This window comes from Rhea pennata, chromosome 3 (assembly GCF_028389875.1).
Source record: "Rhea pennata isolate bPtePen1 chromosome 3, bPtePen1.pri, whole genome shotgun sequence".
In the NCBI taxonomy this organism is placed as follows: Eukaryota; Metazoa; Chordata; class Aves; order Rheiformes; family Rheidae; genus Rhea; species Rhea pennata.
The window spans coordinates 28691976-28764064 of record NC_084665.1 but is presented as its reverse complement, the minus strand read 5'-3'; the positions used below and the strand labels follow the sequence as shown (position 1 = coordinate 28764064).

Here is a 72089-nt window from a genome sequence, read left to right as displayed (position 1 = left end):
CAAGATGGAATCAGAGGAGACAAAAGGTTCAGAAAAGGATTTTGCAAGGGGAAATGGTACCAGATGTGCATATTAGAAAGAAAAAAAAAAAAAAAAAAAGCTAGAAACAAGAAGCTCTACAGCAGAGCTACTGCTAGAGACGCATTCAACAGCAAGTATGTGCAGGTATCATTCTGCTTTTTAAAGACCATAAGAAGCACTTTCAAATTGTCATGCAAGATCAACTCAAGAACATTGTATCAGTGCATATGTTCAGGACAGGCTGCAGGACGTCACTTATTTAGATCCCATGCATTGTTTTGGACCCCTATATCCCTGATGAATCTGAGCAGACTAGATACTCTGTTTTGGTTTGACCCCAAGATAGTCTATCCACACTAGAAATTCTTTGTAACCCAAACCAACACATGGTTAGTACTGGGACAACTAGGAGAAGCAAGTATCCTCAAATGCAAAGTACCAAACACTCCAAACTGAAACAGCAGCATAATGCACATTTGGTCTTAAAAATTCAAACTCCATTTCCAGTCACATTTTTTATGTCCTCTACAGGAAGCTAACACACATACATATACATTTATATATACAGGAAATGTTATCTTAGCTATGTATATTTACCATTGTTTCAGTTCTTTGATACCCTAAGTTAAAAAGGCCAGCACAACTCACCAGGTGGTTTGTTTCCTCAGCTGAGTAAATAAAAGAAAAAGAAAGTACTACGTGGTCTTTAACCCATGCCAGAAAGCACAGTTCATTCTGTTTATAGTTTCCATACTTCATATATCAGATCATGGGGGAGACTTTATGATAAATTAATATTTTCTTACACTGACCACTTCCTTCCTGAAAGACTTCAGTGAATCAAAATAACAGAGATTCCCAGGTATGTCACAAATCAGCAAGACATTAAAAGTCTTGTCTGTCCATGTCAGGAGAGGGCCAGTTTCACAAATACAGTCCCTTTGCTTTGCATCACTTTCATCTGAATCAAGTTGCTGTACAGAAGGTGGAGATATGAGAAGTTGTCCATATGACTGAGTCTCAAGAAAAGGAATAGCTGTTCTTCAACAATAATCCTCTCATACCAGGCGAATGCTGTGTTGCTCATATAGGAATAAGGGTTGTTCTTTCTTGAACCCCTTGCTTGGCAACAGCCTACATACATCCCACAAAGAAAGTAATTGTTTTTATTTTTTTTTTTCCACTCTTCAACTGCCCTTGCCAGAGTGAATTCTAAGCATGGTACCTTTCCATAAAAAAGGAGTACTGACCCTTTGCACTCATACACTTTTTTTTTTTTTTTTTTAATAATTATCTGTACACTACTGCTTTGGGGAGCTCACGATTGAGCAAGTTATTCTAGAAGAGTTATGATGTTACTCTTGATATGTCTGCAAACTTGAAGTTCTACATTATGAAGTCTAGCCTACTTACTATTTTTAGTAGTATACTAGTTAGAGGCTATGTTTGGAACATTTTGAAATTCTAGCTTACCTTTTAATTAAAGAATTCTTAAAAACACACATTTAAAAGTAAAGGTTTGCTTTCAAGGTATCTCTTGATATTTTGGGGTTGGGGAATACATTTGAGCATAAGATTAGTAGTTTTGCAAAATTTTAAATAGTACAAAAGTAGAAATCACTGAACAACTCTTGTTTTCATTTTTTTTAAAAAAAAAAAAAAAAAAAAAAACTCACCCCTCACCCCACATTTTAGTCTTCTGTGGAATCACAGCCTCCAATAAAATTGGTAACAGCTTTTCCAGACCAGCTTTGATCAATCTTGATTAGCTTAGCTTTTATTTAATCAGTGTCAGTTGTGTTTAGAATCTAGGTTTCATTGTGCCAAGAGGACATTTTTTATTCCCATTTTGCTCACTTTTTGCATGGGATTTCCCTGTCAATAATTTAATTTTCTCATATATTAGATAACATTTCTATCAGAGTAAAAGCTACGCTTACTGAATTTCAAAATCAGGGCATTGTTCTTTAAGTCTTGGATATTTGTAGAGGCAGAATGCTTTACTATTAGAGTAATCATGCATGCATAATACATGATGGCCTTCGTTCCACAGAAACCATAAAATATTCTGTAGTAAAGCTGCATTCCAAGTATACAGTACTAAGTTTTTGCTGTATTATAAAACTAAAAGCCACTCTCCTTCCTGTATAATCTTAAATTGTCTTCAGTTTCCAAATGCAACTTTTTCTTATTCATGTTTTGCCAACTTGAGAAGTAACATCTAGAGCCGTTTTCCCCACTTACAAAGTTTCATAAACTTGAATGAAGTCCTATTTGGTTGATATATTACTATCTATATAAGTATATAGACAGTACTGTGGACATTAAGACAAATGTCTGGAACAAGTTACAGCTATCAACATCTGAGGTATCTTTCCTAGAGGCAGGAAATAATTCAGGACACCTATAAACAAGGAAAGAGTTGTCAAAGTATAATCTATAAAAAGACCACCTGCCAGAAATGAAGATAACTAGTTTAAAAAGATGACCATATTCCATTAAAGTAGACTAGCAGACTAGTCCACTTTTTCACATCATTCTTGTAATAATAATAAAAAAAAATGACATCTTTATAGATAAAGGTTATTCTGTCTCTCTACCAGTGAATTTCAGACAGGAAAAAAAAAAAAAAAAAAAAAAAAAAAAAAAAAAGACTGCATCACTGAACTTCCAAAACAAGGGCAATCACCTGTGCCAGTATGATACGGCTAACATAAATGGGGGAACAGCTGACAACTGACAGCTATCTAGTAACTTTTGGAAATTCGGTATGACAAGCTTATGAAAACAAAACAGTGGGACTGATGATTAACTTACCCTAGGGTATAACAATTACCTTGTTCAGATGTTAGAAGGATGAGATGACTACAGCCACTATCCCTTGGGAGAAAGCTAGAAAGAGTTCTTAAGGAAACCCCATGCCTGTAACTTAAAACAGAAGTGAGGGTGCTTGATATTTGTTGCAATGTACTCTTTAGAATATTTTATTATCTCAGGTTTTTAGTGTGTTTACCTCAGGGGAAGATTAACTGATTCAAGGCCACAGGAACAGAGAACAGAGCAATAGCACTTACTCCATCTGGTTACGTGCTTTATTCGGAGGCAAGTCACAAGCAGCGAGGAAATGCCTACCATGTGATCCTTCTGGTTAGAATTATGCCAGATTTCCTTGTACATGCTGGTGATCAGTGGATGTGCAAACCAAGTGTATCGCACATGCCATCTACATCTGAAGAGTCATACTGTTGCATCGCAGAGTGTCACTCCCTACTGAACAATTTACTTGCAAGTATACAGTATTTCTTCCTCTGCACATTTGCCTTTCCCTTATTCTATCAGCTCTATATATTGGAATTTTATTTAAAAACCCAAAGCCAAAAACTCCTTCCACATTAAAAAGAAACCAACAGATGAACATTGGGATTGAGGAGGAGCGTATCTTTCAAACCATTCAGAAGATGACACAAGTACCTCTGCAATGTGCACTTGCTGGGGGTTAGGGGGGGAGAAGGAAAAATAAAAATCACCAAGATACCTCATCTCTGTTTACTAGTGCTTACAAAATAAATTAGAACGAAATACTTTAATCCTGTATGTCCATGCTTCATTTCCGAAAAGAACTGAAAGTGTTGTCATATCAATTCCCTACTCTATCATTTTTATTATACATTTCTCCTCTTGTTACAAGAGTTGAAAAAGTGCAAAACTATAATGACTCATTTCAGCATAAAAACATTTTTTGTAAACATCTCCAACAGAAGAGGTATAGAACTATAGGTCTGTTTCCTTTCTAACCATGCCTAGGAATTTAGGTTACACACAGTGCAAGTGAAATTCAGATCCTGAAATGTATTCCTCCCAATCAGTTTGTGACTTCAAAGTGTGGTGACTTGCTAGATCTTTGGCAAAAGACAACCACTTCCTGTAAGCAGGTAGGTGGCTTCAAGTATAAAAGACTCAGTGCTACTGAAGATTAACTAAAAGAATCAACAACTTCATTCTAAAGGTGCTTATAAAACAAATTCAGGTTTGTAGATATAAAGACTGCTGATTTTAGGGTCCTAGATACCTTTACAAATCCTTATCTAAAAATCCAGTTTGACTCTTGGATTAAATACACAATAGTAAATTGGCTTTTTTTTAAAAAAAAAAAAAAAAAAAAAAAAGAAGCATACATTCATGTGTTTGCACAGCTTGCACTAAGTTCACAATCTTAAACCTACTTACAAACATAGTACTCCTTACACACTTCACATCCACCTCCTTTTATTATTTTTAGGGAGGAGACGTGCATAGCATTCCAGGTCACCCCTCAACATAAGCATTTGATCATCTGTGTGCTTGATTCGCTGCTCTAAGAAAAAACACAGTACGGTAAGTATGGCCTTGTGAGCACAAAGCACTCAGAAGTAAACACAGGTTTCTGTCATTTTTGAGCCTGAGTGCATGCCCAATCCAATCCATGCTCTGTTTGTATCTGACCCAAATTAACTCCCATTTAAGCATACCTGGTACGGATAACAAAATAAGTACTTCTCCCATTTTAAAAGAAAGCTACTTCCATAATTGTCCCAAAATTATTTCTCAGCTGAGCAAAACTTCTCAGAGTAGAAGTGGCAAACAACAGCTAGGAAAGCAACACTTGTTCAAATCTCCACGCGATCTGCAAGATGGGAGTCTCGAAGGCAACCAGCGCTTCCAGCCAGAACAGCCTCTGTGCTTCATTTGAGTTCTTGCACTACAGAAAAGGGCTTAAAAATTGGAGGTGGAAGGGAAAACACACACACCGTGGTGGCAGGAACATTGCAAGCCTTCCTGTTTCCTCACCTATCAAATGACTTTACTGCAGGAGTACTGCATTCATTCCCAACTGAAGGAGCTAAAAATTACTTCTATAGTTTCTATATCATATCAAGTACTACTTCTTCCTCTGTGCATAACTTTTTTTCGGGGTTTTTCTCACCTCCTTATTCCCCATCATTTAGAAATACATTGCTTCCAGCAATCAAAAACTTGCTGAAAGTTTCCTTTGCACATGGAGAAACCATTACAAGACCAGTAAATTATGTCAGACAAAGAAGGCTGCTTCAGTCTGCTATTTCACATTCACAGAAACCTAGATCTGGACTAGAAAAAAGTTTGAATTTAGCACATTTTGTTCTTCAAGTTAGACAAGTGTTCTCTGGGAATCCAGTTACACCATACTTACCCAAATGAAGAACTATTTTACACCTGGTATCACTGGAAAGATGAAATTAGCTGCCCAAGTGACAGCTTTCTATCATAATATGACTTTTTCCTCAAGTCTCAAACTGATGAGCACACTGGCAGAAAGTCTGAAAAAGCACAGCTAGATTTGACCTCAGGTGTCCATCACATATCTTAGTTCTGGTTGTTAGTAGATTTGTTTTTTTCCATGAGGTGGAAGAGAAGAGGCTTTATTAATAGGTTTATAGGAAACAATCATCCAAAAAATTTTAATGACTTCAGCATGAATTAATGTCTTAAGGAGGTTGACCTAAAGTCTCAATATTTTTTTTTTAATCTGCCTTTCCTTTTTTCCTTCCTATATTTAGTTTACATTGTCATGTTTGTCTTCCACTCTTTTTAAAATTTAAAGCAGTTCCTGAAGTCTTAACATTGTTCACACAGACACAAACCAGAAGCCTCATCATTATTTTTCATGTAAGTACGATTATGCTCACGGATAATATCTTCTCAAGTGAAAAAAACAATTACTTTGATCATGTTGCAAGGGAGTCTCTAATCTTATTCTACATAACTACAGTGAAAGCCATATTAAATCTTACTTTTGATGACTTGATGCCTAATGAGCAAGATCACTCAAAATGAGAAGTGATGGTTCTCTCCCCCCAACACAGAGAAGTCAGTAGATAATTTGTGCAATTATGATCTTAAACCAAAAATACTGCAGCTAACATGTTTATGTTAGTGTCCTGATTGAATGCCAGCCTTCAGCAAGTCTTTTTGCACAATCTAAGCTTAGTTTTGATTTGTAGACATAAACACATTTTATTTGCGCAATCTAAGCTTAGTTTTGATTTGTAGACATAAACGCATTTTATAATATCTGAGTAACTCTGATGGTTCCCTTTATCAAGATCTTTATGGAATTTGCAGTGAGTTGATATGCGAGACTCAGTCTAGAGTATAAAGTAGTATTAAATACAAACTAATTTCACTCTGATATTAATAGTTAGAGCCACAGACAGTGTGTAAACACTCAGAGAATGGTAAAATTGATGCAGATTTACAGTACAAATCTTTTAAATTAAGGATTTATAAATACTCTGGCTGCATTGTAAAAGCATTTCTGCATATTTGTGTGCTTCTTTTTTTTTAAACCTACTGGAAAGTTTAGCAGAATTTGTTTCTTAGTCCCTATCCTTCATAGGATTTTCATTTTAAATCAATTATCTTCACTTCCTCCTTTCAATTCAATACACTAAACATCCACTTTATAAGTTATAGAACTGTATGTAAAAAAATAATATATAGACTGCTCTATCCACTCTACTCACTAATAACCTCTTCTGAAATTTTATATCCAATTTGGCAGTGTACCCAACACACTTTTAATTATCCTTGCTCTTACAGATAAAGTCTATGGATAGATTTTCCATATGCTATCTCTCACAGCCCTTAAACACAACTTTAATCAATCATTGACTACTGCCTCCCTGATCATCAGTAGAACTCAGGCCCTAATGCTCATCTCAAAAGGTTCAGACTTATTTACTATAGGAAGTATAGAAGCCCAAGTTTCATAGCGAGAATAAAGAGAACTCTCTCTGCAGGTACGTTCAGCTCTAGAGTTTTTATCCCACGGTGATAGCACTTGGTGAGCTCTTACAGCCTTAGCTCTATACAGTATTGCTCTGGATACAGAACAGATTCATAGACTTTAAGACATAACGCATTTTTCTTTGGTAAATGCCTGAATATATTACAATTAGACCACATGTATGAATGATACTTCATCACATACCCCTAGTTTCCCATATGCGACTACTTCCGTATCTAGAATGTACCGTAACATCAACAGATTTCAGCAAGCAACAAAGCATGGCAAATGTTCACTGTCTTGGCCTGAAACACCTGAATCATGAAGCACATGATAATTCTGTCATCATATGACTCACTATCAATTCTTAATGGGCTTGCTTTTACACGTTGCTTTTCTGGCAACCCGTAAGGCACAGGCACAAGTAATTCCAACAAATGGCATCTTCCCCTGAGGTAGTCTACCACATCCCTTCACAAACCACACGAGAACAGAAATGCTGCTAACACGCTGCAAACCCAGGAGTGCCAATACCACTCTAAATGGGAAAGCCATGGGTAGGCACATTGTATGATGCTGTGGGACTGAGGTTGTCTCCACACAACCAGTTCCTCTTTCATTTGGGTAACTGGCAAATGACACAAGAGAAGTAATGGAACACTGCCACTATGCTATAATTTGCTTGCAAAGTATTTTTAAGGTTTCGGGAGCTTTGAACTTCAGGAAAATCTTCTAGGCTACCTCTGTGGTTGAAAACCTTTGGCACTGGCACTGAAATTGGTTGACACAGTGTGCAGCAACTATTGCTAAAAAGCCAACATCCAAGTAAAAAACTAAAGGGATCTATTCTTTTTTAGCTATGCCACGGAATTACTGGACCCCATGTGACATTCATTAATGTTAACAGAAATTACATGAAAGATTTCCACATACACCAATGAGAATATATCCCTAAATTTAGAATAAAAGTATGCTGGAGAGGAAACACCCATCATTGGCTTATACAAAGACAGACTTGACTGAACATTTGTTTGATGTACCGTAGTGTATTCTGCAATTCCTTTGAGGTAATTTATGATTCTTGCTTACTTCATAGCTTGCTCATTAATTCCCGAGTCTTCCCAGAAAAAATAAAATTCAGGAAGAACACCAAATATACTACTGGGTTACACTATCCTTCATGCTGTATGAACAGCAAAAATGTTAATGTCTAATCAACACAGTATGGCCTCTACCCAAAGTGAAGGATCATTACCCAAATACTTGTGATCATATCTTCAAAAAAATTCAGTGCCTGAAGTGAAGTACCCCAGACAAACATGAGGCCTAAAACAAATTTACTCTGGAGGAAAAGATGAACCACGAATAGCAGCTGTGACACAAAGTATTTTGTATGCCTCTACAGACTTGAACAAGCTTGTAAATGCATTTAGCCATGAAGAGTAAGACCTTACCTTCAAGAAGTATACATTAAATACTATCCCACCCCCCAAAAAGGAGAAAGGAGTAATGGGAAAGAGGATTAGAAGTCAGACAACAGGAACACACATGCCATATGACTACACAGTGTTGAAATGCACAAGTAAAGAGGAATTTTGCACTAAGCTGTCACCAGAATGTGTATGTTTTAAGAGTTTTTTCCTCATACAGAACATTTAGGTTAACAGGAGATTTCATGGTGATTTCATCCTCCACCCTTAAGGCAGCCTAGCTTCTTGCTGTTATGTGCTATTAAGAGAACACTTCTGATATATTTAGCATGTTCTGGTGAGAACCATGACTTCTATGGCAAACCCTGCAAATTCCATTAAGTCAGTGTTTAAGCAGTAGTGGTCCACAAGTGAGGAGATCACCATGGTCTTCACTGTCAACATTCTGACACAAACAGATACCAGTCAGCTCAGGCACTGATCCGTCTTCAGCAATTATGAGAGATTCACTGAAACAGAAACTCACATGGAATTAATCCATGCCAATACAGATTGGTACAAAGGAGAAAGACACAGCAGCCTATTTCTCAGACCCAAACCTAATAATCCAGGGTTCGCCATACTAGCCAAATCACAAATTTACTACAGTAAAGTGACTATTTTTTTCCATCTATATAGTGTCTTAAAAAAAAATGGAGCTTCGGCTCCATTTTTTGGACCTTCATCTGTCCAGGCACATAATATATTCTAAGTACAAGATGGATCAGCCAACTGCTTTCTGGACAAACTTATTCCAGTAGCCATGAGGACCAATAAAAGAATCCCCACCCTGCCTGCCAAATTTAAAATCAAGAAAAGAGCCTAAAAAGAAGGAAAATTGTCAGTTTTTCTGGCATTTGTCAAACTTACTGCTGTTTAAAATGACTCCAACATACCCTGGGGAATAAGAGACATTCATCAATCTGCTCTAAGACTTTCTCCTATCCATCTCCCCTCCAAAGTGACTTGTACCTTATTCTAACAAACCTAAAAGCCCACCCTCCCCGGCTGAGGAAATACAAACCAGTCACCCCGGGAGAGTATAGGAAATTATAGACTTTGAGTAGCCTAGTCGTTTGAACTACATCAGATAGTCACTGTCAGTCACTCTCACTGAGAAATACAAATGAGATTTGTTACTTACAAACTATAAAACACCAGTGTTTAAAATATTAATTCAAGAGGCTCTTTTTAATAAAGGGATAGAATTCCGGAGGAATATATTCAATACATGAAAAAAAAAATGTGTATTTACCATCTCTTTAAACCACTGCTCAAGCCTCCTACTCATCAGGTTCTGGTTTTGTGCTTGTATTAAACTAGAAATAACTTTGGCTTAAACAGTTGCTATGGGTGGTGTCCACCCTCACTCCTCAGCCCAAAAACCTGGGGAATACATAAATTAACATGAAGCTTCCTTCCCTGAAGGTTTTGTTTAATTTTAGAAGTGTCAGGGAAATGTTAATGTTACACTTTGTTGCATATTTTCCAGCAGCATGTGGCATATGCCGAGAAGGGAAATAACACTGTTTGTCTTTATGACTTTACAGCCACGGAGAAAAAAATATATATATATGTATGGAACTGAATCATAATTCATAGATCTGTTAAATACTGTTCTCTGCTATACAGAGCACATTTAATAATTTGGGCAGTTGGGGGTGGGGGAGGGGGAGAGAAAACAAGGTTCTTTTTCCCCTTCCCCAAATTCCTGATTTGTTGCAAACCAGGAGAATACATCTGAGAAAATAGTTTTCTTCAAGAAAGTCTGTGTGACAAACTTGACTCATCAAGCTGGTAAGAGTTCTGAAAATTGATTCATCATTTTCAAGTTAATCCTTATTCACACAACTTAAATGATAAGAATAAAGTAATTAACCAGAACATGAGCACTTGCGAATAAATAATTTAGCATTTTAAAATCTTTCACCATGAAAAAATATCTGCAGACTCAAAATTTCATGGAATGGAAAAACTTCCCTACCCACTTCAAGTGCCACTCACAAGTCTCCTACCTCATAGAAATACATTTTAAAAGTTGTTTAAGTATATATACACACAAAACTGGAGAATCTACTAACTCTGTTTTTTTTCTCCTTTACCTAAGATATTGAGAAATATCTGAATAACTTAATTTCCCTTAGGCATCATTAAAACAGAATTATTTATCCGAGAATTTTTGACTAGATTTCAATGCAGTTCTTATAATTCCCTCAACTACCTTAAACAGGTCTCCTTGCATCAGTCATACATCTATTTAGGTTGATAAAATGTTAAGCCTTCATTTTGTTTCCTGTTTTGAGGCCTGTATCTGATACAGAGAAACTAGGGTGCTGCTTGTGGCAATGCAAAGTTTTCTTCTCAGCATTTCACTTTTGAAAGTAAAATAGAGATGTAACAGCAGCTTCATCCAAATCCCATAGCAAAGCCAATCATTCCAACCAGAAGTTGTCTGTTGAAATGCATAAGAACATTTATATTACAGGCTAAGAATAGGTTTATTGTCCGTCCCTCTTTTTTCCACCACAATTAACAAGTCTGAGTCAAAGATATTGCCCGTGATTTCTCTGGGATAACTGCACTATGGTCGATGGGGTTGTACCAGAGAAAAAGCAATACCAGTTGCCCTCAGATATAGAGCATATTTTAGAACATGACACTCCGACAGAAAATAAGCAAGTAAAATCTAAATCTAAACCAGTTTGCTCTGCTTTGGTTTGACTGCGCTCTCTGTAAAAAAAAAGCATCACTGTTTCATTTCTACTTTTTATCTTCCCATCCCTGAAAAGATGCAATATAGCAGTAGTAGAAAATTAATGCACAGCTGACATAGCTATAAACACCTCAGATAAAATATTTTTCATACCATATCTTTACAGTTCAATGTATATGTAATTTTAAATAACTAGATTTTACTCACTACCTTGTTACAGCAAAACATACTTTCAAAGCAGTCTCTAAAGTACAGCTTAACATTTTTGTTCATTAATGTTCTCTTTCTTAAGTCATTTACCTATCTATATTTAGATATGTTAAAGTAGACAAGTATTAACAATTACTACGCAAGTGCAAGAGCCAAAGACTGTGATTTCTGCTGTAAAACTTTGAGTGTTCATACTGTTTTCTGGGCAGGCAACAACATCCAGAACTTATAGATATAAGCGAGTAAATCCTCGCTTTGCAGTTTTGGCAATTTTGTATTCAAGATGTGCATTCACTTACAATTTAAGAGTTATGACCTTACGTGTGCCGAGGACGTTTTCACAAGCATCACTGCTCTTCGACAGCGGCATGCATATGGATGCCTAGGGCAAACTCAAAGCTATGGCTGCAGACACGGCGCAGCATGCGCGTCCAGCTCATGCTGGGAAACACATCATTCACCAGTGCTGCTGGGTCCCTCTCTTACAGATTTCTGACTGGCAAAGCTCCCTGACTCAAAACGGCAGCATCAGTCTACTGCCTACTACTACGTAGGCAAGAAAGGCCATACCAGTTTCGTAGGAAGAACAGCGTGCACAGCCATGTGGCAGTTGCATGCCAAGTCTTAGGTCTTTAACACAAGACCGTTAACTAGCTTGCAAAGTTTATAAAATAAATCCAAATTGATGGCTTGTGGAAATGAGGAAGGCAGTGGTATTAGAGGCCAACATCCTGTTACCTCTAAAAGGTATTTCATCTCAGTTGGTTAGATACTCTGCTGAACTTTGCATGGAACATCTCCAGTGGATGCAGAAACCAGGCATATGACCTTTCTCAGGCTTCCCAGAAAAATTTCTATGAATTTGGGTTTAAAACATCACTAAGTTTATTAGTGAAAAATTACTAGGCAGAAAGACTGTACAGTATTGGTATTACTATAAAGCAGAAATGCAAAAATAAATTTTGCTTGTAGTCATATGAGAAAATGGGGAAGGGAAAAAAGGGGAAAAAACAAGACCAAAAACCAGAACATTCTGTAATAGTAACTGGAGGATTTTAGAAAGAAAACAATTAGAAAACAAACAAAGAAAAAAAAAGACTAATCTCATCATGATCATTCTCTCATAGAAGCTGCAGAAATTGCTTTCTGTAAAAATAAACAGAAATGAACAGTAATACATTTTTTGTATAGGCCATAATTGCCAGAACATTGAAGAAACAACTTTAATTTTGTAAAGACTGAAAGGATAAGTAATAAGTTGGCAGTGCTGCTTAGACATTTGTGAGTTCTCATAAATATTACCTACCACAAGTCTAAATCATTGCCAGCTCTGGCTTATGTTAGCCTATTTTAATACCTTACCAACTCCTCTGCCAGAGGATAGCTGACCTTTTAAAGCTTTCTTTTTTTTAGTGCTTAGAAGATAGTGTCACATAAATGATTATCAGTTCCCAGAGGGACTGGGAATCTACAAATTTCATTTCTAATCTTTTGGAAGGACCATTAACTCAAATCATGATTTATTAGCTTTTTAAGAGCTTTTAACAATGATGAAATCCCAACATAAAACTAAATGTTTTAGAGTAATAAGTCTTGTATAGACTATCACTGTCCACAGAATAGATGGATGAGCATTAGATTTATTAAAGCTGTGTTATGGATTACCTAGAATAATAATTTTGTATGATGCTGAGCTCTGTTTTTCAGCTGAATTCTTCTATTTGCTAAGGTAAAAGGACTGGCACACCAAGAAAAAAAATATATATGGATTCAAAGACATGTTGCACTCCCCATTGATTTAGACTAACAGTAAGTCATATATAGATTTGAACTATCAAATTTGTTTTCTGGTGCGAATTCTCAAACTATGTATCAGTATATCTGAACTGGTTGACAAGAAAAGCACAGAAGACGGTCTCGGACCACCAGGCACTGGAACACAGTATCTGCATTAATAAATCCAGTAGCATGTTAGGATAGCTTATTTAGAGAAGCTTAAGCAACACACAAGTTTTTTTACACTCCCCCCCATAGAATTTTTACACTTTTTTTCCAATAGAATAAGAGCAACTTCCCCCAAGAACTAACCATTCTGACGTTTCCAAGTCACATTTTTTTCCTCTGTTCTAGTAATGGTAATATAGCTACAAACAATACTGCCAGTCAAATAAAATCACCTAATTTTCCTCTTAAAACCATATGCAGAAGTCAAAATACATAGGATCTCCCCAGCATGTGTTTTCCTATCTGCAGCAGAGGCCTGTGGCAAACGCACTAATTACAAGGGAATCGCTGTTGCATCCACTTTGATTTGTGACTTCAGCAAGAGAACAAAACTCTGAGCAGAGAAACTCCACAGCTTCTCTAAAGGCCAGCTGGCTCTGCCTGGTTTACTCAACAGAAGATACTGAAGAACTCGCACCTTTGCTGACACTTGCAGAGTATTCTCAGAAGACATGAGCCACTACGAAAGGCTCAAAGACAAGATCAAAGTCCCTGCTCTTATTTCTGAGAAACCCTTAGCTCTGGAGGAGATGTGTGCAGCCACAAGATCGAGTGGTGTTTCAGATCTGGTTTTCTTCCTATACAAGCACTTCCCCTTGTGAATTTCTGTATGTTTAATCTTACCCGTGCAGCAGAATTAAATGTCAAAACTGCCATAGGGGTGGCATGGTGCTCCTGTATTTGACAGGGAACATTAAACCTTAAGGATTATGGAGAGGCTGGTTGGTTTTGAGAGAGGAGTGGAAAGGGTACTCTCTCAAGTATCAGATGGCAATGGCCTAGGAGGAGAAACACAGGTATAAGATGCAGCAAGAGTTTAAAGTAACACAACCGAGTTCACTGTACAAAACCTTAGTCTGATGCAACTCCAGAACATAGGGAAAAATGACCACAAAAAGTAGTATTTCTGCTCTAAATTCACCATCCCAATTTAAAATTTCCACTACCGAGATAAGCTTTTAAATTCCCATATCCTGCAAGGATAAAAGTGTCAGCAGAGCCTCGTATTTCTGCAGAGTCCTAGTGATAAGGGTTTAAGATTTCCTGAATTTAGATACAAGACACGTGGCTTTATTAGACTTTAGAACAAATAGCCTAGATATTGAAAACACCACACCAAAATACACAGCTTAAATTCCAGAGCAATTCACTTTAAATATATGCTCTATGTTCTCATGCTACCCATTTAGATAGTAGCGTGCTCTGTTTTCTCATTTAGATTCTCTAGCCTTTGTCATTAAGATGCTTTCCCACTGGTAACTGGGATGTTTCCGATGATACAAGCAAACATAGTCATCATCCAAGTACAACTTTAAAAAAATGTCTCTAGAGTGATAAATTACTTGATGATAAATTACTTCTGTTATTCTCACTGCAACTTCTATATACAATCACAGGCTGCCACATAACACAAACGAAAGATTTTGAATGTTGTAATAAGAAAAAAAAATCCTTAATTAAAGCAAATATGGTATTTACAATGCTGCTTAGGTTCTTGTCCAGAGGAGTTCAATATCCTAAATATCTGACTCCAAAGAGACAGAGATCCCTTTGCTTTTGTCTCCTATCTGCAAGAAGGGTATATTATGCCTTTATTTTGAAGGGATGCTACAGATAAAAGCATCAAATATTTGTGGGATATAACAGCAATGAGAAGACAGAGCCCACATACAGAAAATGCTTGCAGGGAAGACAAGCAGAATCATAGCACCAACTTCAGCTGCTAGTTCAGCAGCTAAAAGCTAACCTTTGAAACACGATCATCTCCATGTGATCATATCCTTTCCCATTTGAAGAATGGGCATTGCTATACTTCACCACTCGCTCCTCGAGAGCGGAGCAGAGACTGCCGTTTCTGTACCCAGTACCACAGTCCTGACGAACGCTTCCATCACCATGATGGTTATTGTGATTGCTACTGCTTCAGATCTAACAGGTTAAGTCCTCAATTCCACAAAACTGAACAGCAAAACACAAGGATTTTTGAAATCCTTTAGATTTCCCTGTTGAATAATAGATAAATAATACTGAATCATATATTACATGTTACATCATGATTTCATGTTACTACGTCGAACAGTAACCTTGGAAAGTGAAATTCACAGCTGTACTGGACATCAGGCGTCACACTCAAAGGTGTGGTATCTCTCCTTTCCCACATCCGCCCCATTCCCAAACAGAAGTTCCACATCTTTTCTTGTTCCAGAACCCTTTCCCACCCACAAATAGGTGTCTCCTCATTATACTTTTCTTTCTTCCATCCTCCCTTTAAAGTATCTTCTCTGCTCTACAGATACCAGATCACCCTTCTTACAGAGATGATCTAACCAGTAGCCTTCTCGCCTTGCATTTAGCTTTGAAACCTAATGCTTCCCCTAAACACACAAAGGAGACCTGAGAACTTGTCTGCTTTTTCCAGCTTCATCAGTCCATCTTGTGAGACATAACCTCTGTCTACAAACTTGGCCTCGCTTGTGTCTGCTTTTGAGACAACACTATCAACACTACACAAAGTTAAGAAAAACAAATAAACAAACAAAAACCACACCGACACCCCACCATCTTTTTTTTTTAAGCAGTTATAAGGATTTCTCCTTTTCCCAAATATTGAAGAGTCATCCTAGCTTGTGCCTTTATAAGGCTTATTGGTTCTTTAGAAGAAATGCTGGCTATACAGGTCAGGAAATCATTTCTTTAGGCAAATTTCAGACCTCAAATTCCAGAGCACACCAGGTCTGAGATGCTTTAAGAGCATGTGTGCCAACTGACTTTGTCCCACTTTAGAGAAAGGAAAAGAAAAAAAAGCCACTCACTTTCATAAAGCTGTTAGTTAATCCTTTAAAAAGAAACAGTTCTTGTGTCCTATAAAAGTAAACAACAAATCCCAATGGAGTCTTTCTGAATGGTTTACATAGCAGTTTGAAAAGGTTCCATCTAAAATGCATACCATATGCAAATGACTATTACAGAGCTGTAAGAGATGAAAAAAATATCTTTTATGCTGTTTCCTTAAACATGTAAATGAATGACACTTACTTTGTATTCAAGAAATGCAGGCAACAATGACATGTAATCTTCAAAGAAGGAAGATATTTAGCAAACAAAGACCAAACTCATTACCTCAAAATTGCCCTTATTCGCTATAAAAACAAATGAATTAATTAGGAGTATTACAGAGTAAATTCATGGCCTCACCTGCCATGCTGAGACTATACAACACATAGATGCTGAGCTTCAAATACTCCACATTCAGTTAGGCATGAAGAACTCCCTCTTGAGCCTAAGCACCATCTGAGATCATGTGGATCAGTGCTCAATTACTACATCAACCATGTCAATAGTAGCGGAAATTTGGAGAACTGCTAGGTAACCACATAGTTCACTCATCTTCACAGCAAGCATTGCTCAGTATTTCAAAAATAAATCTGATTTAAGTAGCTTACAATAGCCTCAAGAAGTTTGTTTAGGAAGACCACAATCACAAAATCCAGTGTTATACATCCAAAATAGGAAAACAATCATGCAAGCTGAGCAAAAGTGAGTGCATCATTCAACCTGAAAGAACACAGTTAAGTACACATTGCAGATGAGTAAGATTATTTTTACCTCTGAGAGTTTACGTCAAATTCAGAATATTCTCTATAATGTTACCAAAGTGACACCAGGAATTAATGCACCCTTAAACATACTGTTACTTAGATGCAACTTTTCTTGATTAGAAAAAGTTATTCCAAAACTGAAGTGACATACATTGGAACATATTCTTCCAGCAGCAGAAGCCATCCAAAGTAATCGCCCACCCTGAAACTGATTATTCACATGAAGCAAAGGAACAGAGTCCACACAGCTGGAAGGATAAGCGTCTCAAAGCAGGACTTTAAGATGTGTTTTTGCTTTTTTAAATAGATAACATTCTCAGCACCTACTCTGAAATGATCTGCAAATGCTTTTTGAAACTAGTGACTTACCTCACAAAATACCCAAAGAGACATAGGACATTTATCTTCTGATTTAACTCCTGTAAGATCCTTGGAAGAACAGACATAATTAAGAGGGTTTTTCAGTCGGAGTGGGAGAGGGGGAGGGGAGCATTACTATATAAGAGAAACAATACTAACTGCTTTTTGGAAAGCATGCAACAGTACTAACAGTACTAACTGCAGAGAAGAGAAAGTAAAGGCTGACTCTACTTAAGGTATCCAGAATGTCCGTGCCAAAGCCTACAAATGTGATCGAAAGAAAGAGTAACTAATAATAACATTTTACAGCATATGCACATGGCAGTGAATCTTAGCACCTAATGGACTTTTAAAGGATAAAATAAAGTTTGCTAATCTTGTCAAATTGCATCTTCCTGACCATTAAAGAAAACTACCACCACCACCATCTTGGTTAGACAGGTTATGCAAACTCTATTTAACTGTTGATGAAGACAGGAAATTAATTCCAACTTCTACTATTATGCTGACATTACAAACGAAATCCGGGTATGCCAAAGAGTCCCTGACTACAGACTTCTAATACATAAGAATTCTTGTTCATTAATGACTTTATGCAGCATTTCAGCAAATGCGTGCACTAGACTGTTGCGACCACCATATTCTGAGGACTCATGGCTAGTACGAGAGCAGTTCTCTTGACTCAAAATACCAATTCCCATACTATCAATTTTCTTGAAATTATCCCATCAAAATAAAATTTCCATGTGTGTACTTTGTCCCAGAATACCGATATGGTCACAGCCTGACAACTGGGAGCTGAAGAATTATTTACTCATCTAGGCAAAATAGCCTAACACTTGTAGTACTCTCCTGGGGTTGTTTGTTTGTTTGTTTTTCTGGTTTGACTGTAAAACTTCACAATTTTGACTGTGGTTTGGTTGTGTGACCAAGAACAAAATTCCTCCAGAGTGTAACCTACATGATTCAGCCTGAACTTTGGTTTTACTTATATTACTATTTGAGTTGCCAAGGGGGAGGAGGAGAATTTGTTTCATTTATTCTCTATCCAATCTCTAAAGTAGGTGCAGAAAGTTTTCTGAAGAGACCGTTGTAATTCCACTGGTTTCAGTGCACTAACTTCTACTCAAGGAGCTTCATCTGCAAGAGATGTTTTTAACTTATTTCTCAATGGCTCCAATGGTTGGCCTAGTTTTCATTTATCATTGCCCTGCACTTTGTATTGTCATTTACCTCAGTGCTAGCTGGTTTTAATACAGTACTTTCAAAGTACACCTGATGCCAAACCTAAAAATAGCCCTGTAATCTCCCAAAGCGAAAACATGAAAAATGAATTCCCTAGGGTAACTTATGGCCAACTGTGCAAAGATTCTGCATATAGCAGCTCTTCATGGATAGATATCTATCTGGGACTATATATATATATATATATATATATATATATATTTCCCCCTGAAGAGGTCACAGAAGTCAGCCCTTTAGTTACAGTAACAGCTTTCATTTCCTATTTTCTTACTAGGATTCCCATGATCAACAACAAGGAAGAGGCAGGGGAACTCTAACATTGCTGCAATTGCTATAAATTGACCAGATTTTATGTACAGTCAAGCATGTGCTTTATATAGAAGATAACATTCTTCTCAAAATGATTTCACACACACAAGAAGTGAAGTATTATATTTAAACCTTTAAGCACTGCCAGACAGTTATAATATGTAATGGAGGGTATGTCCACTTGAATATATGCTAAGATACAGGCACTGACAATCAGTATGCCAGTTGTCCAAGAAGTATAGTACAAAAAGCACTAGGAAAGTTAGTAAATTTTTCCAAAAGGAATGGGGAGTGTTGCAGGCTCAAAAGACATAATACACAGGAAGTCACTTACAGCTCTACACACATGGTTCCAGTTTGAAGTCTTGCATCTTTAAGAGATTTGCTAATATTTTTACAAATAGGAGTACTTCTATCAAAGCCTTCCTCTGTCTCAAAGCCCTTGCTTATAGAGTTAACATTAAAGATTTCAGCATACTCATATTACTTTTTAGTATAATATTTTCTTATGCAGCACAGTGGTATTTTCCATATGAAAGCCAGGAGTCTGAAACAATACCTAATTATCATAATCTACTAAAACCTGTATTTCAAAACATTTTAGAAGTAGTTTAGGATTACTTCTTACTTGGCAGCCTCATACCAGCATAAAAGTAAAGAATTGCAGAACCACCTCTGGAAAAAATACAGTTACAGAGTGCAATGCTGCCATCTGCTGAAGATTTATTGTTTTAATGGTCTAACAGCTATTTCCAAAGATTCAGTTCTGAGCTTTTGAACATTCAAAGCTATTTAAACCTGTTTAAACTGATCAGTTCGAGACAAGTGACAAATAACCTTGAATCAAGCCTTTGCGTATTCAGATACAAGGCAAACTACAGTCAGGCAAAGTAGGTCTATTTCCTGTTAACGGGATGGCCACCCACACTTGCTAAGACCCCATACGTTTCTGTGTTTTGTACCATACCGCATCTGAAATCTTGCAGAAAGTTCCCTTTGTCAGCAGCAGGCCCCAAAGTAGTATTTCATACACAGCAATAACTTCAGAATAAGATATCCGTGCTTGTGGGTTTCCTCTGGCTGTGCATGGAGGAAATGGTAACGGCACAGAGGACGCCTCTAGCCGCCTGGGCTGGTATCCCACTTATTGGATGTACCACCCATGAGCACAGACTTGTCAGAAACTTTAAAAGCTCATGTCACTGATTTATGTTATTTCTCCAGATCTAGTCCCTAAAAATGAGTTTTCCCCACTTCCTGGTGATGGCTATGATCTGCTGCAATTAAGCATCACCTAGACAGAAAATTTTTCAGATGGAGACCAAGCAAAACGATATTCACCTAGTAAAAATTACTAAAGAAAAAAGAAAATAACATGAAAGTACCGCAGTATTATTTTCACTGTAACATTAGTTGCGATAACAGAATTGAAGTGCATTTACAGAGCTATCATCTAGCACGAGAAGTCTTGAGCAAGCATTACCAATGAAGTAGTTTGATGTTCTTGCACTGTTCTCTAACGTTTGACCGACACTTCTCAGATAAATGAGACCGAAGGGTTTGTGCTAGTACACCACTTGAACTGCAAGCCATACATTTCTGTTCTCATTCCACTAATATAAAACTGAAATAATGCCTATTAGTTCAGTGAATGTGGGCCTTAGTTTAAATCTGTGTAAACAAATCAAGAATGTGAGCCAATGCACCATGTTTAGTCATGCATGCCTTTACCAGGTAGATGCTTAATCCTGCAAGTCTGATCTTCCCATGCTTTGCACTGGAATAAGCAAGTATAGAACTAGATTGTAGCACTACTGTATTAGAATAGTTCTTGATACTCGCTTTGAACAGATAAGCAACCTAATGAGGAACACTTAAGAAAAAAAAAACACTCTTATATACAGGACAACGGACAAGCTCATTAAATGATGAATGCTACACAGCTTGTCTCTTTGTTATCATCACTCATTTAAAAAACAAAAAACAAAAACAAAAAACACTCAGCTGTATCATCTCATTTGGAGCAGCTCCACAGTAATTCTCACAGATCAATGCTACATCACTTACATGGATAAAATGCAATTATCAGAAGATTCCAGAATCATTTAACTGGACTTAATTCCAAGCATACATTGATAAAAGCTCCATTGACGTCTGTCAGTTTAATTATGATATGAATCACATACCAAGAAATACCACCACCGAGTACTTCCAAGGCAGTTTTCGTTCTAGAAGTAACATTGGGGAGGAAAAAAACCCACTTTGATCTGTAGTTAATGTATTTATCCTTAGTTTCCTTTGCTTACAGGGTGAAGAAAGCCAAATTTCAGAATAAAGAAAAATTAACATCAAAAAAAGTATGTAGTAAAGCTGACATTTTACACCCAAATGAATCTTTTTGATAATTTGTGAACATTGTAGTTTAATTTAGAAACAAAATGAAGAGAATTTATCAGTAGAAGAAGATACAAATGGAATTTTTGTAAAATATAGTCCATACTACAGCAAAGACTCATTTACTTAAAGTAACTCATGACTTATATATGCAAAGAATGCAGTAAAGAATAAGCAAGAATTTGTGCCAGAGCAAATCTCATGTTTACAATTCCAAGCCAGTGAAAGAGCAAAGATACTCTCTCTTGACTATGCAAGAGAGAAACAGTATTTTCTTGGGCATAGTACAACAGGCAAGACAAGCTCAGAGTTGCAGCCACACCACTGCTGCAAGCCAAAGGTTCACAGGCCTGAAGCCAACAGCCTGTTGTCACCTAAGGGTTTCTTGCAGACTACCAGCATGGTTGTATGACACACAGTATCTTGAATAAGCCACTTACTTGACCTTCACGGACCACCGATGGTCCCTGGACAGGATGGGAACAACTGTTTTATCAAACCAAACAACCCCATGTGATTCAAGTGCGGGATGCAGAAGGTACAATGAACTCCCAACACAAAAAACACAGGGCAAAGTCCTCTTATGGTTTAAATGCCTGCAATTCCATTAACAGTGGTATTTTGTTTATAACCCACAGAAGCTGAGCCATATGGTGAAATGCTGCTGCTACTACTACCAGTGCTGCTAACTGCTGTCCTTACCCCTTCAGGATAATTTATTGAGCAGGACAATGAGGACCAGCACTTTCATAGCTTGTAATCACTACCAGTTTTTCCTCCCTGGTTTGCCTGTATCAGTTATAATTTTCTTTCAGGATATGGCTCATTAGTCTCCAATGTGTATTGTTCACATCTACTCTAAAATTATTACTCAGTCTGTGCAAGTACAATTGAATTTAGATGTGTTGCTCTTATTTCAGCTGCATCCAAACCACAACTGTTATTGGAAACTTCTGGTCTAAGTTACTTTCCAAACTGACCCTTAAACCGTACTTTCCTGTATTCTCCAGCAGCCATTTAATGGAGTAAGCTACAGGAATTTTCACCCCATTATCCCATGGATTAGCTTCCAGGGAAAACAAGTAACTCAGTAAGTAGGAATATTCCATGTAAAATTAAGTACAGTCAGATTTGTATTTCAAACCAGCATTCACTTGAGGTATTGGGCAACAGTAGTCTTCCTATTATGCTGCACAAGGAAGTAAACCTGAAGCAACAGCTCACCATGGATCACATCCTGACTGATGCTGCTAGCTGTTCTCAAACTGCTCTTCTAAAGACATCATGCACCAGGGATACCCCTCCATACTGAGCACCACATAGGAGAAGCCTGATACACCTAAAGTGAATGCCAACTGAGCTCCAAGAGTGATTAAAAGATGCCCACATTGGAGAAGTTACTGTGCTAACAACTCATTCTGCTGTTTGCCTTAGTTTGCACTTCACTTCTGCAATGATTCTGTTGATTCCTGAAGGTCTTCCTCATTACAAAATAAAGCAAACACAATCTAGATCACTTGTCTGAAGTACCAAGTTTCCTTCAGCCAAACACAGCTACCTTGGGTCTATTTTTGACAGAAGGGAGGAGTGTTATCATAAATCAAAATGACATTTAAGAACATTGTTTAAGGTAGCTCTGCATGTATCTAGTAGGAGTTAGTACTGCCTTATCACAGTAACCAAAGCTAACTACTTAGAAACGAAATAAAATACAAAGCAACAAAGAGAAAAAAAAAATCAGCCTAAAGACAGATGTTCTCTTTTCCAGTGTACGATGCACAGTCCAATGGCCAACTGTTAAAACAAACATACAAAACAAAAAACGCACCAATCACTTTTAAAAGAAGTCCCAAAAATTAATTAGATCATCTGCCAAAGCAGCATAATGCTGATTATATACTCCATCTAGCAGTGGCACTAAATAGAGTCCCCTCCAAGAGGATTCTGTGATTCTATGATGTCCTCCAAATGCAGCAGCTTTCATAGGATTTAGTGGTCAGCACACACACGTATATACAGAGGAGTGATTCTGTACTTCTGATTTCAGGTGTCATTCAGGAGGATCATTTCCACAGTTTTAGCAGCAAATGGCAAACTCACATGTTGCAAATTGCTGCTCTTCTTCCCAACAATCGTATTTTGTGGTTCTATTTCCATTTCCTTTACTATGTATGCATAAGCAGGAGGCCTCTCTTTGGCCTGAATTATTTACCCTATAATTTGTGCTTCTGTTTTCAACTAGTGTTTACCGTTGAATCATGCCAAAAATCACACATACTGAATATTGCAGTGGGTCATACTTTAAAGCCTCATGAATTTCCTAGTTCCCTTTCAGCCAGACATAAGCTTCCCATTATTTTGGGCCAAAATTTATCCTCTTATACAACCTGAAACAAAGTCATCAACTTCAGTGAAACTGCATCCATTTGTATTATACATTAATACTACATTTCTAAAACAGTCACCCCAGTCATGACTCCTTGACAATTTGGCCTTAACTTCTGGTATCTCAGTGCTTCTGAAAGTAAAAGCCTGAAAGCTCCATAGCATCTGAAATTCATTTAAGAATGCTGAGGTACACAAATATCAAAAGGACTTCAAGGCTACACCTATACCACGGAGCAGAGACAGTTTGCATATGTATCTGTGCACAGGATATCTGCTCAGTTCTTACACTCGCCTCACAGCAGCGGTGAACTCCAGCTAATGACCTTTGGGGTACTCACTAGCACACAAGGGACCCCCACAGACTTCACCAAGGACAATGTTCTTTGCGGATTTTTTCATTGATCCTTGTGAAGAGGGTACTAAAGCTGAGCCTAATATTTTCATAGATAAAATAAACAGCAGAAAAAGTAGGAGTTGCACATACTGATTTTCCAAGCTTCGGTGTATCTGACAACCAGCCTAATCCCTCCAACAAGAGGGCTCCAGACAGCCTACCTCGCAGTAAGCAGCCTCTTTGCTAGAGGCTTACAATCCTTACAACATCCAGTTGCTGAGATGTAAGTAGACAAACATCTACATTATGGAGACATGAACTGAACAACTTTGAAAGTCTAACAAAGTATTCTAAGAACGCTGTAAAAAGGGCCATGACTACTAAAATCTGAAAACAAAAGGACCTGTACCCTAATTCTGTTGACAAAGTTGTCTTGAAGCATAAAGGCACATCTTAGCACTCTTAATATTCTCAATGAAACAGAAATCTCTAACTCCAGAAAAACAGGATTTGCAAAGATACTACATGTTAAGAAGTTCAGAAATAGTGACATCGCTGCACTGATCACTTACTGTTATATTAAGTAATTTTTTTTTGTCTTGATTACACAACATGCACAGAATAGCAAAAATGAGAATGACAATCTGATCCACCTATCACTCAGCAGTATTTTAAACAGATGTAGGTTACTACGGGCCTTGCAAGAAGTGCACTGTTAGCAATCAAATTTTCAAAGTTACTGGAGACTTGCATACATATGCAAGCACCTATACAGCACCGATTTCAATGGGAGTTGCACTGATTTGCAAACCTCCAGAAGGAACAAATACTCCTGAGGTGTTTGGGCTGGATGCAACAAGGAATTTCGATGCTTGTTTGGTCCAGTCTCCAAACTGCCCACTTACTTGGTATGTGGGCTCTTGCTCATAGAGCTGAAGCCTCCCAAGGCAACTACAACCCTACTGCTGTCTGTATCTGTGCAAGCCACCTTGGGAAACTCAGAACCCCCATGACTCTAGGGGGAATCTACAGGAATGTGACAGCAGCCACATTAACACGAGATGGCTGGAGTGAATCGTGCGTTTTATGTAAACACCTCAAAGCACTTGCCAAAGTTGAAAGCCTGAGCCCCCTCAGGAGGTGGTGGGAGTATGGGGAAATGTAGAGTTAGGGGGAGAAGTGTTTGAACAGATGCTTCCAGCCTTCCCAGAAAGGGTACCAGCTTCAAGGCAATCCTCTCCTACTGAGGCCAAGCAGCTCTGAAGGAGGGACATGGGACACAAGCCCAGTGGAGAGAGAGCAGGACAGTCCAGACCATAGAAGAAAGTAATTCCCCAACCTCAGATCTGGCCACTTAATACAGAGATAATCCCCACTCCCAGCTGAAGGAGGGCATTCTCAAATACATCATCAATACAATACAAAATTCCTCTGAAGCATATTTCCACTTCTAAGACATTTTCAGCTTGTTTCAGCAATGTATGAGTTTACACAAAAGTGACAGAGGAGCCATTTACGAAGACTTATTTCACTGATAAAGCTACATAAAGTTGCAACTGAAAGCTTTACAGTATTAACTGGACCTCATACATGCTGGCAAAAGTCTGACGAGACTCTCCTTAAAGAGACATAGCCTATTCTAAGTATTTCTTAGGAACAGTGTGTTTAAAAGCTTAAACTTTAAAAAGTTTAAAAATTTTAAATACTTAGTGCTTAAAACTTAAGCAGTACAGTGAACCAACTCTAATGCACAGTCCAGTATCTAGGATGCTCAGAAAATAAATGCAAGTAATTAAGTCAAATGACTCAGTCAGCTAAGGAGTTTTATTGATGTTTCCTAGTCTAGTACCCTGCAGCATGTGCAGCCTGCTCGGCAAGCAGCTGCCTGAACTTCGGGCAGCATTGCCAGAAAGCTTCTAATACCACCTACTCTTGAACAAACCTTTTCAAGAACATGTAAGACAGACCCGCTGTGCTAGCATTTTGCAAAAGTACTGAATTCATACAGAGTAAAGAACACGATAGACCCCATCCATCTCAGTCACTCCAAACACAACTAATCAATAGATTCTAATTTCAAAAAGGTCCTTTAGACAGGATGCTACATAAAAAAAGAAAAAAAAAAGAGAGAAAGAAAAAAGGTATCTGTAACTACAGCTGACTTGATTCTCTAAGCAACCATTGGCATTTTTGCCTATTCTCTGTTGTGCACACCAAAGCATTTAGCAACCGATTTCTACTTTTAGGGAGTTCGGAAATGCTTCTGCCTCGTTTTTACTTTCACTTTACGTAATCACAGTGCCATCTATTGGAAAAGTTATGAAAAACAGACTCTTACTTGTTATGTAGTATTTTTATATTTAAGATAGCAAAAAAAGAAAAAAAAAAATCAGGTCTTCACCGTACATTTTAACAGGCATTTGTTAGAACATGCAAAACCTAACCTTGTGGAAGGGTTTTTATACAAGACTATGCTAAGTGCAAGACTGATACATTCAAATAAACTTGAGTTAAGCAAAGGCTTAAGGGCCTCATAAACACTAACAACGTACTTAGCATATAAGGAACAAAAGTTACTACTTCTAGAAAGAAATCTGGGTGAGGTGGGTGTCAGTGTAATAACCCTCACGGTTTATCCTTCTCTTCACTCCTTCTACTCCAGTAGAACACTATGTACAAGCACTATCATATAAACACATAAAACCTACTCTCTAAGCTGATTACTGTTTAGTCTCCAAAATTGTGCAATGTCTAAATCTCTTTGTAAAATATCCCTCCAGTAATAACTTTCATGCATGTAAAGTTTCTATGTATCTATAAGCAAACTCTCTTTCTTTCCAAGGTCAGTGAAACTCCAAACAGAGCAATCTTAAGACTGATAAATTAAGAATAGTCCATATTCAGTGTTAAATGAAGAGGAACATGTATGTTGAAAAGGGTGTCAGTGACCCTAGCAAAGATTTCCAAGGACCTCAAGAAATACAGTCCTACAAGCACGGCATTTATTCTAGGCAAATTAACAGAAAATTAAAGAATACGATATACACTGGAAGTGGTAGACCCCTAGAGAAACAGGGCAGCATGGGAGAATGGCTTCTGTAAAGGAAAAATCCTGCCTCCCAAGCACAACTTTGGGAATAACTATGATGATCCAAGACCTCTCCCCTAGCTTAGGGCACCCTGAAGCTCAGGCCAGGCCTGCCCTGGTCGCCTCCAGCAAGAAGGATAACACGTAGCAATAGTTAGGGTTGCAAGGGCAGTGTCAGCAAGGGGGTGGGGGATGTTTTCAAAGGAAAACAAGGTGCAGATAAATAGTCAGGTTGTTATTCAGAAAGGGGAGGGAGAAAAGGGGAAGAGGAATTACCTCCTTCTAGATCACACTTAGCACTGCTATCACATTGCATCCACAAGTGTGGTTTTTTTTTTTTAAAAAAAAGGTCATCTTTCTATAAAGAGGCAAGATTTATAGAAGTCATTGCTCACTCACACACACACACATATATATATATAAATAAAACTTTGTGTTTCTCAGTAATGGTATAAAATATCTTTACACAGATTTACATATACAAAACCCAATCATTAGAGGCACTAACCAGGAATCCTTGACCAAAAAAAGCATCACCACAAGAAGAGCCCATACACAAACTCATGAGACACCTACCTTTCGGGGAGCACGGGGAAACGCACAGGCACGTCCCTCTTGAGCAAGCCACAGCCAGCTACCCACTGCACCATCACCCCCCAGTCCAGCACAACTGCCCGGGGCAGAGCCAAGCCCAAAACCTCCCCCTCCTGGGCACAGGTGGCCTTGGCTGGGCTGGAGAACGCTCACCCCAGGTGGCAGCCATCGGACTCAATCAGGAGTTTAGGCCTCCACTACCAGAGTGGAAACACATGTTGCTTCCCACAGCAATTCTATAGGGTTTTGTTCCCCCCACCAGGGAGACCAAATAATCCTAGGGTAAAAGCCAAGGTGGGCAAAGGGATGAGGGACCTAGGGGTGCCCCTGGGGCAGGGAGGCCAGTGCCACCCCAGTCCTGCAGGAAGTGCACCCAGCCACAGCTCCAAGTCCTGATTCCTCGGGGTTTTGACCCAGGATGACACCCAGGCCGTAACACCTAGGCCCTAACTGAAGGGAGGGCGTCAAGGGGATGGGGACAAACTCTTTTCAGTTGTCCCATGTGACAGGACAAGAGGCAATGGGCACAAACTGAAGCACAGGAAGTTCTGCCTGAGCGTGCGGGGGAATTTCTTCCCTGTGAGAGTGACGGAGCACTGGACCAGGTTGCCCAGAGAGGTTGTGGAGTCTCCTTCCCTGGAGATCTTCAAGGCCCGCCTGGATGCAACCCTGTCTAACATGCTGTAGGTGACCCTGCTGAGCAGGAGGGTTGGACTAGATGATCTCCAAGAGATCCCTGTGTGAAACCTCACTGCAAAGGATGCCTTTTATTTACGCTTTCGTATACTACTGACTTTTTAAATTTTTTATTATTATAGATGCGATAAGAGCGACACACTTCAGGCATGACTGTACTGTCACTGAAATCAAAAGTTCCTATGAAATTCAGAGGGCAAAAAAGCAATAAAAAAGAATAGTGGGAAAACTGCTAACCCAAATTCACTTCAGACAACCAGCCTCTGCAGTGAAGAGGCTGCAGGCTGATTTGGGCAATGAAGACACCTCTGCCTGAGTGATCCCCGGGTCCAGCTGAACACTTCAGTATAAACTGGACTGTTTATACTGAGCAGGTGTTAATATACGTATTTGCAAGCTCTGGGCCTAAGCATTCAGGCAGCATCACACAACTTCCTCTTTCTGGATTGCCCCTTTCCATGGCCATTTTTAAAGGCATTATCAGCGTAATTAGCAGTTACAAAGAAAAGGCTACAATTTAACTTACAGGAGAAGTTCTTTGTTCCTTTCCAATTACAGTGCCAGTGCCAGTCAATATTTACTTGTACAATACATTAAATACTATAAAAATAACCTTTGTTTCCTGCAAGATCACACATGCAGCTCTTACTAGGAAAACATGCTGATTACTACACACTGAAAAGCTACTTTCGACTTACCAAATGTATGTTTATATATAAACACATACCCATACAACCAAACATACACATGCAAACTTTAAAAAAATCTCATGCAGAAGTGCTCTCTTTATGTGTTTGTGTAATTATGATCCATCATAACATAACATCATACATTAAGCTACGTACGAAAGATGGCTCTACGTATGTGTGCAAAAATACTCTCTCCTGCACTCAGGGAAACACTATGCGCATCTGCTGCATGTGTGTAACTCGTTCCTGTAGCAGCAGCCAGTGTGGACCCACGTGGCTGCCACGACCGCGCGATTTTCCTGTGAACCTTTTAAGCTCTTCAGCGAGCGCAGCAGCCACGCTAGTCCCAAAAAAGCCCCTTCCGCCGCCCAAAAAGCTGTGTGCTCCAGGTGAGGCTCGAACTCACAACCTCGGCATTGCTCGGCTTTGTACTGCTGTATAAGTACCGCGCGCTAACCGATTGCGCCACTGGAGCCCTGACACCAACTCCTCCCGAACGGTTTATCAAGGGCTCGCTCAGGCCGCCCGCCGCCGCGCACAGTCCACATGCCCGCGCCCCACGCACAACGACTCCGGGCTCGGGCCCCGCGCGCGCTGGCCTCGCGTGCCGCGCTCTCGCCGTTAACGGCCGCTAACGGAACGGCGGGGAGAGAGAGAAGGACGCTGTGCTCTCCCGGCAGGGGGGCGCCCCTGCGCACGGGAGGACGGGGCAGAGCGGCTGCGGCGCCCGCGGCCAAGCCCGCCACGCCGCCCGCCTGCCCCCGCGTGTCCGCTACGCCCCCGCCGCCGGGCAGGCGGGCGGCGCGGCCGGCCACGGCGCCGGGCAGCGCCCGGCCCCCTCCGCCGCGGGGGCGGGGCCCGGCGGGAGGGGAGGGAGGGGGCCGGCGCCGGGGGGGCGGGGCCCGGCGCGGGGGGGCGGGGCCCGGCGCCGGGGGGGCGGGGCCCGGCGCGGGGGGGCGGGGCCCAGAGCGGGGGGCGGGGCCTGCCGCCGCCTGCCGCCGCGGGCACAGGGCGGGTGGGAGCGGAGGAAGGCGGCGAGGGAAGGACGCGCGATTTTTCGGGAAAAACCGAAGCGGGGGATCCCTCCGACGGACGTTTCCTCGAAACAGCTCGCAGGGGCGGCTTTGGGCGCAGCTCACGGGTTTCTTTAAAAACAAGGGGTCCTTAACTTGAGCACCCGCTGCCAGTAGCAAGGCGCTTGGGGCAGGGGTCTGCTGGCGGGCGGGCTGCGCTCCTGTCGGCTGTGCGGAGGTCCAGACCCGGGGTAACAGCGTCTGACTGCAGGCACTGAATTACGCGGTTAGCCCTGCACTGCCGCTTTGCAGTCTAGCCAAAGTCACCGCGACTTTGAAAGCAGGAAAAAAAGCACTTGCTACTTCACCACCGTCGTCTGTGATACCAGGGATGCCCTGAGAGCTTTGAACCGAGCCGTACCGCTTAAAGGGAGTCACGTTAGGTGATTTTTAAATGGTGCTTAATAGAGGTAACCAAAACAGGTTAGGATACATACTTCCTGTTAAAAAATAGTGCTAACACAGATTTATTCTGCAGTTAGCTCTGTCACTTTCATTATGTGGTAGGAAGAGACTAAAAACATAACTGACATCAGCAGACCTCTAAACCCAAGTAATGTTCCAATACTGTTACACAGCTGAGACAAAGAAATATATTTTCTTTTTTTTTTTTTTTCCATCCACCATTAAGCATTGTCACCATATTTACTTTCCTAGAACTTGGACAGCTCTGTTGGGTTGCTGACATTATTATTAGAAAGCACCTTCCTTTCTACATCTGCTTTTATTGTGGGCAAAGGAACAAGCTTTGGATATTTCAGTACAAAGTGCATGATTCTTCACTAAGGAGCAAAAAGTGCTTGGATTTCCATGGTCTTTAAAACTGCAATATTAATAGCCTGGCAGCCGGTGACATGCATTCACAGCCAATTTTAAATAAATAGCAGTGGTCTCCAACCACTCTGACATACTGAGTTATGTGTTATCCAAGCAATTACCTTCTCCCCTATCTCTGATTCATAAATGAGCTGAAACCTTTTGAGATTTGTTTGGATGGAGACAAGATGCTTCTCATTTGCTGACAAGAAAGTTGTTCTGCTGTCGGTACTATTACTGTGAGCATTACTAAGAATATGTTTCAGTGATGTACACCATTGACAGGTGGAATAATTGCAGTTGCTGTGTTTGACCATTGATGAAAGTGGCAGAAGAAGGGAAAATTGCTGTCAGTTCATTTCTTATACATTAAGAATATTTCTTATACATTAATATAAGTTTACTTGGTATCCCAGAAAACTGCAGCTGCCTTCATTACTGTTAGCAGTGGGTCCTTACACTAGCAAATAAAATGTGCTATACCAGGCAGACTGCTGTGAACTTAATTTCATCCAAAAAGTGCTTTCTGGGAAATACAGAATTGTCAAGAAGAATCATAACTGAAGTTACAAACATGCAGACAAGTTCTTTATTGCAGAGTTAGCCTTAGACTCAGGCAAGACTCAATGAGTCTGCCTTTAGTGTCTATATAGATGGCAATGACTGCTTTTTTATTTTAATCAGCCTTCCCATAAAACTAATAGCAATCATGACGATTCTAGAAGATTTCGTAGGCTCTTTGACTCTTCTGTTGTGCTGTTTGATTCACTTCTTTCTTCTGTTGATCCACACAGCCCCTTGTTAGTATGCTTATAAATGCAACAGTGAAATTTGGCCAGGTAAATGTAGGTAGTATGTAAATGTAGGAGTACTGTACCTGAGCTCAGTAGATGTCTTGTTGATGATTAGAATTTTTATTTCATGCAACTCCAGGAGTTTCCAGGGTTTATTTTAATCCAAGAAGTTATACAAATAAGTTTTAATTAAAAAAAAAAAAAAAAAAAAAAAAAAAAAAAAGTTTGTTTACATTTGTGCTCAAGGAAAGGTTTAAAAAAGAAAGCCCAGAAAAAGCCTAGTATTGCCCCAAAATAGAATAAGGAAGAGTTTTTATGCAGCTGAAATGGATTACTTAGTCATATCCTTCTCTTCCTTCTTCAATTTCCTCAGAGTAATGGAAAAGGAGAAGTACAAGTTAAAGCTTTCTTAATGTTGCAGGAAATTATTTGCTTTCTTGCTTTCTGCTGCTTGCAGAATCTCCAAGTTATCAGTTCAGCATAGCTCTATTAGTGTAATCTCAAAGTAGATAAATCACAGTCTCTACATTACATAGTGACAGAAAAGCAAAGCTGAAACAGTACTGAAAGGATAGTTCCTCAAATCGCTGATGAATGCAAACATGCACTGCTGAAGATTTTTCAAAATATTTGTGAGTACTAAATATGAAAAATGTTAACCTCTGCGTGTCTCTGGGTACAAGGTTTAAGAATCAATTTTCACAGTGCTATTTGCTGTCAAGAATATAATGAGCAGACTGGGACAGGACGGAGTCACGCTGTATGGTCGGTATCCCTCGCCCTTCCCTGGGGACTCTAAATTATGCTAGTTCTTTGCCATCATTTCTTTAAGTGAATAAAATTAATACAGGGAATAACAGAAAGGTGACCAATATATAGATCACTTTAATAGAAATAAAATGTTGGCCAGCAAACCTGAATACTACTTCTAGCTTAAAAACTTATGTCAAAATTTTTCTAATGTACTTTCTGTTATCATACACTGCTTGCTGGACACTAGTTAGTAAATTTAAGCCTCTTACAGGTCTGGCAATTAGAGAAAGCAGAAAAATAGACTAGGTGCTGAACTCGATTTTTCCACTACCACTTTTTAACCCCACCTTCAATGCAAAAGATGAATTATTTCTGTGTAGCAGTTTTGCACTTCAGTAGTCTCACGTGGCTCTGGCAGCAAAAGACTGACAAATTAGATTTGTTATGTTTGCATGAAAGTAAGAGTCTGAGCAGAAAGTGAAAGCAGAAACTTGAGACTTGGCTTCTGGAATCAACTTTAATGGTTGTGAAGGGTCAGTTGAATGGTAGGCTGGCCAGAAAAAAAAAGGTCCCAAGGCATGCATATTTATTTCAGTCTCGCAGAGATTGCAACACTGGCTCCTTCTTTTGTCTTTCCAATACACTTCACAGAAATTGGGTTTCTTGGCCCAGTACTTTAGCCTTTCTCAAAGAAGGGCTAAGATATTCCCTTATGCCTGTTACATGCATGGAAAGCCCACTAACTGGACTTCTCAAAATTGTTTTACTCCAGAAGGTTGCAGAAAATGCTACCCTGCAATAGTGACCTCAGCTTCATACTAATGGTAAATTTTTCAAGTGAACTTCATTTATTTTCTCCGTAAATGGGTCTGGCTGTGCGTTTTTCACATACTACTGTAGCCACAAAATGGATTTATCAGCTTGTGACTGAGACAGAATGCAAGGTACTATTACCTGTAGAGAAAACTGTCTAGTGGAATAAAAGTGGAGACTAAGGATTCTGACAGGGGTTACATACAGAACTGCCCTACGCTTATTGCTGGCACATTAATTCCAGGCTGAATAAGGCTTGGCTCTATCAACTCCAAGATCTGTGGTCTTCCCTGCTGTGGCTTTGTACAAGCTCTTGGTTTTTGTGCCGGACAAATGGAAATTCTGCGCTGCAATACATGCTAATAATGATGAGACGGAGCTTTACAAAACCTTTGTGATTAGAAGAGATTGTCATCAGTTCTTCTGGTCCCACCAGGCCAGGTCACACCCCCATAGATGAAAGTATTGTAAATGGAAGATCTGTTTCCTTCTCAACTAATGATGTGCCAGCTGCTTACAGTACAAAAACACTGAAATGCTCCTATCTGTAGGTCCAAAAACAGGACTAATGACTTTGCCAATGTTTCACCGCAGTCATTCTGACAATAGAAATTTCATGTGCTAAATAAAGAATCTTAGATTTTTTAATTTACTGAAATAATAATTACTTTGGGCTTATTTCAGAGGAAAGTATTACCAGACAACCGTTATGATTATACTAATATAGCTAAATTGTAATTCCCTGTGGGATTATTTTTATCACAGAATAAATGAAGCTTTTTTGATCAATCATATCATAGAATCATAGAATCATACGAGTAGTTTAAACTAAAATTCAAAAAAGTGATATAGCTGAAAGAAAAGAGAGACACCCTTATGCTCACTGGAATGAGTATGGTGTTAGCTCAGTCTTCATTCAAACTCACATGTCAGTGTTTATTTCCATAAGAAAATTATAATGGTATAAGCTAAAGAACTCCCAGATTTGTTCCATTCCAGTATACTGGTTCTTCAGCCCAGCGACTGAACTACTTCATATGCACAGGCCAAGGAGGATATCATTTGTTTAAAACTGAACTGTATATGTACCTACACCCTAAACATAACACAGCTATAATAGGAAGACTAAGCTACATCAACAGCAGCTAGAAAGCTCTAACACTTTGTAATGGCTTGAGGTTTTTCATCAGCCACCCACTTCATGTATTCTAAGGCTGATAAGAAATGTTTGTATATTTACTTACTAAAAATGAGAGCAGGAGAGGGAACAGAGTGAGCAATCCTGTAGGATCTACGCAGACATAGGACAGAAACTGGTAAGGGAATAAAGAATAGTACAAACCTGGATCTTAGTATGCAATGCCTGATAATTCTCAGTTTCTCATTTGCTTCCCCCAAAGGCATCACAGAATCACACTCAGCTCTCTAACAAACTCTGCTGCAACAGTGGCAAAATGTGAATGAAATTAAAGTGAACATTCATGGACAGCATTGTTTGGTTTCAAAAATGCAAGAGAGATCTTTTTGTTATCTGGCAGAAGAAGATCGCAGTATTCTCACATACATGACCCAAAACATTCATCCTGAGAAACTTGAGGTGATGTGAGAAAAGGAAGTGAGACTCTATTATTGAGCCTCAAACACGTCAGAGGCAGCTGACAGGAGGATATGAAAAGAGATCAAATCCATAATCTTTGAATTTAGCCACTGATTCCAGTTTAGTGCCAACTGTAGTTATATCAGTATGAGCCATATTGAGGCTTGCAGAGGAAACAAGACTGCTATCTAACCTACCTCTGAATAGGATTGGGCCAGACTTTGACTCCCATTCACTGCTAACACCAGTGAAGCAGCTCTAGTTTTAGCAACTCATGGCCTCTCCTTGTAAAAAAAGACATTAACAGAGACACATTAGAATAGTCAACAGACCTGCCCAAAAAAGGAGTCTTCTTTCACAGGGTACTTTCCTTCACGGAGGATGCTTTGCAGTCTGACAGGTTTCTGTAGTGGTATCTTAAAGGAATGCAATTTCAAAGGCCTCTACATATGTACATAAAATTCTCCATTCAAAATACTGAGCACTTCAGAATGTATGGTCATACATTGCAAGTCTTACATATACACATGATTTGTACTTGATTCGAACTCTACTTGCATGGCGTGACTAATAGGAGCTTACAAAGTCTTGTTACACTCTTTCCCCTAGCCTACATTATCACCTCTAATCTCTCCACTAAAAAAAACTTCGACCAAACTTTTTTCATATCTCCACACTAACATCTGAATTTCTCCACTGCTGGGAGCTACCTTTTCTTTCAGAGGTGATCTGATACATAAGTGTGTGTGTGTGTATAAATACATACATAGTATATATATGTACATATATATATATATATATATACACACGCATATATGTACTAGCTTTAGTTTAGCTTTGAAATTTGCTGTTGCTATATCAGACTTGAAGGGCATGCATGGCTAAATCTTGTCCATTCTTCTGAGTCTGCCAGTTTGTCTATGTTACAAGGCAATTACCCTAGACAGAGGTAACACTCCAGTTGATGCAATAAAGAAAATTAAGCAACCTCCCATAGGTAAAATGAGTCTCTGATGAAATATTTTTTAAAAAACACTAGTCAATTATTAGCAAGCTTCTGGAGAACTAGTACTCTTTACAAAGTAACCTTTGGCTGATGGACCTGTCCCCGCTGACACTCAAGCCTAAAGACACCTCTCCTACCAACCAATCCTCTGAGCTCTGGGGATGGAGTCACATGCAGTTTGCCCTCTGAAAGAGCACTCTGCAAACTCTTAACATCTTCCTCAAAAGTTTTGTAGCTGGTGGACCATGGAGCTTCTTGTAAATGTAAGAAAATGGATAGAAGAAAACAAAGCTGCCTTTTTGCCACCTGTGTGCAATAAACTTATGTAAGTAAATGATTTTTTCTTTTACCCAGTTCTTAGATATAAATATTCTTCACTATAATATGAAACTGCTAAAATGTATGCATGGCAAAGGTTAGTAAGGAAGTGTAAGTTCCTCTCTGGTTGCAGAGTCAGACTGCCATTTCGAAAGACAGGAAATACCTCAAATCGGTTTTGTAGTAAATCTGTAGAAGCTGTTAAGGATCAGCTTAAAATGTTTGCCCTGATTCAAAGCCTCTTGTAGGCAACAGGACTGACTTCAAGGGACTTTGTTTCAGGCCCTATGACAATAAAATCCTACTGATGAGAGCAGATGGCATCCCATCCACAGATGATTAAGATGTAGCTAACAAATTGATGCTACCATATTACAACCTGAAACAGCTGCCCAAGTTGTTGAGAGTCATTCCAGCATTACAGAGGAGCCAAATATACAGGAGCAATCAAAACTGGCAGGACATATTGCTTAAAGATAAAGAGAAACAAAGAGGAGGAGTGCAGGAAGAGCAACTTCCCTGAGCACTTCCAGAGCTGTCAAGGCAGGGTAAGATCGGCAGGGTAGGAGGACTCTCTGTTCAGTGAGAGGTTGATAAGGCAATGCTTAAGATCACCTCAGAGCTATAACCTCTGTCCTGAAGGGGGCAGCTAATATAAGAAAAAATTTGGGCATTATATGGTTTTATAAAATGCATCTTTTCAATGTCAAAGGTCATGAATGACTTCCAGTGTAAATTGCCCAGTGTGTGGCTCCTTCTAGCCATAATATTAGCAAGGATTTGTCAGTGAAGTAGAGAACAACATATTTCATCCAAAACTCTCTATATACTAAAATTTTCATAGGAAAGAATTCTCACTAGAAAGAATAATATGACAACAGGGATACGTACACTGATGTTTGTTAAAAAACAGTGCAATAAAAACTGTTACAGAAAAAGCATTAAGGAACGTGCCTGTTGCCCTGCCCTGCAGTACCTCTAATCAAAAGCTGAATGGGCATGTCTTCTAGCATAGGAGTGATATTATTTTCCATTCACAGATTAGGTGTTTGCTTTTCAAGATAATGGTTGCAAGACAAAAAACAAGGTAAAGGGCACATCCTTAGTGAGATGTTTGCGTTGAACCTACAGCTGTATACTCTGTATAGCTCGTGAGAAAGCACAAGATTTGCGTCGCTCTAGTAGTTTCACACTGGAGAGAGTGAAGAATGCCTCTTCTCTTTGCAAGTGCTTTCATTTCTTTCATTTTCAGAATCGATTTTGCAAGCATTTTGTAAAATACACAGCAATTCTAAAGCTTACCAAAGCTGGTTGTGTACAATTTTATCATTTTACAGTATTTTGAATATTCATATTTTCCCTTCTTTATCAGTAAGAGGAAACTTTTTATTACTGCACTGTCCTGCACCCCTACTAGCACTTCTGTGCAATCCTGAAGTAAAGTTTCTCTGAAACATGAGACCTATCAGAGGTCATAAGGTCACTTAGATCCCTAAATAGTCAGTATTGACAAGTCTTCCCCAGAACCATTACTACAGGACACACTGAAACGAGGAATATTAATGACCACAATTGCATAGATTAAAAAAAAAAAAAAATCCATGTCTTCAAATATAGCTTCTGCCTCTGAAGAAGAGAAAAATTATCTACTCTATGGATTCTGAGTCTCTCACCACCTGCTCCTGGTATTATCTAAATGTTTTCAAGATTTTGCAAAAGGTTTCAGGCAATTTACCAAGAAGTGACTAATAGATTTTTAACTTTTTTTTTCAAATACTTTGGTGCTTTATGTACTGAGCACAGATGTATAAAGCAATCATCTCACTGCCTTCTACATCACAAGAAGGCAATCAGTTCAAAACATCTAAGTAACTTATGACCCTAAGTTTCAAAAGAGAATGAACAGCTAAAATCTAGATCTTACAGCAAATCAATAGGATTGTTGGTCTCTAAATTGTTGGGGCTTTCAAAGTTTCATTCAGTTATCCTTTATATAGTTGAGAGCATTAAAAATTTTAAATACTTTTTTGGAATTTCATAATAAAATCTCAATTTCTGATCAACATCTGCTTATAATTTTACCCAAGTCAAGAAAAGCATACAATGTAAAAGCTGTAATTTAACTGTATGTATTTTAATGCTGTTATCCTGCAAGTTTAAATACTTATCGGAAGAGCAGTTAGTACAAAATCAGACACCTTGAGATGGCAGATTTTTCAGTGCAGCAATGGCTCTTGAAAATCCCATCTTAGAGTTCCAGCATATGATACTTAAATTTTAAGAGACTTCTTTGTAGTCATGAGATACCTAATTCTTTATGGTCTTGAGAGGTTTTAAAAAGATGTCCTGCTGATAACATTTTTCTTTACATGATTAAAAAGAGAAATACAAGAGAATCTAAGACTTCAAAAAATAATCCATTAACTAGAACCTCAATCTAAAAATAAAATAATGCAATCAAGTAATTTCCACACCCCTGAAGCCTTTAGGATACTCACCAAACTGAGTATTATTTGCTGAACTATTTAGCATATACCTCTAAAATCACAAAGAAAAAAAAGTTGTTTCAGTTTTCTTCTTAACTTTGTGCAATTACATTAACTAGACAACTGTTTTTTTAACAGTATGAACAGACAAGCTCTTGGAATTCTTGCTTATATTTGATAGCTGTAATTTTTTGATGGTTTAAGTATATAATTGGTAATGACAGGAATAATTAACCCACATTTGTCTGTTTACTATATAAAACTAAGCTAAACCCATACGGTAACAGAATTAATGGTAGATCTGCCAAATATATTAGCAAAAAAGTTAACAACAACGATTTAAGGGCAATACTTTTCTTTTTGAATTATTGAACTAATAAAATTAATCACTTGAGTAAGTTACACAGGTTTCTATAAAATTAACTCCTCTTAAAAATAGCTTACAAGATATCCATAGATTATCTTTCTCTTACTGTATTCTGCAGTTTTCATTCTGGTTTATTTTATGAATTATTATTTATGTTGTTATGGTTCTGGCCTTCCTGCTTGGCTTTAATAGAAAGGTTCCTTAATGCAGAAGTATTTCAGTGTGTCTTTGAAAATGAAATATTAAATATTCATGATATAAACAGCTGTGATTTCAGTTCCTTGTTTAGGATGTTGGCATGAAGTCAAGTGCCATAATTATACAGCTTCCTACAGTGAAAATGGTCAAATTAAGTATTGTAATCTAATTTAACTGCTTAGGATTTTATTTGACCAAGGAAATGTTTGCCACTGTTACTTACTGTTTTTTATTCGCTAATCCCTGCTGTGTTGTTCAGTATCATTTAAAGGCTCTTTGAAACAAACATGCTTATGAGAATAGAGAAAATACTTATGTTTAGCAGTTCAGAATAGTTCAGCATCTCTCAACTAAGCTTTACAAGGTGCTGACTTGGAGGCCAGATGGTCTTTCCCTTCCTCTGTGGCTTTCTGCTGTCATCCCCTGCACTTCAGGGGAGTGGAGCTCCACTGCTTCTGTATCACTAGGATCCCCTGTTAGAGGCAGGAGCAAATTTTGGATCAGAATTAACACACCTGGCTTGTAGGGCTTTTTGCCATACACAGCAAATGAAAAATTGCTACCTCATTTCTTGATCGGTGCTAGTGTTCTGATAGATAATCAAGGTGATATCTAAGCTTTGTGATAGCCAAGGGAAGTGCTCACTGCATCTCTATAGGGTTACCAAATTAAGATAGAGGGCCTGAATCTCCTTTTCTGAATCAATTACAACCACAAAGAAATCACTGTAACATTGTTCCACCACATATAAATGGAATAGAAATTAGCTTAGAATTCCTATCATGAATATCACTAGTAATTCTATCAATAGAAAAAAAGTATAGCTTTACCTTTATTAACCCAGGAAGTGTTTTACCTTTACAAAATTCCTATCTGATCAGATAACGTTGAAAAGACATTTTTCTGTTTTTCCCATTTCTTACATGGCATCTTTTGTCTTTAGAACTCAAAACTCTTTCCACAGCTGATGATTAGTATCTTTATCCCCTTTTCATTGCTGGGCCTACTGAAACACCGGCAGGGAGGCAAATGGTCTCAGGTCACCTGGCTGGCCAGTGGCAGAGCTGGAGACGCACCTAGGTCTTTTGAGTTCTCATTCCAGAGGTTGGTTGTCACTCGTCATTGTTTCATTGGCTTGCTGTCCTCAAAGCATTAAAAAAAAACTTCATATGCAATAAAGAATGCCATGAGCAGAGGTAGCTTTAAAATGTCACTTTTCTTTTCTAGGCATCGCTGTCAATTGAATGTGATGTTTGTTGGGGGGCCAAATGAGAGAAAAGATTATCATATTGAAGAAGGAGAAGAGGTAACCCATGTATCATTTACATTTTTTTGTTTTAATTGTATGATTAGAATGCAGGTACTTTTGACGCTACAGCTACAGATTAGCAATGCTGAGCTCAGTAGTGTTGTATTTATTAGGGCTATTTAAATACTTAAACAGACCCATGCACCATCTGTGCTTTTCCTTTGAAATAAACATTTGATAATATCAGATCTATTTTGCTATAATTCATTTTCAACAGGAAACTAGAGAAAATGTTCTGACAGCATCAAAATGTCTCATTTCAACTTTTTGGAACAACACTTTGGAAAGCAAAGGATGTTTTTAAAGTCATATTTTACTATATATAGAAGATCAAAAGGGTAATTGTGAAATTCAAAAATGAAAATTAAATATTTTTATTGGCCTGAAGTTACATTTTTCTAGATTTTTTTGCTTGTGAAAAATATCAGTATTTTCAGCTTTTATTCAGTTTTGGAAGTATAAGAATGGAATCTCTAAATATTTTTCAAAACAACCTTTTTTTCTGCACATCTTGTGTATCAAAGGAAAGCCTTCATCCCACTGCTTTGAGCTGTGAGTAGCCATCGGGCCAAGCACCACATATACGTAGAAAGAGTAGAAACTTATAAAAATGTACATCTGCTTTGTATTGCCTTTATCACAGATTTGTCAACTAGCCCTAAGGACTTCTCTGCTGTACTAGCACAGAGACATCACAGTTGGTTCTGAATGAACCCTAAAGGAAAGGAGACAGTGAAGGACAGAAGTAAGGATTTCAGAAAGGGAGACAACTTGCTTCTCAGCACAGTAACTAAATTTCATGCAATTCCAACAGAATTTGGCCACCTATTTCTGAGTACCTCTGAAAATCTGAGACTAAACATCTACATAGTTTAAGGCAGATGAAAGTCAAGGTCAGTATTTACTTTTATAAAGAAACAAAATTTTGGAATTGCTTATCACTGAGTGTCAAAAAAAGTCATTTCACAAAAACTTTTAATCATTTTCTGTTATAATTGTGTAATACAGTGGTTGCAGCCATTATACCTGTGCTATTCTGAAAGAGTGGGTGCTAGCTGGTCACTGCTCTGACTCCTGCCAACACTGCATTGCCATGATACTCTTACAGGACGCTGTCGGCCCAGGCATGTCTTTACCATCTGGTCCCTCCCTGCCTCTCCCAGTTTATCCTGCAGAGTCTTTGGACCTTGATCAATTCCTGTCCTGTTTTGTTTTCAAAATTTGTCTTCTCCTTCCCTTAAAATGAAATCAGATGAATACCATTTTTGTCAGTTTTTGTTTTTCTTTGCAAGATCTTCATGTGTTAGAGAGGAATTTGCTCCACCTTTCATATTATATGGCTTTCCAACAATAGAGATAGTTATATCTGTAGAGGCATAATTTATGTAAGTAGTATATAAGTATGTAAGTATATGCTGCTGCATACTTACATCCTTTATGTAAGTATGCAGCAGTATAGGAAATTATTGCTAATACAGCTATATATCAAAAAATTAGGTATCAATATATTACATAACAATTTTCCCCACAGTTACTTAGTGATCACAAATGGAAATGTAAAATGCCCGTCATAGATCCCATTTGTTCTCCTATAACACACGAGAATTAGCAGTATACACATAAGTCTACTGTCATGCACTGGCCCATTTTGTCTGATTTTACAGGGTATAGTCATATATTGCACTTCAGCATGGCATTTTACCAGTTGCATTTGCACCTTCCTATGATCTAATTAATCCTTTAAATGCATATCTTTTCATTAGAGAATATTTGTGAGGCACAAAGTTTCCTAAAAAAAGGAACATGTTCCCAAGTTAGACTTGTTTTGACTGTCTTTTTCCTCTCACTGTGTCAGAAAGCAAGCAACACATGGACCACTATCACTCCGAGCCCATCCTTCCCCTCTATAGTCTGTCCTCTCTTATAATGAATCTATCTACAATGAAGTTTGTTTTCAGAACTACTAAAATTAAAATGACAGAATGTATTTTCTGCTTGATATTTCTTTAATAAGAACAAATAAGATGGTAACTTTTGCAATAATTTAAGGTATTTCATGTACAAGCTGTTCAGTTGCAGGCCTTACCAAATTCAGTATTTATTCCTTTTTTGTGTATCGACACATTTCTCGATAACTGAAACTTCTAGGTCACTGACATGATCTTGTTTGGCATATAGCAAGCATTTTCTACTCATTAATCACTGGTAACTGTTTATCTTCAGTGCAACAGCCAGCTATTACTGTGTAGTTTTCATGTTCTTCAGTTTATTCTCAATTAGCTTTCCTAGCAAATTTGTATTACTGTCATAATGAATCTCAGCTTTGGTACAAAAAACAGGACACTTTCCATGAGAAGTTTAATTTTCAAGCAGGGACTTCTAAAGAGTATATCTATGTATATTGACATTCAGCTCATTCTTTTGGCAGGCAGAAAGTCATTTATAGTTCTAAGTGATCATTTGAAGCCACAAATATAGGAATTCTGTAATAAGCCAGATCATGAAGGCCCACAATCCTTTTGCAAATTTAGTTGCTGGTATCCTACCAGTATTGTTTTGAAAGGAGGGAAAAAAAAAATAAAAAAAAAAAAGATGTTTCGGAAAAGCAAATTAATTTTAGGATTGTTTATATCTGTTCAATCATTTTTTTCAAGCCTGTGAGGACACACAGCTTATCATGTCTCTTGTAGCACAACTAACCTAGTGCTTGTCAGTCTGCAGTTTGCAGCAGCAACGGGTTCACTTGTAGAGCTGAGGACTTAGGAAGGTATTCCCATTCCCAAAGTGTTCCCTGCTGGAGCCTTTAAAGTGCAGGTGTATTGGGAAGATCAGTTCTGATTGCTTAAATATGAAAAAAAAATTGAGATTAAATTTCAAAGCTCTTCAAGCCTTTTGAGGAGTGTCTGCAAAACATTTTATTTAGACCAAAACAGTGGCTAGTTTCGAACAATTTTTTTTCCTGCTCTCAGCGAGCAGGAGTTTCCTAAGTATTTAACTTGACATTTTCTCCCTTTCTCATTTTCTGTTCAGCACTCCTTGTTTGCCATCCCTCTGCACAGAATTACTGTCTCATATGCTTGGGATACTGTTTTTCATGAGATAACTTTCTTATTTATAAAAGCTGTCTATGGCAGAGTTAATTTGTGGCAGACCTGAGATGATGCTCAGCCCCATGTAGGTATATTCTAGGTACCAGGGAACAGTCCTGGACATACCTTTGTCTCTTGATCTTTTCATCATGCCAAAACATTTTTGACAAGAGTAGTTAAGGCTCATAGACTTCATGGTATATTTACTAGCATTTTAGCTTACTTATGAAGCCTGAATGGGGAAAAAACTATAGTCTTCTATCTTATAAATTCATCATATAACTTCCCAGAAATGCCTAAAGTGAATACTGAAGGGGCTGATTTGTCTTGGGGAGAATTAATGGCAGATAAACACTGTGATCATATCACAGCCTAACAACAGTAAAAATGATTTCAAATTTTATTTATTGCATTGCATGGGCTGCTTTTAGGGAATGATGAGATACACTTTCCTCTAAATTTAGGATCACAAAAGTAATTAGGGCTCCTGTCTCTTTACCCACTTCAGTCCATCATTTAAACATAACAAATTTCAAATTACTGCCTTTAATTTCTTGACAGCTTCTGTTCTCTTCACACCTGATGCTGAGTCTACATAAAACAGTGCAGTTCCACGCAGAGAATTCAAAACAGCTCTTAATCTGCCACCTGTAACACATTTGCATTAGCACAATATTCCACTAGGGTTTATAAGCCCTGCTTGTTATTGTGCCGTATAGATTTTACCCTAAGTTTCTGCTCCCAGCACCTAGGTTGTTTCCTATGGATGTACATAGAGCCACCGAAGTACTGACACAGTAGCATAGGCAAGACACCTTATTCTAGAGTCCTAAAGAGGATTCTCAAAACAGAAGTTCCCTCTCCTCTGATTACCTTGGCCAATCCCTTCAGCTTCTCTCATCTTATCTACATTGTATGTATGTATGTTCCACATGTCTGCTTGAGCTATAATTAAAGTCTTGTTCTGAAACATGATACATATTTGAAGTCACATCTGCCACAGATGATCTAAGTTTTCTAGCATGAGCTTTGATTTCTCTTTCTCTCCCTTCATCTCATACATACCACAAGCGGGACTTGGCTCCAATTTCTGACAAATCACCAGCTTAGATGGAGCCTAACCTTCTCCTCTAGCTTATGCTGCTGCTCCCTATTCAATATGCTTTGACAGACTCTACCTTAGCAACTTAATTGTCCTTTTATATTGTACAGGGACCTTGGATGTCAAAGAAGCCAGGGAGAGAAGAGACAGGGTGAGCATTCCAGTAGGAGGTATTATAGTGCTGATCTCCCAGCTAAAAAAGTGAAACATTCAGCAAAGCAAGAGAAAACCTTTTTGCTCCTTTGCATTTTTAAAAACACAAAAACCCACAAAAATTTGTGAAAACCCTTAAAATATTCTTACTAAAAAGCAAAGAATCCATTACAGAACAACAAGAGTGGTGATCCTTTCACATCAGAAGGAGATCACATCTTTAGAACTTTGTAAGTTCACGGCATAAAATTCTTGAGATGAGTCTTACCTAAGTTTCACAAGTGACGGAGGTAAATGAGCAGAAAAAAAAACAAAACACCCTCCCCCACTACCACCATTTTTCTCTGCCTTTCTCATCAGCTTACCTTCCAGACTTCTGATGGCTAAAAAAGCTTTTGATGAGAAAGAAGAAAATTGTTTTTCTGTGCTCATACAGATCAGTTACCAGTGAAGTATAGAGAATACCCAAACTCCACTCCCACATCAGAACTTGATTTGCTCTGCAAATTAATTTAGTGCTTAACAATCTGACAGGCAGTACAAGCCAATGACAAGCAATATGCCAAGTTCAGAGCCAAATCCTGCAAGAGGCTAAGCAATCCCGAATTCCATTTTCAGAAGCAGTACTCAAAGTACACTGCAAATTGCAGATGTCTTTAGAGGTCCATGCAAGCTTGCAGCCACAAGAGCCAGCACAGAGCTCTGGGCTATTACATCCAGTCAGTGTTTGATGTCAAAGATGTCTCTAAATTAGCAAGTTCTATACTACAGTGCTGCACGTAAATCAAAACAGACTTATATTTTAATTGAAATAACCAGTTAGAAAAGCTGAGTTCATTTCTATATGCTTCCTTCTTTACTCTCATAGGATCCACATATCTGGATGAAAGACTAACACAGCTGGCACAGCCTTAATATGGCAGGGATGATACTACTCTTTTTAAGGCAGTATCTGTACTTTCTGCTCCCCTGGTGAAATGATCTGACCAAGACAACCAACCTCAGTGACTCTTCTACTAAAGGGAACAGTGAACTCCTACCTTTCTGCATCACCACTCTTTTTTTCTGGAGGAGCTAGAATCTGCATAATTGGGTGAAATACCTCGTTACAGACTTAACAGTGATTCAGCACTGGCCATGCTGCCTTTCACTGCCACTTAATACAATACTGTCATCTGGTTTGAAGCCTAATGAATAAAGGGTGAAGCAGACCAAGGAAGGGGAATGCAATTCTCCTAGAATACAGAGAATTTAAGGAAACTGGGACAAAAAAATAAACTCTCCTAGTCTTGAGGGGCTTTCAGTTCAATTTTAAGGGGTGTATCTACCGCTTTTAATGGAGGCACTCAACAATCAGCAATTTTTAAAATGTTATGCTTTGTATAAAGAGTGACTTCTAGGTGACATAACTTTTAGAGGTCAGGTAAGAATTAATAAGGAGGAAGAGAAGGTTTTAGTGTAATAGTAACAGGAAAGTGCCGCATACTAAGAAAGAAATAGAGGAAAGACAAGAATCTGGGAAAGAGAAAGGAAGTAAAGAAAGAAGTGTAAAAAGTCAAAGAAAGTATTTATAAATAAGCATATTTCATAATAAAAGGAATGAAAAAACTTCTGCACAAACTTCATTTCTTCCTTCAGCCACATACTTCATCCAGAAAGACAAATCCTGTCTGATTTTGACTTGTTAGGCAGTAGTGATATACAAATTGTGGGGTTTTCTGCAAGGTTAACGTCTATTACGTGTAGCAAGAAGCATTATGTCGTTAACAAAATGCTAACAGAGTAAAAACATTACATAGATTTCCTCAATTTCCTGTACTATCAGGGAGAATGGATATCAAATCCACTAAAAAATCCCCAGTAAAAAGAGACCAGTTAAGCTTGTATTTTCAGATGGTGTGAACTCTACTACCACTGCTTTACTCACTTTACTCACTGCTTTACACACGCACACACATGTATATGTATGTATTTAGGTACACAGATATAGGTATAGAAATACACACACACACAGTGCTTCCTTACTCAGGTCTGTTTTTTGGGGGGGGTACTTAGGAAAAGGTTAGATTTGCCCAGAATGCAAAGCTCAGCCAGCATTTAGAAAAAAATAATGTTGCAGTAAAAAGACCATAGAATACTGCATTACTAGACTGTCCTATGAAGCGGGCACGGACTGTAACTCACTAAGACATTAAACAGATGATAGTTTTCTCAATAAAATTCAGAATATAATATAAGCACAGCAGTGGATTGAATAATTACTGCCACTTGTGTACATCACAGTGATATCAGATAATTTATGGATTACTAAAACACTCAGACATTTTACAAAAAAAAAAGTTTGAAACAATAGACTGTAATTTACAGTGAAGTATTTACATTCAGACAGAAAAATACTTATTGGCAATTTGCAGCCCACCTCACTCCTCCTTTCCAACTGCAGAACAATTCTTCTAATTCAGTATTCCGCGTTGAGAGTCTTTCCTTATGACTGTGAAGCTTTACTACTGAGCTGAATGGTCCTCCCCCTCCAGTCTTTTATTACAAGAAAGATGCTTATCCATGTGATTCATGTTCACAAGCAGCATAAAATTCTCTCTCTGTTGTTAGATCCTCATCCTTTCCCTCATCAATGTGCCTGTGCAAGTGTTCAATAATAGCAATCTCAGTAGTTACAGTAGTTATAGGGTATATATACCACTACAAAACCCAGTACTTCAGAAAGGATCTTTCAATTTCCGCATTGCCGGTGCCTTATTACCACTGGCCTGTGTGATGATCAGTGTCAGAGTCTTATGTTCTTAGATAAGACAGCTCTGAAAGGAAAGGGAGACCAATTCTCCACTCGGATCGCTTTATGTTGCACAATGAGCAGTCAGCCTTGCCTGAGGAACGCTGTAATGAGGGCTACTATAGCATTTCATACAGTCATTCATTCTGTAGCACCAAAGGAAACGACAGGAAAAGAACACAGGAAAATGAAGTGCAAGAAGAATAAATAGCCTGCCACTGTGGCCATCTGGACAAGAGTTATATTTATCCACAGTGATGTCCCTGACACAAGATGAACCTCTACGCTCATGTAAGAGCTCTCAGCATGAGCTTTTTCCCAGGACATCATCTTCAGTTCTCTCAACTGTTCCATTTCTTTGGCAGTATATTTATTCTTGTGTTCGTAAAGGTGTTCCTTGAGTTCTCAGAGGCATGTATCAATCACTACTTCAAAATTTCTTTGCAAATAACTCTGATTTCAAAAATGATTAAGCTTTCTTAATGTTGGAAAAAGTTTGATTCAGGATTTGTATAAATTTGGGGCTGTTTTTCTTCCCCTCCTTATATTTGTTCACTGCTTTATTTCCAGTTTGCTAAGATTGTAGTGAATGACTATAAATAAAGTAATTTTCATTACCATTCTAGTTTTTCATCAGACCTTAGGCAATTTCAGCTGCATTAACAATTACATGAATTAATCTGCTTGCTTTCTAGATATGGCAAACAGGACATAGAAAGCATATAGAGGCTTGACAGAGAGTGGCAGAATAGGAAAAGTAAATTTGACTTTTTAAAGTATTGTTGCTCTGTTTTACACTGAGCAAGAAAAATTGTGCTCATTATTCCAAGTCCAAAAGGGACCTGCTTACAGATAATAGCAGCGTTCTGCCATGAAACAGGCAGCTAGATCTGAGCACCGGAGGGCCTCCACAAAGCTGCTTTTGGATTATACTCTGGAAATAACAGGTCTGTGAAAAGGTCGCTGAAGAAAGAATTATGAGTTCAGTGGTTCTGTCCTTACGTACGCCTAGGCCATAATCCTGTGTCATACACGGTAGGAAGAGGAGCAGCTGTTGCAAGGCTTCAAAAATATCCACAGAAATAAAGCGGACTAGCTTCTATATGGACAATAATTCTCACATGGGAAAGATGCATTAAAAATGAAAACATGCACCCAAAAACCCTGGGCATATTTGGAGCTTAGCTGAAAAAAATGACATTTAATTTCACTGAAAGTAACAGCAAAAACCCTGCTACAACTGAACAGGAAAATGACAGAAATGAAAATTCAGGTACAGTGCAATAAGTGAATGTCTCAGCTGTAAAGTCCCAGCTCTACAGAGAGTATTCCCTAGGAATAAAGACAGTAGAGTGGAATTCCCCTGGGTTCACAGAAGAGCTCTTTAAGCAGTTGGGGACCTCCAGGATAGATTTTCAACTGTATGGAAATAATGGAGGTAATAAATAATTAATATTTTCAAAAGCAACTGAGATTGTCAGAAGAAAATCTGTGTAAATGTTTACAGTCAGAGATTAAATATCTTTGTGAATTTCATATACCAAATATGAGGTGGAAATATAAGCTGTATAGACTGTTTCGGAGCAGTTGCTTTAATGTCGCTTTTCTTGTTCCTTCAGTTGTTTTACCAAGTGAAAGGAGATATGTGTTTGAAGATAATTGAAAATGGGAACCCCAGAGACGTTGTCATCCGAGAAGGAGAGGTAAAACAGGGATGTTTTTCTGTTACTTTTGTACATAGGTATGTTAAACGAGTGTTCTATGAATTATTTCAAAATCAGATTTGTCACTGCTGGGTGAGAGATTGCATCAGGATAAAAAAGAATAAGGTCTTGAATTCAGTACAGCAAATTCTATGTCACCAAGACCAAACTACAATACACTCTGGCTGTTTAAGCTTTCAGTGATAGGCAGAAATACCTAAATAGACGTTGCAGCTTCTGATACCACCTTACAAAAAAATGGGGAGTCAGGAACAAACTGGCAAGAGTTCTTGTTCTCCACCATGGCACAGAATCTGCAATGTGACTTCAAGCAAATCAGCTTTTTTTTTTTTTTTTTTTTTTTTAAAAAAAAAAAAAAAACATGCTGTCAGGTAAATACTGCTCTCTCCACACATACTCCATTAGATAAACTGCTTAGGACTTAGAAAATTTAAAGTCTTTTTGAGCTATTTCAGCCATTTTTGTTTTGTCCTCACAGCTAGCCTTCACAACACAAGAATCTTTTTAAAACAGCAATTTATGCAAAAAATGTATCCAGCTATATTCATTCTAATATTTAAACATTTTTTCTTATAGTGGAAGACTTCCTAAAACATCTTTCAATGCTCTTCACAAGAGTCTGGCTAGATATTTTACTTGAGCACAAGTTACTACAAGGTATTAGATGTGCTACTGCTGCCACTGATTATTACTGTCACTAGCTTGAACTGCATTCAGCTTTGGAAAGGATTAAGTATTAGCTGTAATGAGGCTAGCTTTTAAAAGGAAGGGCATACACTAGACTGGCTAGTTTGATGTCAGTAAAAGAAGCATATGACCTTTTCAATGCAGAAACAAATCTAAGGCTTCAAACCAATAAACATTGCAATTCTGGTAATACACTTCACACTACAAAAGTACATTTATTTGAGATCTTGCCATGTACCAGAAACATCAACGAAAGGGAACGTGCAGCGTCCTGACTGGCAGTAGTCATAGCGAGGCAGTATCATTAGTGCTGCCTTCCAGACAGAGAAACTGCAATGACTTTCCCAAACTCAGGTAAGAAATTGGTAGTGCTTACACACAGTGCAGACTTACCACCTGCCTACATACTCAGACTGCTGCTAGAAAACGATTTTTAAACTTCATTAGTAGATGTCTTCCCCCGACCAAGCATCATTTAGTCCCTTTCTCTCACTTGCATGAGTAAGTGGCCCCTCACCTTTATTAACTATTTCTGGAGAGAATCACATTCCTCATTAGCCAGTGCTTGCTTTGTTGGAGCAATATGCACAGAAAATTAGTTTAGAAATCTTGAGCTGGAAACAAACTTCCTTTTAATTTCTATTTCTGTTCCTCAGAAATTCCAGTAAATTTCTGGATTCCAGGTTGGATTTTACTTGTGTCTAGCAATGACGGTGAAAGTAGTAGCAATGGATTTTACTTGTGCAGCAATGACTGCTGCAAAGCCAAGGCCAATTGTTGAACCATTCGCTAGCATGGGCACAGCACCGGTCTGAGAGCTAGGAACAGCATCTGCTTGGCTGGTGATACCAACACGGGCACAGCTGCGCAGGAGCAACGCAGGAGCTACACAGTATTAAGGAGGAGGAGAGAAAGAGTGGGAGAGCATAGAGAGGACTTCTGGGGGAGGAAGAGAAGAGGGACAACTCAGTGAACAATGACCATCTAACACGGATTCCTTCTCGTTTCTTTGTCTGAACAGATGTTTCTCCTACCTGCTAGAATACCTCATTCTCCTCAGCGATATGCAAATACTGTGGGTCTTGTGATTGAGAGGGAAAGATTAAAGACAGAAATTGATGGGCTCAGGTGAAGTATAAGTTGTTGGCTAATCCAGTAGGATTCATAATTTCAGTACAATACTGTATTTTATTTTCCTGATCATTTATCAGATTCATGTCAGCAATTCTATAGTAATTTTGTCTGCAAATGTATTTATCTATATGCACATAAACACAGGGCTCATTTAGCATTTGGTTTAGTCACACAAGGAACATGCTGAAATGTCTTTAAATGTACGCTGCGGGTATAGCTACGTGCCTATGCGCTGCCTACCACTACCACCTCACATTTTAAAAATCTCAGAGTTCTGTAACAACACAAATCAAAGATATTTCTGTGTCAATTCTTGCAAGCAGAACATTGATTTCTGTGTAAGTACTAAAATCAAAAAGATGAAGAAGAGCTTTCTTCACAAGTGCGTGGAACGTTAAAAGTCAATTTTCTTAGCACTAACCCCTCTACATTGTATACACTTCCACCTAGCTTTTATTTCCTTATGAGAATGATGTCTTCAAATAAATACGAGTTGCAGTTTTTTATTTTAGTGGGAGCAGGACTAAGCCTTATTCTGTGGTCATACAGAATTTTTAAGTCTAAGAAGGCAAGTCACAGCAGTGACAACTGAGTTAGAAAAACTCTGTTGGTGTTATCTGGATAGGGCTGAACAAAGTGAGTTTACAGCTATCCATGTAATCTATAAAGGCTTAAAATTGCAGTTATATCTTTAGTATAGCATTTTTTTGCCTACAGTTTTGATCTTTGCATGGGTCATGTCAGCAGTCAGAGCACGTACAGTACCCACAGACAGAGCAAATACGCAGAGCTGGAAAAATGGTTTTATAGTCAAACAAAGAGTCTAAAGAAAGAAATGAGAAACTGAGAAAGGTACCCATTCAAAATGTCACTTGAATGGATTCCAAGCTAAGACAAATTCAATTCATTTGAAACATTGTTCTTCTATGCATTTGTCCCTTTTTTCTTTCAGAGCAGTTCTGTGAATCACAAGCACTTGCATTATTAAAATTTGGGACTGGAAATACTTGGTTAGTGATTCAGAAAAAAAAAACAACCTTCTGTCTTGCACATAAAATTTGTGAAGGTAAAGGTATGAGTTAGAAAGATGCTGAATGGCTTTTAAAGATCCCAGGTAGATCTAGGGATTTGCAGTCCAATATATCCATGCTCTTGTACAGATATTAAGCTAATTAAAAGCCACCATATGTGTTTCAGGTGGAAAAATTAGTCGTATTAACAAAGCACACTCTTAATTGAAAATATCTAATTGAGTACCTGAAAATAAAGCACTTCAGGTTTTTAGTATCTGTGTTTTCCTACTGGCATAATGAGTAAAGACACATAAAATTTCGGAAGTGAACAATCATTTTGTACTTTTGGGGCTACACGAGCTTTTTGTGTGCTCCTGGAAGAGATGGGGATCTACAGCCAGAATCTCTGCTCTTGTAAGACCTCTCACTCCTAGCCAGCTGCAACAAAGACCATTTTACTATTCCGTTATTTATCATTCCTACAAGCATCAGTCATAAATCAGTCCTCAGAATGCTGATTTTTGTATGTGATGAATAAAGAGCCTGCTTCAGAGTTTCAATAATTACATGCTTTGTATATAAAAATATAGATAGTTCATAAAAATGCACTAAAGGGTACCAGCTAAACTTAATCCTGCGGCAGACTAGTTCAAAACTAGCTGCTTAAATCTAAGTTTTGTGATTGGATTCTTTGGTGTCTAGTAAGATGCGAATTCTTCCTAAAGCCTTTTCCCAACTGAGAGATTTATAACGTCTCTCTTCTGAGTAGATTTTCTGGCGCTCAAAATTTGTGCTCACATTGCAGCCTCTTCTATGTTGGAAGCGGTCACTCTTCCACCTAACTAGCCTGTTTTGCAAAACTTGAGGAACTGGGGAGGTCGTAAAAAGTTTCTAGGCAATATTGATATGGATACATAACACAGAGAGGAATACACAAATACACACATATGCACAATATAATGATGAGCCTTGTTTTCCCTCTTGAAACACAAATTCCAAGGAGACATAGGACCTCTTTGAAATTACATGCAGTATGAGTGATGTACTGGAACTGGAGTGATGTTCCTCACCTGTCCATGAAGTTATATCTTCCTGAATCTGTAGGCAAATTTCACATTTGCTGTTCCATAGATTACAGCAAGCTTGATCTGTTGGCCTCAACACAATTTATTTATTTGTTAATACATAAAATAAAGCAAGAGAAGCAATAGATTCCTCTGCAAAGGAGCAAGCAAAACAATACTTCCCAAACTTACATAACTGAAGAACCACCCAAATTTTTACAAAGAGGCCACTGTGTATTCAATCAAACCACGAATGGGCAATAAGCAAGTTGACAAGTTAGAGTGAGCAGTCTCAAAGGGTTATGGCCCAATTCAGTTTCTAAGATTAAATCCTAAAAGTTTGCTAAAGGGATGTGGTGATTTACCCATGGTTGCTCAGCAAAACTACCAGGGCCTAGATAGACATTTAAGCACCTCCCCCACAGGTAAGGGTAAGGGGATAAGGGGATAAGAGGAATACAGAGCCTCCCTAAAAAAAATACGACAGAGTAAAGTACAGCAGGCTGAAGAGTAACATAGTAACTCCACATTCACAAACATCAAGTAGCTATTTTCTTCAAACTCTCCCATCAGTTAGTTAATAAAAAGATTGACTAATGTTTTTATTTCTCAGATACTATGTTGGAGAATCAGCTAATGTCCTCTTTGAAAAATGGTTTCACTGTGAAGATCTCGGCACTCAACTTACACCAATAATTCAAGAGTAAGCTTTTTTATTTGTAAATTCCAAAAGTTAAAATAATCTAATAGATTTCTCTCAATCTATGACATCTATACTTCATTTTTTTATTTTGCTGTATTTTACATAGACTTGTTAAAAGTTAATTAAATGTTCTGCAAACTGTTAATCATATCTTGTATACTGCAAGCTCATTAAGTCAGATTTAAGAAAATATCAAATGCTCCCCACATCTACTTGGAACAGATCTTATGAACAAATAGGAATACATTCCTGCTAACTATAACAAGAACTAAGTGAAAATTTAACACTAATTTGTCTCCAAATTAAGTGAGTAGAGCACCAAATTGTGTTAGGGCTTCCTTGGATTTTATTGCATTGACTTTTTTGCTTGCTTGACTATTTTTAATCCATATTATTCATGGATAATCACGGCTGTGGCAAATTTGCTAGAGATTCTGAAAAGCAGCTGCCTTCCAGGAAATGTCATTAATTATCTGGCTGATTTATTTCTCTAAGTGGTTACTAAAAGTGAAGTATGGTCCAAATAAACTAGTACAGGAAGCAAGCAAAGAGTCATCAAGAACAGTATAACATCAGAGTAGGAAATTGTATAGGGACATGAAGTTTGCAGTGACTTTTAACCAAGCCATCTGTCAATAAAATACACACAATAGTAGCTGAGGATCTGGTCTAGACATTTTCAGCACAAAACCTAATGGCCAGCATTGTTAACTAATCTGTTAACTTATAGAATATGAACATGACTTTTTACCTGTGCTTAATGTTTATTATTTCAGGTTTTTCAATTCAAGACAATATCAAACTGGAAAACCAAATCCAGGTAATGTAAATTAATTTCATAATTAGAACAATTACTGTATCTGATTGAACAGCAATGATTCTGTTCACATAAATGACTTTTCTAGGGTTTTTTTCCTCTTTGATTATGTAAATGAAAGTTGCTTTGGGAAGTAATTTCTTTCATTTCCCTATCCATAAATAAAATCCATATACATGATTCCCAAAAGCATTTGGGCTGTTTATGTGAAGACATCATAGCGAGCTATCAGGTAACTTGTACATTGTAAAATCTCAGTATCCTCCCATGCCATTCAAGTCTTGTACAAATAAAATTTTATTTCTGACTGTGCAGAGTGAGGTTTTAGTGAGTTGGCTCTACACACTAAATACTTATTTGTACTCCTTTACCTGTAACCGTACACAGTGATCTGCTCTTGGGAAGAACAGATACTTGGGTAAGGACACATGCCTTTGGTTCATGTGAAGTCTGATCAATTTAGTATTTAATTTCCATGCATGCTGTCTTTCACTATTTTTATTTTGCCACTGTTTGTGGATAATAACTGCAACTTCCACACTGGAGTAAATACGGAAGGGATAACTCTACTCTTGAGTTTGTTGGACAGAGACACAGGACATGGGCAGAAGTGACTATTAAAGAAAGCTAACCTATTGGGATTCTTAATCAACACACGGAAATGTACAAATTGGTGTAGGCACTGCAGGAGCTACCTGCAGGATCTCTGAGATTCCCACCTGGAGAGCTCCTGCACCAATTAGTCAAATACTCTGTTGTGAAGGCCACAAGTTCAGTCACATTATCTCCACTAGGTCTGTTGTTTCAGATCATTCTGTTCCCCTCTGTGCAGATGACTAATGGGGGACTTCCTGGAACAACCAGAAAATTAACTTAAGTACACTGGGTGCACATACAACACAGCCTTGATACTCTATGCTATAATTACAACTATAGGACAAACCTGAATTTCATCTTTCAAACACACTTATAACTTAAATTTCAAGGCTCTATGCCACAAGCCAAAGAAAAATTTTAGTTCCTTTCTCTTAAGAAGTTTTTGAGATCAGTTATCTGCAATCTCCATATTAATTTCAGAATTTCTGATATAGGATCATTTTTATGGATTACAGTTCTATAGACAAAAGTCCTAAAAAACATTATTTCAACATTTATCCCATTTCTCAGATTGATAGCCATGATGAAAATTTCACTACCTGCATGGTTATCCAATCTCAGTCACTATTGGAACAAAGTTCTTATCCAAATCAGAGAAAGCTTTTCTGTGTGAACAGCGCCTTTCATCAAACTAATTGACTAAATAATCCTCAAAATGAAGTAAAAGTTAATAGAACAGTCCTGGGAATATAGCATAATAACTTTATGAGTCCTTACACCTAGGAAATGGCAAGCCAGAAAGAAATCCTGCCTGAAAGATTTTGTACCTAAACCAGCTTTGGGCATTGCATTTTTGCCTGACTAGCAAATAAACGTACTTATCACAAAAAAAGCTCTGTTTCTTAGGAAGAAAAATTCTGTCCTTCTCAAGATCTTACTTCTGTTTATATGCACTTTCAAACATGTTTAATCTAATTTGAGTTTTTCTGGCATTCCAAAAGATTACGGCTACCATCTCACCCGCCTGGGATAATCATGATTGTGGGTAAAGCACTGGATTAGCACTCACAGATCTAGGTGACCAGTGTGATATGCCTCGCTATCCCAGTAGGCAAATAAGAATAATTGTTTTCATCTGTCTTTTACTTATTTTTTGAGGAGCACTGAGGTTTCTTGGGGGTGTGAAGGGAATGCTTTAGAGCAGCTGCTGTCTCTCCAGTGTCTAGTACAGGAAGCCTGATTTCAAATGAGGCCTCTAGATGCTGCTGTAATAAAAAAAATAGCCTTTCTCATACATTCTATGCTTACTCAATGCAGGGATTTCCAATCCATGTTCCTCACCAGTCTAAGTAACAAATTAATTACATCAGCGTTGAGAAAAAGGGAAAACAAAGATTTATATTGTCAATACTTTTACAGAAGAACAGAACTAAAAAACAGACCTGATAATCAATCAGAAGTTATGATACATCTTTACACTTTTTACACAGAACTTGGAAAAATTGTTATTGATAAATCCAGTAGAGAAGCTCTTGTCTTAGGCATGAGAGACTTTAATAAAGCTGAAAGAAGTGGGTTTTTTTTCCAAGAGAAAAACAATAAGGCACATAAATGTTCTTATTTTGCTCAGAGCTCATTACATCTTTTTCCCCTAATGGCTTCCCACGTGGATTAACCTCTGAGTCTACACTACAAATATTTGAAATGCTTTTGGCTTAACTCTTGCCATAACTCTTAAAACAAGCAATAGGCAGTCAAAAAAAAAAAAAAATTATTTGGTAGAATTTCAGCCTGGGGAACAGCTCCATTTTTCCAATTTTCATTTCTTATGGACAATAATAAGCTCAAAGTCACAGTGATGACATGGGGAAAAACATGGGGAAAAACATCCCAATTTTTTAGTTGCAGAAGTTTTAGCTAACAGCTCCTTTAATTGTCAGTGAAACTTATATCAAAGATTGACTGAAATATGAGTAAGCTAGTAACATGTTCTTCCTAGAGTCATACTCCACTAGCAGAAAAATAATACCTTGGATTTATTCCCTTAGCAGTTCTCTCTCTCTCTCTCTTTTTTTTTTTTTTTTTTTTTTTTCCTTAAGAAGTAGAGTTCAACAACCAGCATGGGACTTGTAACATATAACAAGCCACCACCACTTTCTTGTATTCAAATATGTCTTGAGTGAAACATCAAGATTTGAGCTAGCAGAGGGCTGGATTTCAGACTGCTTCTATTCTGTAAATCCAGAATTTCATCAGTTTTAAAGCAAAGCACTGTCAGGTTCATCTCTGCATTAACCTGAGCAGATTTTTTTTTCTTTTTAAAGAGAGAAATGGAATAAAACTGAACAAAAAATATCTTCAAAGAAAACCCTGATTGCAGCTCACTCATACAGAAAAGTATATATGGAATCAATCAAGCTCTATTTTTTTTTTTTTTTTCCTTTAAACGAAGTCCAGACTTTTACTTGGTTTATTTAGTTTTTAGCTCGGCCAACACTAGGGCAGGCCTTCTGAAAGCAAGGTACTCAGAATATAAGAAAAGCAGCACTACCTATTAAAAGATTATTTATTTATTTATTTATTTAGGAGTGTGACTCTCAAAATTTCCATGCAAAATGTGTTTCTGATTATATTTCTGAGTGTATTTATGTAAGGCATCTTCCTTAGAATTGTTTTGTAATAAATTGCTAGCCTCTTTCGTTACCATGTGTGGAAATAAGGGCTGAGAAAACTCCCCTTTTCTTCATCAATAAGGCTGAACTGAATATATTTTAAATATGGAAAACTTAAGATGGGGGGGGGGGGATTACTTTCCACAATTTTTGACATGAGGAATCACAACTATCGAAACAACTCTTGCTACTTCAGTTGAATCATACTGGTAGCAAGGTTCTCTCAAGGTTTCTATTTCATCTCAATTTTATAGTTAAGAGGATGGGAGACATTCAAATACACTTCAGACAGACACAAACCCCAGTTCTAATAAACAGAGATGGCTGAACCTTATTTATTTAAGGATCAAAAAGTTCAGAAGTTTATCCTGCCAGTGCTCACTGAAATAATCCAGGTTTCTTTTATTTAAAATTTAAAGGTTAAAAAAAGTATGAGAAAAGACTTTTTCTAAGTTAGACTTTTTTCTTAAAATGATCTTTGAGAGCATTTTGATACTTGTTTCTAGTTTCTGGAATGAGGGAAATCGCTCAGATTTCAGTGAGCCACAAAGATTATTTTTAAAATGGGAAAAGTAGAATGTCAGCTTCCATTTTAACTAAACTGATTAATCTATTTAATCATAATTAAGTAATAATATACTAATATTAAGCATAAATGAAATTTTAATTCCTGTAAAAACTTTATACGTACATATGGGCATACAAAAATTTAATACAAACACCAGTCCTGTAGTGACTTCATTTTTAAAACTTTAATTAATTCTAGGGTATCCAGGGCTGTAAGTACAGTCTGGACCTCACATCTCGTTAGTACTGTTAAAATACCACATAACTCTATGCTTGCTATTCAAAGTAGAGTAAAAAAAAAAAAAAAATCAACTATTTGAATGACTATAAAAAAATTAAGTGTTTTATTCAGTCATTTGGAGTAGGACTATGATACAGCCCAGGGCATGGTCTATAAACAAATGTGTTCTAGTTTCACTAGTGAAACTAGAACAAGTCTTAGGGGTGAGCTCAGTGCTATAAAGGTGAGCTCCTGTACCATCAACCTCTTCAGCTAATCCAATGCAACCTCTGTAGACAGTATTCACTATTCAATCTTGTTTCATTGGCGTATGACAACCAGGAGATCAACAGCAAGGGACATGTTCCCAGTCAATGAAGCTCAGCTACTAGTGATGCAGCAGACTTCTCTACTGACATTGATTATTTCCAGGGTTCATTAGCTGTGAAGCTATTTAGAAAACTAAATACTCGATTCTCTTTCCTCTCATCTTTTAAGGACTTCCAACATACAGAATCACAGAATCACAGAATGGGTAAGGCTGGAAGGGACCTCTTGGAGATCATCTAGTCCAACCCCCCTGCTCAAGCAGGGTCACCTGGAGCATGTTAGACAGGGTTGCATCCAGGCGGGCCTTGAAGATCTCCAGAGAAGGAGACTCCACAACCTCTCTGGGCAACCTGTTCCAGTGCTCTGTCACTCTCACAGGGAAGAAATTCCCCCTCACGGTCAGGCGGAACTTCCTGTGCTTCAATTTCTGCCCATTGCCTCTTGTCCTGTTGCATGCGACAACTGAAAAGAGTTTGTCCCCATCCCCCTGATATCCTCCCTGCAGGTGCTTATACACATTGATAAGATCCCCCCTCAGTCTTCTCTTCCCCAGGCTGAACAGGCCCAGCTCTCACAGCTGTTCCTCATAGGGCAGGCTTTTTCATCATGATCTCTTTTTTTTTCTGAGGTGGCTGATAAGACTGCATGTGTAAAAGCCCAGCATGAGTATGTGCTATAGGAGCTTTTGTCTTTGATTACCTGTGGATGATAATCATATCTAGTCATTCATTCTTCTCTATAGTATATTACTTATTTTTACTTTGATCCTATGTATTAAAAGAAACAGTATATGAGTGTTTAAAGAAGTGTTCCTGTTGGGAACTTATTTTGCAAACAGCCACCAGGAATTTTGCAAAGTTTCCAGGACAAAAGAGCATTCAAGCTGACCTGGTTAAGCCCTCACAAATAGTCAAGAATTTGTAAACTGTCTGAACACACATAATTATATAGTTCTTCAAGGCACTGTTTCTTTTGCTTTAACCTATAACTCAAATAAATTCCTTTTCATACCTTCCTTATTCTCTCTAGTCTAGCAAAGATGCCCACGTCTGTTCTATTCATCTTTTTCTCCCATCGGTCTTTCTCTCCTGTCCTACAAAGGCAGTAAACAAGCCAATTTCCAAGTCATGTTCGTATCTCTCCTGAAGCTCACCTGAACTGCACAGGCTGCAGAGGTGGAAGATATGAATCAATTAATCTAACATGCACCTACAATCCTGAATACTCATGCAACCTTCTCTCTCACTTCATCCTTCCCCCCTCCCTTCACACTTAACTGTCCACACCACAAAGGTTTCCACTGGGTATATCCAGCTAGCGCTGAAGATGAAGAGCTCAGATGAAACCAAGTAGGTCACCTTGTAACTAAATTAGTAATATTAAATGTATAAATAAAGAGGAACTACATTGGCTAATATGATTTCCATATGAAAATTTCTACTGAATCTTTCAGTCCCAAGCCTAAATGTATTATCCAAAAGTCAGGACTCTTTGTGAGCCAAGAGCTCTTCACCGTGGGAACATAGCCACTACTGACCTTTAGTACATAATGTATATAATAAAGCTGTCAGGGAAACTGAAAGAAATGCCATATTTAATTATTTTTCTTTTCCGTTAAGACTTCAGGAAAAAAAAAATGTTGTATTTTTAAAAGCTGTAAAGCTCAGAGCCGTTTCTCAGTAGATAGGCCTTTTCTAATAAGGTAATTTTTTTTTCCCGTATGCTCTTCTCAAATGTTCCCCAGACAGCAACATCTGAAGCAGACAGCTCACTAATGGAGTCAGTCTGACATTTTCACTAGTGTTTCTAAAGCTATTTAATAGTAAGAGCTCACACATATACTGTGCAAAGTCTTACTGGACCTCACAAATGCAGTGAGGTCTCACAGCACTCATAATGAAGGCTCATGGGAGAAGAAGGTAGACATAAAGACAATTAATAAATTTCTCATAGCCATAAAAATAAAAGATTCAGAAACAGAAGCTAGGGTTCTTGATTTTAGGATTGTGCTCTGATCACTAGTCAGTATTTCCCCTTGATACAATTTACCATTCTTAATTATGATGACCTAGCTATAATCATAAAGAGCCTTTAAAAAATTTTGGCCTAAATCTTGCAGTTTGGCTGTTCTAATGTATTCCCTTTCTCCTGGATGGTTATGTCTCCTTTTGGAGAAGATTTTTTTTTAATTACAGAAATATTTTTCAAAGCTTTCTACATCAAACTTCTTTGTTTCAATTAGGAAAAAAGTGTTTAGTTTCCACCATAGATTTAACAACACAAAGAAAAATGTGCACAGAAATAATTACAGGAACATTTCATAAATTAACAGTTATACTACTTCTCAGAGCATGCTACAAAACCAAATATAGTTGCACAAGGAAAGGTGTCATTACACTAAAAGAGCGCTACATTTTCAGCATCTGTACTCAACAACAGTGAAATGGACCAACTCTCCCCCAGAGTAATCAGTCATTTTCAGTGCCTTTGTATGCAGTGAGGCTAACTTTTCTTTTTTTTCCAAAGCACCTGAAATTATGTCCCTCAGTCCGCAGGTAAGTATCTTTTAACTGGCTTGATTTGTGGACATACTAAACTCCTTCTAGTCTCATTGACATTTCTGCTAATGTTGAGTGAGAATGAAGCTGGGCTTTTCATAAACCTTAGGTAGGCACCTCTGGGAAAAACATCCCAGGGTATTTATTATTGCTAGTATTAGCAATTAAACCTGCAACTGTGCAAAACTGTCATATAAGAACTATTCATTATGATATAGTATAGTTTAGGAGGTGGAAGGGATGATCATAAAGTAGATAAAAAGAAATGGATATACAATTCTAAAATAGTATTTGAGCTCCTTACCCCTTAGTCTGGGCCATTTTATGCTCAGTGAAAAGATAAGCACAAAACAAGGTTTAAGTGCTCCAGTTTGGATAAGGATGTCTTCTTCTTTTACAGACAGACACTATTTGTACAAGATATGCTCATGTCCTAGCTTAGAGGTGAAGCCACAGCATGCAGGGACAGACTGAAGCAGTGCTGTGGTTGGAGGGGCTTTCATAGTGAGGGCATATAAGGTGATTTAAAAATTCCCCCAAAAAAGAACAAAAAAATCCATCTAGACTGTGCTGTCTAGAAATGAAGGATGACATGCCACTGAAAAATAGTATTTTTCATAAAGCCAACATGTAATCAGTTTCATAGTTGGCACTATATCAATGTTTTGTATTTTATGTGCTTTACTGCTGGTTTCCTTCGTAACAAATCTCAGGAAAACAAGTTCTGCAAGAGAGTAATAACATTTGTTAGACCAAAGGCCCTCTCCTTTCAAATTCTTCTTCTACATCTGTTTTTAGACCATCATGCCTACAACATATTTCAGACCATGCTGCTAAATATTAAGAAATCAAAAGCGTGAAAATGTTACTTTTAGGATCAGTGGAACGTACAGTCAAAATGCAGCGTCCATTGACAGTCTTAAGGAAACTAGTTTGGAGGGAGTGATCTGCCTGCAGAGCTGGACAGGGTTTCTGCAATCATCCTTATAACCAGGGACTTTTTTCTGGCTTCAGATTTTAAGGAACAGGATTTTACTTATTTAAACTTTATCAGCTTCAGTCAAGCCTGAGATACACATTATTCCCAAGAAAAAAAATCAAGATTATTTTGTGGGTTTGGATGGGAACATATAAAGCTCATGGTTTTCCCAGTTTCAGCTTGAGTTTTAAAACTGTGGATTCTGCTGCATATGCACTCAAAAAGCCTGGCACAAGGGTCATTAGTAATTTTTGTAAATGTGGCTGTGTTTCTGTAACATGCAAAACAAACATTTCCAGAGGCAGCTCTTTACCTCTTGATAACTTAGAATCTAGAATTTTAAATATGATATTGTACTTTTTTCTGACCAGAAACTAAGCTTTCCTATTCAATTGCCAGAGCAATGCTAAGAGCAGATAGCAAGTGTTTACTATGTTACTGGTGCTAGTGCATAGGATATACTGTTTATTGTTAAACGTGCTGTAATTGTTCACACATGCTGGTGCACAAATTGTTAAGGAAGCACCAAACTGCAAGGGCTGCAACAGAAATTCAAGGAATGTCATCTTTAAAGAAAACAGGAGGAGGGAAGAGATGCAGAGAAAAAGTAGCAACGTGTAGTCCCTTTTTTGTAGCAGAGAAGGCAAGAAGGTAGACGGGAGCAACACGAGCTGCCAGAGGCAATGCACAGTACCTAGTGTTGGCAGGAATGCTGAAGGAAGAAGTCTGTAATTCCTACTAATTCCCTTTCCGGGTTGCTACATTCACTCCTGCTGCAACTATCTGCAGGGTCAGAACAAATCTCAGTTTTCAGAGGACAGTTTTGCTCCCACCAGCTTTTAGTCTCAGCAGATGTGTTAAGCATAGCCTATTTAATTAAATTTCTGCCAAAAGTAAGTCCCTGGACTTAGGCTGTCTGAAAAACCATGCAAGAACACAGGTTCATCCAGCTGCAGGGAGAGGAAAATGGTGCATACTACCAGCCACTGCAATAATCACGGGGTATGGGCAGCAATAGCAGCATATGAGAGGGAAGAGTAGAAGGATCTCAGTAGCAGGAGGAAGGCAGAAAAAGCTGAGGGTTGGGAACAGCTTGGAGCAAGAAGGGATTTGGGAGACAATGGGGAAGACGGATGGGAGAAAGGAAAAAAGGAGAAGATTGGAGAGGAAAGGGGAGTTGCTCTGGGATACAGAGATATGTATTGGAAAAGTTTGGGGATAGCAGGGCTCTATAAATGCATTGGGGAAAGGATGGGAGGACACGAATTCTTAGACAAGAAGTCAGGAAAGGGGAGTTTGCATGTAGCACATGGCTTGGGGACAAGCAAATACACCCACATATACCTAGTAGGCGAGTGGCCATCCTCTTAAGCATCCACTTTATCGTTATCAGAAAGATGGCAATCCCAGCAAGTCACCAGCTCTCTCCTACATTGTCACCACGGGCTGTACACGTGCATTGGAAAGACTGAGACTGGATCTGCCTGAATGTTCACTGGCTGTGTTTTTGCAGGCTGCTCCCTCCTACTCATTTGTGCACAACTTTACATCCTGAATCTCAGTATACTCTCTACTGTTTTACTGAAATCAACTTCCTCTAAAAAAGTGTAATTTTCTGTTTTAAAATATTTTTAAATGCATTCAGTAAACATTTATTTTTCAACAACATGATATCATCACATTCTTATTTAAAAATAAAATTTATAAAAACTATAAAGAACACACTGCTATGGTATAAATATTTAATAGTAATGAACTACAAAAAAGGACCTAACTATTGAACTCTTTAAATGGATCTCCTGAAGGGAACAACATGTAAGAAAATATTAGATTTGATGTTCCACCTAATGATATATCACTTGGACATAAATATACCAACCTTTTACCTGACTAGCTTAGAATTGCTGTCCTCTTGTATTTTCCTAGCATATTTTTACCCTTACCATTATTACACATGTATTTTATCATTGTCCCACAGTATTGCTAGAAAACAAGAACTCCAGAAACACATCTACTCATACTTCCTGAGACATTATTAAAAGCTAATGTACAGGCCAGGCATGGATATATAGAGCAATAGCTAAATATAAGCCTTTAGGCTGATAAGAAATACTCATTTCTTTTGGAAGCACCAGGCTTGCAACTCTGGTATGTGTCAGAATGCAAAGTATTGGTTCTCCCTCATTCTAGCTCATTAGGTTGAGCTCGTAAGTACCTGGACACCTATAACTTCCAGCACTGTGCAAGGGATAAGTATCAGTGTTAAAGGAGAACTCAGTCGAGTGAGCCATGAACAATATCTGACATACCACGCTGTACTTCAGCACCACGCTCTCTTATTTGCCTTGCAATAACAGGTTCTGTGAAAACAGATCACAATACTTGACCCCACTAAAGGTTAATTTTTTTCTAGACCTGGTTTTCAGAGGTCATTAGCATATCACTGGGCAAGTAAGCACTATTAATATTAGAATTACTAATAAGCTAAAACTCCATCATAGATCAGGGCCCACTGACTAGGCACAAGCATGAGACAACAGCTGTTGCCCCAAAGAACTTACAATCTGGATAAAGCAATTGTCCTCTGGACTGAAACCATTGAAAAGTGCCTGTACATCACAGGCAAAAAAAAAGTACATGCTCCATAGCAAGTAAGTGTAGGATGCAATATACTTTGCATTGGCCTAAGTATGTGTAGCTCGCTGTTTATGGCAGTCCTACACAATGGGGTATGTCTTTGATCAGGAAAGCTAGAATCAGAGAACAACAGAATGAAGAAAACTAGTGGGTTTTTTTAAAGAAAAAAGTTACTAGGAATAAATGACAGAAGTTAAGATATAGACTAAGTAGTTCACAGTTCCTTTCCATCATTAGTTTTGCGTCACTTCTTGCTCAGAGCACGAATAAGAGTTTTCACTTTTTGTGCTTCAAATACCTTGTACCTCCTATGGAGCACTTATAGTTCTGCCTGCCTAAAACATCACAGTTCCCACTCTGGAGACCCAAGTTGTTGCTAGCTGTTTTCCAGCATATGGGGCCAGAACTTAATTCTTAGCCTGATCCTGAATTCTTAGCCTGTGGAGAAGATGCATGCCATTGACAATATCTACACAGGATACTCACTGCATCTCAGTATTTATCTCTTACCCTACAGAGTACTATATATTTTTACCATCTCAGCTGGAACAACATGTATTTTAGTTGAAAGCCATATTAATGGGTAATTTTCTTGTATTCCAAAAGGCCTTTCTAAATTCAAGAATGACCTGTTTTATTCTGATAGTAGAGTAAGCTCTGCTTTCTTCATATTGCTTCAGAAGGTAGTTTCGTTACTATTAATGAAACAAAACATTTAAAAATCAATTGGAACACTGCGTACCATCTGATACAATGTCTTCATTTTTTCCTTTCTTCTGTTGCGGGTGAATATGTATCATAATAATATTTTAGATTTTTATTTAATATCTGTTCCTAGCCAAAAAAGCAACTTTTCAATACAATTATATTTGAATAGATCCATAATTTAAGGAAAAAAAAGTGTACAAATATTTCTAATTACCTCCAAAGCAAGTCTGATGAACCTGTGAAAGTTAAAATAAAAGAAATTCAGACATACTGCAGTGTGAAAATAAATCACTCTAATCACAACCTTAACAGTGTATTTTAGTGTTATCAAACAATAAAAAACACAGTGCTCAGATTAGATTTTGTTAATGTTTCCAAGCCCAGATTAGAATAAATCTAATGTAAAAATTTTAAAGAGGCAATGCTGAGATAAAGTTTGCTGTAGCCTGTTGATTTCTTCCAGGTAATTTAATATAATGAAGACATCTAAATGACAAAACATGTTTCCACAACTAAAGTGGTTAGCATCTCATTCAGATCTACTGAAAAGAAATGCAGATAATTGGTATATTGATCCATTAAACAGCACAAACTTATTTTGTATAGTGACACTGGTGCAATTGATGCCTTGAATGCTCTGACCTTCCTCACACACTGTTCAAAGACCATATACAAAGTGGTCTTCCACGAAAAACTGTGAAGTGCTATATCCAAAAAACTGCAGAGTAGAGAAATATAGCTTCAGGAGAAAAAAAAAAAGAGAAGAAAAAAGAAGAAAGAAAAGTTGCATAATGAATAGACTGGTCCTTTAATAAAACTTGCTCTATTATTGAGACTAAGACGTGGTTCCAAGTTTATTACCTCAATGCCTTTGAGAGACAGACATCTAGTGAACTTTCCTGCATCTAGTCGACATTATTACTCAGAATTACTCCAGGGGTGAATGCCCCATGGCTCCTCAGAACAAACTACCTAGGACCACCAAGGTGATTGCGTGGTCTTGGCGCTTTACTGTGGGCTGGTGAATGACAGAAGTTTATTTCATATAGCAGAATGCACAGCACAAATCTTGAATTTCTCTAGCTACACTGAAACTGCATTCAGCCCTAAGCTATTTTAAAGTAAATCAGTTATGAAGGAGAATTATTGGAAATTAAATCCAGCTACTACTCCAGGAACACTACAAAAAGGCCTCTTACCAAATTTAAGGTTGTGATAACCCATTTGTTTCACTGTGGTCAATAAAGCCTTTAGAATACTCTAAAAATATCTAGAAAATAAGAAAAACATATGTCAGTACTGAATACATTAAAGATCTAGAGTAATCTGGTTCTTTGGACCTAATTTCACTATGTGACCTAATTCCCCTAATTTCGTATGGGGATATGTCAGGGTAACTCAGTGAAGACCCAGAGATGATGGATGTGATTCTACCAGTGCACAAGCTAGTGTAAAAGAGGATGAAGAATACACCAGCAGAAACTACCATCCACTGCATACTGTTTTACACATTTGTAACAAACACAGACGCACAACAATTCTGAGAACAGCTTCAGAGAAGCAACCTATCAAGACAAGCATGCATCTTATAACCTCAAGTACTAGATTCTTACAAACGATAATGGCAAACAGTGCTATGGTCATTGACTTTAAACCAGATAATACCTGTAAATTGAACCTTTCAATCTGTATTCAGCACTAAAATGTTAGCAAAGGTCAAGGGAAGCAAGCCTCACTGTTCGGTCTCTGCTTTGTTTATAGATCAACTGCTGAAAGAAACACCTTTCCCACTAAATTCCACTTCTGTTATGGATCCATTTTCCTTCCAAAGCTGGTTGAGTGATCATCGTGGAGAAATAAAGCAGAAGCAATCCTTAAGTGTGTTTGGAGACACTTTCGAAACAGAGGTAGGAGCTTTTTAATTTCTCTGAGAGTGAGGTTTTTTTAAACATACGGATGTCAGGTGCCTAACATTTAGGCTGAGTGAATCCAGGCCTAGAATATCTAGGTAGTTAGCAGAGAAAACTATCTATCTCTACAGAACAATTCGGTCATTGCCTGACCTGCCTTTCAAAAGCGCTTGTCTCCATCCACTAGCTTACTGCAAGGAGATTCCTATCTCGGATACTTCAGTTTAAGGAATCAATCTGAATCCTCTTTCCATTTATTTTCTTTAGGATTTAATAGGCATCTTTGCTCCTCCTTTCCCATATTTCCTGAATTAGAAATACTTGTGAGTAATATTTACATCATGTTAGTATGTTGATTTCTCTTCATGTTTGAACAGCATTCTTGATGCCAAGTCTAATTTGAACATGTAAATATACATTATAAATATACATAAATATACAGTTATTTCTGTTAACATACAGAAAAAGAGAAACAAAGGGAGGTGGTCAGCATCAGGCATCCAGGGCTGTCCTAGAGCATTGCACATCTCGATCTAGTCAAGTACAGTCTAGTTCAAGCGTAAGGGAAGTTGTCACCTTTTGATATCTGTTCTGTATGCACGATAGTTTGCAAAACATATTCTTTCACTGGGTTGCTTAGAGTCACACACTGAGCAACTCAATAGGTTTGACAGCAAAGTAACAGAGGATCTGGGTTTGCGGTCAGGAAAATCAATGCAGAAAAGACAGATAATGATGGGAAAAGTAAGTCTGATCCGCAGCTTTTCCAATATTAATGGAAAAATATTTCTGACTTCAACAGGCTCTTGACAGGGCCCAGAGTTCATGAGGAGGAAGTGCCTGTTCCAAGAACAGAAGCAGGGAAGGATATAGATGCGAAGCTGAGAGTGGGAGGAGGCAGAAGGAATAGATAAGTGAGGATGCAGAGGAGCATAAGGAGTGGCAGGTGTGATCAGTTCCCTTTTTATCAGCAGAAATCAATAAGAGAATAGCAAACATAATGTGAATGTTAATGTCTGCAAAAATAACGTCATATTCTATGAACGTTCTCCTCTAAAAATAGAATGTTTTAGATACTGTAGGAAGATGAACATGTACACTTCAGTTACTGGGATGAATCCATTACTTTTCTTCCCTGTCCTTTTTTTTTTAGGCTATAGCTTATGGACCAGGAATAACAGAAAAAAACAAAAAGAATTCAGATATCTGGATATGGCAGCTGGTATGTGGCAATTCACACCTGTTAACCATGACATTCAGAGTAGACTGTAAAGTTTCACGGGCAACAAAACCTAAAATGATTAACTGCATTCTCACAGAAGACATCAGCAGCAAACACAGCCCTTCATCAGCAAACTATTGCTAGAAATAGCTGTAAACTAATGCTGCTTTAAAAATAGTCCGCCTTTTTAAATCATCTTTTATGTTCAAAACAGCTACTGCCACCCTCCATCAGGTCTTGATTCCTACTAGCATATATCTTTTAAATACAAAATGCGTGTGAGTGATGAAAATTGTTACCTATTACCTCTTCCTGGAAGCATTTGCCCTTATACTGCAGTTCTACTGGAAACGGGTAAGCTGTAGATTAAGCTAATAAAATCTAACTGAGAGCTTGTTTATACGAAAACACAGCAGTAGGTGATCCAGATGCCTTTCGTTCACCTACCTTGTAGGAAACAGATTTGCAGCCTGAGGAAAAACAGAGGAAAGCTAGTTTCCAGTTACACAAGTCAGGCTACCTTAAGCCTGATATTTCTATCAGTTCCTGATCTGTTCGGATTCACAGACACTATCAAACACTAATTAAAGACATTATAATTCTGAAGGACGCTTGTTTGTGCTGCAGCTCATAGCAGCCTCTGCAAGCAAGGCCTTGTTCTTGCTGGCAAGAATCTGGCTCTGCCACCTGATACGGTAACGATGAGTCCACTGCAGTGTAGATGGACTCCTATTAGCAATTTCTGTTAGCTCCCTGCTGACTTGTCAACTGATTTTGAGGACTTAGAAAGCTATTAGGAATCAGAAAAGTAAAAGAGGAACTTGAAATACTCCAGGAGGTTAGTCCTGTGACTTCCAGAAAGGCACAGCAATTTGCAGGCTGCTCGGTTGGATTGTTAGCAGCACATCCCCAAGGAGCCAGGCAACGGGCTGCTGCTTTATCATGGGGAACAATGAACCATGAAGCATATTTTTATTGATGCTAATATTGTCAGACAGGGAATATCTGCTGAAGGTTTTGCTAGGCCCCATAAAACAGAACAGGTTTGAAGCAGTCTTTCAGTGGGAAAGAATTCCATACTTAATAGCAGCATTTTTTTTTCACTGGTGACAATAAATAGAAAATTAGAAGCTGACTCTCTGTTCTTTCCCTTCAGGAGGGCACATCTACTGTTACCCTAGATGGTAAAACCCTGACTCTAGCTGCTGGTGACAGCCTGCTTGTCCGTGCCCAGTCTACGTGAGTAGAGATGAGCAGTGGTTCAATGCATGACTTCGCAGCTCCTGACAACATAAATTCTGTGTATCCAGTCCATACCAGGCTGGGCATCGACTGGTGCAGAAACACATAGGCTCTGTGAATGCAGGATTTGCAATAGGCTGTATTATTCCTCAAGGCAGAAGTGTGTTGAGGAAGAAATAAAGCCAGGCATTCATTCTAACTCACCTCTTACAATAAGGCTGGGAAAAAGGTTAACAAATAAAAGATAAAAACTACCAAGAAAAAGCAGAATATGAAGTGCCCTGCGTAAAGGTAGATGAGGATAATATGCCAATCAGCAATCACAGAAGATCTTCAAAGTTTGATACTGGGCTTAATCAACATATAAATAAATACAGTAGGTATTTGGGTACTAGATCAAGCCCACAACACTCACTCTAGAGTAGGATGCATAGAGCTGTTTCACAATCACAACACACAAGAAATATTCAATGGAAAAAAATGGTGAAAATAGTTTCCAGAGAGAATGCGATGGGAAAGTATCTGCCAACTCTTGTGAAAAGCAGCACAGGCTGATAAAGTTCCCACCATGAAAAAGATGAAGGATGATATACACTCAGCAAAACAGCTGATTATAATCAGATTACAGAAATGACCATCTTTCCTACAGGAAAATTACCAATCTAATAAGTAGTAGCTCTGATATTTGCAACTTCTGTATATCTTACAGCTCTTAAAAAAATTAATTGCTGGAAGAGATGAAACCATCCAACTGTGCACAGAACTGTTCTCTATAACTGTGATTCCAACATGTAGCCACCTCCTCCCTCTACCATTACCTCCCACTACTTTTGTAAAATCACTTATCTTAAACTAATCCCTAGTTCTGCAGTTGAACCAGTGAAACCATGGTATAATGCATATGCGTTACAAGACCAGAATAAGACCTCTGATCTGTATAGCAGGCACATTCCCACTCTATGTGTCACTATGGTATGCTGATATTGATCTCTGGCCACCTCTGCAATTGGCATAAAAACAACTAATATAAAAATTATAAATATAAAAGAACACAAAGCAAAAATACTCTTGAATTCCTAGACATTCACATCACTAAAATGACATCTGTACTCACTGAGATGATCTTATTTCACTCCTTCTGCAACCAAAATCAGATAAACCTGTCCCCTGGGTTCACCCGAAAGTAGAGGTACCTTCTTCCCCAGTGTTTCATATTTGAATTATATTAGTGATGATGAAGAGTAATTCCCTGAAATCTCACAAGGCATACCAATATGGAAAGAAAATAAAAGTAACCAGAACAGAACCTAATTGTATTCTACTACATTTTCAGCAGTATAAATATTTTTATTGTTGTTAAACACATTGGATCATCTGTCTCTTCATTTTTCTAGGTACTACTGGAAAAGAGCAGAAGAATGTGTGGCTCTTTACATTGCTCAGGATCCAAAACGCAAGCAACCTTATACCAGTTATACCTAACTGTTGTGCCAGTTGAGTTTGGTGATAAAGAAGTTCTAGGCTACTTGGCTCATCTTAATGATCAGTCAGACTGCAAGGAATTTGAACAACCTAACAAAATGATTATATTAGAATTAAGTGGAATCAAGCATTGTGCCCAATTATGACTTAAAAGAAAAAAAAGTAGCTTAAGCTTCATCAAAGTCTACAACTAGCTTTTTATTAAAAATAAAACTATAGTTGTTATCCCCCCCCAAAAAA

The 72089-nt window shown here is 38.1% G+C and overlaps 1 protein-coding gene and 1 non-coding gene across 2 annotated transcripts; one reads left to right on the top strand and one right to left on the bottom strand.

Annotated features, from left to right (window-relative positions):
- Positions 1-29299: 29299 nt before the first annotated feature.
- Positions 29300-29393, bottom strand: TRNAI-UAU (transfer RNA isoleucine (anticodon UAU)). The gene is made up of 2 exons: positions 29356-29393; positions 29300-29335 (listed from the first exon to the last, which is right to left on the bottom strand). It is a non-coding gene; the product is annotated as a tRNA-Ile (tRNA).
- A 6622-nt stretch (positions 29394-36015) lies between these two features.
- HAAO (3-hydroxyanthranilate 3,4-dioxygenase) lies at positions 36016-71849 on the top strand. Its single transcript, XM_062571304.1, has 10 exons — positions 36016-36095; positions 40367-40445; positions 49203-49286; positions 51016-51122; positions 53819-53908; positions 54685-54728; positions 67755-67900; positions 69057-69125; positions 70282-70364; positions 71762-71849. The coding sequence occupies exons 1-10, from the start codon at positions 36016-36018 to the stop codon at positions 71847-71849; spliced, it is 870 nt and encodes a 289-aa protein (XP_062427288.1).
- The last annotated feature ends 240 nt before the right edge of the window (positions 71850-72089 follow it).

Excerpts from the sequence above, each read along its gene's own strand:
- HAAO (XM_062571304.1), top strand. The coding sequence starts at position 36,016 with ATGGAGCTTCTTGTAAATGTAAGAAAATGGATAGAAGAAAACAAAGCT. Across the intron at positions 51,123-53,818 it reads ACAGAAATTGATGGGCTCAG|ATACTATGTTGGAGAATCAG; the intron begins GTGAAGTATAAG and ends TTTATTTCTCAG. Across the intron at positions 53,909-54,684 it reads CTTACACCAATAATTCAAGA|GTTTTTCAATTCAAGACAAT; the intron begins GTAAGCTTTTTT and ends TTATTATTTCAG.